General features: G+C 38.4%; 1 protein-coding gene across 1 annotated transcript; it reads right to left on the bottom strand.

Moving 5' to 3' along the window:
- Window positions 1-34333: 34333 nt before the first annotated feature.
- On the bottom strand, window positions 34334-37950 carry LOC135546858 (keratin-associated protein 4-4-like; the record flags this gene model as incomplete). The annotated part of the gene is made up of 2 exons (XM_064975430.1): window positions 34334-34464; window positions 37440-37950. Coding segments are annotated over 2 exons (642 nt in total), but the record flags the coding sequence as incomplete, so codon positions are not given.
- Between the last annotated feature and the right edge of the window lie 34139 nt (window positions 37951-72089).

The following is a 72089-nucleotide window of genomic DNA, read 5'->3' as shown; positions in this document are numbered from 1 at the left end:
ACTCACGCGTTTTTCCAAAGAGAGACGGACATGGGCTGAAACGGGACTGGAATCCAAAAAGTAAAGGAAACACAATGAATAAACTGAGGTTTTGTTACAGATGTTACCAATCTGACATGTTTGGAGCCGTTGGAAAACACAGCAGGCTTGACCTCTGTGTGTTATGTACAAGTGTGTCTACAGTTCAGTACAAATCCTTATCTGAGAGTGGGTACTTATGTCGAAGGATGCATCCCAGAGAGAGGGAATAGGGTGGCATTTGGGGCACAGACAAAGTAACAGAGTAACCATTATTTACCTGTCTGTCTCTAGGCAGCTGAATGACCTGTCTTGTACTGTAATTCATTAATCAATCATACAATACATTGTGTTTTATCGCTATGATTCTGTCAATCTTTATGAATCAGGGTTAAATCTTGTTTCTGTAAGTCAAATGTCATGTGATCCAGTGACACGCCATGCACATAGAGGACTGTCACATCCATCAGAGAGTGAATACCAAGCCCTGACCCAGAACAAGTATTTTCATACTTCCCCAGTTCACACCCCACGTCCTGCCACAACACACACACACACACACACACACACACACACACACACACACACACACACACACACACACACACACACACACACACACACACACACACACACACACACACACACACACACACACACACACACACACACACACACACACACACACAGGGGCTGTGGCTTGCCCTGCATTTCTCCAAGCCAATCAATTAGAGGCCTCCCTAAAGCCTCATGACTGAGGTTTCTAATAAGAGGCAGCGCACAGGGACTCACAGTAATCCACATGGTAAGGCTGCTGGCTGAATGGTTGGCTGGGTAGCTGGCTGGCTGGTTGGCTGGGTAGCTGGCTGGTTGGCTGGTTTGCTGGGTAGCTGGCTGGCTGGTTGGCTGGGTAGCTGGATGGTTGGCTGGGTAGCTGGTCACACAGACCAGTTTGGACAATCTCATCCCCCTCTCCTCCTCCAGTTCACGCATTGGCACCATGACCCCCTCTCCTCTTGACTGAGTACAATCACAGCTCACGCTGTGGCATCAGGATAATTAGACCTAAAGGATGGCACTCCATGGCTGGCCTGAACGATGTGAACACTTTCTTTCTGTGTGACGTTGAAACCAGAACACTCAATCAGGAAAAGATAGACACACACACACACTACACAGACAGATACACACATTACACACACTACACAAACAGATACACACACTACACACACTACACAGACAGATGCACACACTACACACACTACACAGACAGATGCACACACTACACACACTGCACAGACAGATACACACACTACACACACTACACACACTACACACACCAGACAGACAGACAGACAGACAGACAGACAGACAGACGACACAGATAGACACACTACACAGATAAACACACACTACACAGACACACTACACAGACACACACACACTACACAGACACACACTACACAGACACACACTACACAGACACACACTACACAGACACACACTAAACAGGCAGACACACACTCTCTCGTGAATAGACCTACTCTCTCTCATGCTGTGATCAATCAACTTTTTGTTGCAGTTTGATTCAATTAGACAGAGTGCATCAAATTAATTCTGACCGCTTTAAGTTTTTCTTGGTTGTTTGTGAGTTGGATGGGGAAGGGGCCAATATTTCCTGTTTTGTTTTCTTGCAGGGCCTCTTGACTAAGCACAATGCTCCATCAAACCTTTCTGAAACAATTCATTCAGACGGGTAACTGTCCTTACTGAAACAATGCATTCAGACGGGTAACTGTCCTTACTGAAACAATGCATTCAGACGGGTCATTCAATGCATTCAGACGGGTAACTGTCCTTTCTGAAACAATGCATTCAGACGGGTAACTGTCCTTTCTGAAACAATGCTTTCAGACGGGTAACTGTCCTTACTGAAACAATGCATTCAGACGGGTAACTGTCCTTACTGAAACAATGCATTCAGACGGGTAACTGTCCTTTCTGAAACAATGCTTTCAGACGGGTAACTGTCCTTACTGAAACAATGCATTCAGACGGGTAACTGTCCTTACTGAAACAATGCATTCAGAACTGTCCTTACTGAAACAATGTAACTGTCATTCTTACTAAAACAATGCATTCAGACGGGTAACTGTCCTTTCTGAAACAATGCATTCAGACGGGTAACTGTCCTTACTAAAACAATGCATTCAGACGGGTAACTGTCCTTTCTGAAACCGGTCATTCAGACAATGTCCTTATTGCATTCAGACGGGTAACTGTCCTTACTGAAACAATGCATTCAGACGGGTAACTGTCCTTTCTGAAACAATGCATTCAGACGGGTAACTGTCCTTTCTGAAACCGGTCATTCAGACGGGTAACTGTCCTTACTGAAACAATGCATTCAGACGGGTAACTGTCCTTTCTGAAACAATGCATTCAGACGGGTAACTGTCCTTACTGAAACAATGCATTCAGACGGGTAACTGTCCTTACTGAAACAATGCATTCAGACGGCTAACTGTCCTTTCTGAAACCGATCATTCAGACAGGTAACTCTACTTAACTAATAGTTCTTATTCAAATGATCATTTCTGCAGCCATCGTTCCTCTTCTTCACCAACTTCATCATTGCCGATAATGTGAATCAGAATTTCTGTCTGGAACTTTTTGCATTCCCTGTTTAATCATGCCAGTTATCACTAAGTGTTCCCTGTTTAATCATGCCAGTTATCACTAAGTGTTCCCTGTTTAATCATGCCAGTTATCACTAAGTGTTCCCTGTTTAATCATGCCAGTTATCACTAAGTGATCATTAAAACATCTTATGTGCATTAATCTTGAGGTTCTTGTGTTTTTGTTTTACTTTTTTGTCGATATTTTATTTTTCAAATTGCTGTCGTTGTTTAAATAAAGTGCATCCAATGAAAAGACTGTTGTGTCCGTGTTCTGAGCATGGATTCATCTGGATGAGTCGCAGTTTATACCATCCTTGGAACAGAGTATTGTCTGTTCTTCAAAGCTAGTATTTGATTGCCTGAAGACTCAAACTAAATGTCTCCGCCGCTCTGTGTTCCCTACATACTTTAGTCTGAGACTGCCACCGTTGAAGTCATTTGTGATGTCATCAAAATGAGGGGTGTGGGACAAAAGAAAGTCATCAGCGATTGGATCATCTCTAACCAATCAGAGTATCAAAGCCAATGGATGGATTTTCTAAATGCGCTTTACCCACATGTGTTCTGGCTTGGCCCAATCCAACGGTTTCTGGGACCAATCAGACGGTCTAGAATGGATTTCCATTCTAAAAGGGAAGTACTCCAAAAAGACACTAACCTCCTTGGGCATGGCGTAGGGTTTGGCCAGAGCAAGGAGTTTGGGTAGCCGGGCAAAGTATTTGAGAGTGTTTCGCCTTTAGAAGTAAACAATGCTATGATATAAAAGGCTGGATGAGGTCTGGTTGAGGAGGAGGTGGGGGTATGAGGACTTTGGGCATGCCATGGCGTGGTCACAGGAACCAAATACTGTTTCATGTGTACATAAAGACAATTAAGACCATTTTGGGGTGGAATTGACTGGAAACAGCCCATCGACGATAACAATGTAACTCCTTGTTTATTCTGTAAAGGAATACTTCTTAAGTAAACATTATGTAGGAGCATGGGTGTTCCAAAGTGGAATTACTAACTAAATCTGTCCGCCGCCAGCTCTCTAGATTGGCAGAAACATTACAGTTCATGCTCTTGTTTAATAAACCACACTCATTAGACTAGAGGAGACCATTATTCCGGTTATGTAACTCGACTGATATGAGCCTTTAAGTATGAGGCTTTGGGGAGGCAGGTAGCCTAGTGGTTAGAGCATTGGGCCAGTAACCAAAAGATTGCTGGATCGAATCCCCAAGTTAAAACTCTGTCGTTCTGCCCCTGAACAAGGCAGTTAACACACTGTTCCCTGGTAGGCTGTCATTGTAAACAAGAGTTTGCTCTTAACTGACTTGCCTAGTTAAATAATAATAATTTAAGTAGCCACCAACTTGGAATTAATGTGAGAAGTCCTGATTAAGACCCTGTGACCGATAGCATTTTCTCCTCTAATCCTGTTGAAACTGTGTGTACCAAGGTATCACTCCTGGCCCTATTCCAAACGCAGGTTTACGCTTATTGTCATGAATCTTGTTCTGGAGGCAGCTCTGCAGTGGTCAATACCTGGCACAGCCACTAAGTTATAAAATCTGATTTTAAACGTAACCCTAACCTTAACCATACTGCTAACCCTAATGCCTAACCCTAACCACACTGCTACCTAATCCCTAACCTTAAATTAAGAACAAATTTATTTTTTTTCATGCATTTTTACAATATAACCAATTGACCTCAGCCTCCTCCTCCCCTCTCCTCACCCTTCTCTCCCTCTGTTATTCCACTCCCCAGCTTGCTGTCTATCTGTCCGCAAGGTTCCTCTGGTTTTCATTCAGCGGCAGCTCCCCAATCTCCTAATTCAACTCATTATTCGCTCGACTGGCAGGCTTTAACCCTTTGGGCCGCTGGTTGTCATTAGCAAGGGGATTTACTTCGGCACCGAAAGGTAAACGTCGATGGCAGCGGGGAGTTGTAGGGGAGTCGGAGGGAAACTGTATGGGGAATGAGGAGACAGCAGCGTCACAGCATGGCTGTGGCCAGACCACCCAGAGATCTGTGGTTCTATTCTGCTGTATACTGTAATCCTCTACTCTTTTCATTGATACTGTATACCAGGAGCTGTGCCAGGCCCGCCACGTCTGTTCACTCATCCAGCTGTAACGCATATAATTCCCTGGCTTGCATGTGAAGCAGTAATTGGTTCAAAACACCTCCTGCCATGTCACTGATGCGTCGTGAAACAGTGTTATTTGATGAAGTCATTGTCTGTATAGTTTTTTGGGCCTTTTCCCCCAGCATTGTCCCAGCCATATCCGCGACAGCAGGAATAATTAAGTCCTCCACAATAGTATGGGGCTTGCCTGTCCTAGCCACTCGGTAGCTCACCATATAAGACCCTTCTAGCCCCTGCTTATTAATGGTATCTGTTACTTTTATACATGTCTTACTACTCGAAAATCATCATAATTCTCACTCCAAAAAGTCCCGTGGCTTATTTTTCAAATCAGCATGTTTTGTTTCTAAATGTCTGCGCAAGAGGGAAGGTTTCATCGAGTTGTGAGATAGTACAGTCGTGGCCAAAAGTTTTGAGAATGACACAAATATGAATTTTCACAAAGTCTGCTGCCTCAGTTTGTATGATGGCAATTTGCATATACTCCAGAATGTTATGAAGAGTGATCAGATGAATTACAATTAATTGCAAAGTCCCTCTTTGCCATGCAAATGAACTGAATCCCCCAAAAACATTTCCACTGCATTTCAGCCCTGCCACAAAAGGACCAGCTGACATCATGTCAGTGATTCTCTCGTTAACACAGGTGTGAGTGTTGACAAGGACAAGGCTGGAGATCACTCTGTCATGCTGAATGAGTTTGAATAACAGACTGGAAGCTTCAAAAGGAGGGTGGTGCTTGGAATCATTGTTCTTCCTCTCTCTCAACCATGGTTACCTGCAAGGAAACACGTGCCGTTGTCATTGCTTTGCACAAAAAGGGCTTCACAGGCAAGGATATTGCTGCCAGTAAGATTGCACCTAAATCAACCATTTATCGGATCATCAAGAACTACAAGGAGAGCGGTTCAATTGTAGTAAAGAAGGCATCAGGGCGCCCAAGAAAGTCCAGCAAGTGCCAGGACCGTCTCCTAAAGTTGATTCAGCTGCGGGATCGGGGCACCACCAGTACAGAACTTGCTCAGGAATGGCAGCAGGCAGATGTGAGTGCATCTGCACGCACAGGGAGGTGAAGACTTTTGGAGGATGGCTTGGTGTCAAGAAGGGCAGCAAAGAAGCCACTTCTCTCCAGGAAAAACATCAGGGACAGACTGATATTCTGCAAAAGGTACAGGGATTGGACTGCTGAGGACTGGGGTAAAGTCATTTTCTCTGATGAATCCCCTTTCCGATTATTTGGGGCATCCGTAAAAAATCTTGTCCGGAGAAGACAAGGTGAGCGCTACCATCAGTCCTGTGTCATGCCAACAGTAAAGCATCCTGACACCATTCATGTGTGGGGTTGCTTCTCAGCCAAGGGAGTGGACTCACTCACAATTTTGCCTAAGAACACAGCCATGAATAAAGAATGGTACCAACACATCCTCCGAGAGTAACTTCTCCCAACCATCCAGGAACAGTTTGGTGACGAACAATGCCTTTTCCAGCATGATGGAACACCTTGCCATAAAGCAAAACTGATAACTTAGTGGCTCGAGGAACAAAACATTGATATTTGGGGTTCATGTCTAGGAAACTCCCCAGACCTTCATCCCATTGAGAACTTGTGGTCAATCCTCAAGAGGTAAGTGGACAAACAAATACCAACAAATTCTGACAAACTCCAAGCATTGATTATGCAAGAATGGGCTGCCATCAGTCAGGATGTGGCCCAGAAGATAATTGACAGCATGCCAGGGCGGGTTACAGAGGTCTTGAAAAAGAAGGGTCAACACTGCAAATATTGACTCTTTGCATCGACTTCATGTAATTGTCAATACAAGCCTTACTTACACTTGTGAAATGCTTGTAATTATACTTCAGTATTCCATAGTAACGTCTGACAAAAATATCTAAAGACACTGAAGCAGAAAACTTTGGAAATTAATATTTGTGTCATTCTTAAAACCTTTGGCCACGACTGTACTTTTGCACATATAACACACTGTGGCTGAGGAAAGGCACTACTCCCAATATAAGTGAACCCCCAATCAATGTAGTTCTCATCATATTTGATGGTCCAACGTCCCTGTCTGTTGTTTGGTGCTTTCCCCGGTAAGGGGCCAGTAGCTCTTTGGCTGCATCAGATTCACAACTGTCAGTGTCCATGCTAGCTGGGCTAACAAGAAATGTAGAATTACTGATGCTAGTAGTGGATGTGGTCATGGAAGCAGAACAACTTGTGTCACCGACAGGTGCAGGTGTAGTACTGGTGGTAGTAGCAGTACTACCAGTAGAGCTGGTATGTGTCTTTATGGACCCGGGCCTTACTAAATGGACTGCTTGAAAATGTGAAGATCATTTAAAAAATACTCTCTCCCTCTCTCCTTCTCTCTCCTCTGACGCAGTAAATATTTGTGTGTTTATAATTATCCAACCACAGAGAACGGCATGTCAGGAAACATTAGGGGCCCATGTGGTCATGGTTTCTAGTGGACACAATTAACGGCGTCATTGTTTGACTGAGGGGTTTAGATATCATTATGTTGTGTTGTGTAGAAATGGCCAAGCTGTCTGCAGGGCTGTCTGTGGGGCTGTCTGTGGGGCTGTATGTAGAGCTGTCTGTGGGGCTGTCTGTGGGGCTGTCTGTGGGGCTGTCTGTAGGGCTGTCTGTGGGTCTGTCTGTGGGGCTGTCTGTGGGGCTGTCTGTGGGGCTGTATGTAGGGCTGTCTGTAGGGCTGTCTGTAGAGCTGTCTGTGGGGCTGTATGTAGGGCTGTATGTAGGGCTGTCTGTGGGGCTGTCTGTAGGGCTGTCTGTGGGGCTGTCTGTGGGGCTGTATGTAGGGCTGTCTGTAGGGCTGTATGTAGAGCTGTCTGTGGGGCTGTCTGTGGGGCTGTCTGTGGGGCTGTCTGTAGGGCTGTCTGTGGGGCTGTCTGTGGGGCTGTCTGTGGGGCTGTCTGTAGGGCTGTCTGTAGGGCTGTCTGTAGAGCTGTCTGTGGGGCTGTATGTAGGGCTGTCTGTAGGGCTGTCTGTGGGGCTGTCTGTAGGGCTGTCTGTAGGGCTGTCTGTGGGGCTGTATGTAGAGCTGTCTGTAGGGCTGTCTGTAGGGCTGTCTGTTGGGCTGTCTGTGGGCCTGTCTGTAGGGCTGTCTGTGGGGCTGTCTGTAGGGCTGTCTGTAGGGCTGTCTGTAGGGCTGTCTGTCTGGGGCTGTCTGTCTGTGGGGCTGTCTGTGGGGCTGTCTGTAGGGCTGTCTGTGGGGCTGTCTGTGGGGCTGTATGTAGGGCTGTCTGTTGGGCTGTCTGTGGGCCTGTCTGTAGGGCTGTCTGTGGGGCTGTCTGTAGGGCTGTCTGTGGGGCTGTCTGTAGGGCTGTCTGTGGGGCTGTCTGTGGGGCTGTCTGTAGGGCTGTCTGTTGGGCTGTCTGTGGGCCTGTCTGTAGGGCTGTCTGTGGGGCTGTCTGTAGGGCTGTCTGTAGGGCTGTCTGTAGGGCTGTCTGTGGGTCTGTCTGTGGGGCTGTCTGTGGGTCTGTCTGTGGGGCTGTATGTGGGGATGTATAGGCAGAGTACTGACAGGAGGGAGGGAGATATGTCAAGTTTGGAGTCTAACAATTAACACTTTCCACAGCTGTTAAAATGGTTCCACCACCTTACAGAACAAGTTCAACCAGCAAGGCTGATAATACAGTGAGAATGAGAGACAGTTGGGTCTGGGCTCGGGCTGTCAGGTTGACAGGCTGTGGTGTAGCCAGGTCCCCTCAGGCAGCGGTGAGGGCACCGCTGCTCAGTATTAGGGTATGTTGAGAGTGATTAGAGGCCATTAGATGTGGGGGTGGGAGGGCAGTGAGGGGAGCAGGGAGGATGAGGGGGAGGGAGGGCTTACCATTATTACAGCAGCTCTCTGTGGAGCCGGCTCACACACCTGTGATCTCCCACTGACATACACACAGATACACGCATGCATACACAGACTACCCATGTGTATACAACACAAAAACACACACACACACACACACACACAAACACACACACACAGCGAAGTAAACTATAAAAATGGGCGTTACACACAGTGTATCCCATTCAACAAACCGAACATTCAAATACCGTTGTAGAATGTAAAGTAAAACTCTGTTTGTAAGAGTTGCAGCACTGGTCACAGTGAAGTCAGAAGCAGAAGAGTAGAGATAGGTAATAGCCGGAGCAGTTTAATTATAGAACCCACGACAATACAAAAATAACCAACATGGGTACCAAACCCAACTCGCACCAGTAACATAGCGTACAAGCACTTACAAACAAACAATTCCACACAAGGACATGGGGGGAGCAGAGGGTTAAATACACAACAATTGTGTAAGAAAACAACACAAAACATGAAAAGTGGATCGAGGATGGCTAGAAGACCGATGACGCTGACCGCCGAACACCGCCCGAACAAGGAGAGGAAACGACATAGGTGGAAGTTGTGACAGTACCACCCCTTGATGCGCGGCTCCTGCTGCGCGGCAACACCGGCCCCGGGGATGACACGGAGGGCGAGGTGCAGGGTGATCAGGACGGAGATGGTGGAACTCCCGCAGCATTGAAGGGTCCAACATGTCCTCCACCGGATCCCAGCATCTCTCCTCCGAACCATACCCCTCCCTGTCCACGAGGTACTGAAGGCCCCTCGCTCGACGTCTCAAATCCAGTATGGATCGAACGGAGTACGCCGGGGCCCCCTTGATGTCCAGAGGGGGCGGAGGAACCTCCCGCACCTCAGACTCCTGGAGTGGACCAGCCACCACCGGCCTGAGGAGAGACACATGAAACGAGGGGTTAATACGATAATCAGGGGGAAGCTGTAACCTGTAACTCACCTCGTTCAGTCTCCTCAGGACTTTAAATGGCCCCACAAACCGCAGACCCAGCTTCCGGCAGGGCAGGCAAAGGGGCGAGAACTAGACCCGGTCGAACACCGGGGCCTCACTGCGGTAATGGTGGCGCAGCACGGTGCGCTGAAGGTGAACATGGACGGCGTCCCATGTTTCCTCCAAGCGCCAGAACCAGTTGTCCACCGCAGGAGCCTTGGTCTGACTCTGATGCCAAGGAGCCAGAAACAGCTGAGATCCCAGTACGCACTGGAAGGGGGAGAGGTTAGTGGAGGAGTGTCGAGTTTTGGGCAGGGCACGGACGCTGCCCACTCCCTCAGCCGGTCCTGGCAATAAGACCTCAGAGACTTACCCATATCCTGGTTTACTCTCTCCACCTGTCCACCTGGGTGAAAACCCGAGGTAAGGCTGATCGAGACCCCCAGACGTTCCATGAACGTCTTCCAGACCCTCGAAGTGAACTGGGGACCTCGATCAGACACTATATCCTCAGGCACCCCGTAGTGCTGGAAGACGTGTGTAAACAGGGCCTCCGCAGTCTGTAGGGCCAGAGGGAGACAGGGACAGAGGGAGGAGAAGGCAGGACTTAGAGAAATGATCCACAATAACCAGGATCATGATGTTTCCCTGTGATGGGGGAAGATCAGTCAGGAAATCGATCGACAGGTAAGGGGTGTAGCTTACCTCTGGGCAGGTGTCTAGGAGCCTTACACTGGACGTACACTGAGTAGGAGGAACATACACCCTCATGTACTTAGCCAAAGTGGGCCACCAGTACTTCCCACTCAGACAGCGCACCGTCCGACCGATGCCTCGATGACCAGAGGAGGGTGATGTGTTGGTCCAATAGATCAGCCGGTCACGGACAGCACAAGGGACGTACATACGCCCAGCGGGACACTGGAGGGGAGCGGGCTCTGCACTCAACGCCTGCTCAATATCCGCATCCAGCTCCCACACTACCGGCACCACCAGGCAAGAGGCCGGGAGTATGGGGGTGGGATCCATGGGCCACTCCTCTGTGTCATACAGCCGGGACAGTGCGTCTGCCTTCATGTTCTGGGAACCTGGTCTGTAAGAAAGGGTGAAAACAAAACGGGTGAAAAACATGGCCCACCTTGTTTGGTGAGGGTTCAGTCTCCTCGCTGCCCGGATGTACTCCAGATTGCGGTGGTCAGTCCAGATGAGAAAAGGGTGTTTAGCCCCCTCATTCAAACTGCCTGTCTATATTGGTTCCTAACTTCCCTGAAAAGTTGCATATCACGGGGGCTATTCGATGCTAATGCAGTAGTCCACAGGATGTTTTAGTGCAGGTCAAGGGTAGTCAGGTCTGGAGTGAACCAAGGGCCATATCTGTTCCTGGTTCTACATTTTTGTAATGGGGCATGCTTATTTAAGATGTTGAGGAAAGCACTTTTGAAGAATAACCAGGCATCCTCTACTGACGGAATGAGGTCAATATCCTTCCAGGATACCCCGGCCAGGCGATTAGAAAGGCCTGATCGCTGAAGTGTTTTAGGGAACGTTTGACAGTGATGAGGGGTGGTTGTTTGACCATAGACCCATTACGGATGCACGCAATGAGGTAGTGATAGTACCTGGTAGGTTCATTGATCATTTGTGTGAGATTGAGGGCATCAAGCTTAGATTGTAGGATGGCCGGGGTGTTAAGCATGTCCCAGTTTAGGTCACTTAACAGCACAAGCTCTGAAGATAGATGGGGGGCAATCAATTCACATATGGTGGCGAGGGCACAGCTGGGGGCAGAAGGTGGTCTATAGCAAGCGGCAACGGTGAGAAACTTGTTTCTGGAAAGGTGGATTTTTTAAAAGTAGAAACTCAAATTGTTTGGGCACAGACCTGGATAGTAGGACAGAACTCTGCAGGCTATCTCTGCAGTAGATTGCAACATTGGTTGATGCGGATTGCAGGAGAGTATCTTGAAGTTGAGGTTAAGAAAAATATTTAAAAATATATGCAAAGAAAAAATATATAAAAAGATATATACACGGCAAGACGAAGACAAAGACGTCTGACTGCTACGCCATCTTGGATATCACGGACCTCATTCCTTTGACGATAAACGTGAATCCGACCATCCCCCCTGGTGAGACAAAACCGCAACTCGTCAGTGAAGAGCACTTTTTGCAAGTCCTGTCTGGTCCAGCAACGGTGGGTTTGTGCCCATAGGCGACATTGTTGCCGGTGATGTCTGGTGAGGACCTGCCTTACAACAGGCTTACAAGCCCTCTGTCCAGCCTCTCTCAGCCTATTGCGGCCAGTCTGAGCACTGATGGAGGGAGTGTGCTTTCCTGGTGTATCTCGGGCAGTTGTTGTTGCCATTCTGTACCTGTCCCGCAGGTGTGATGTTCAGATGTACCGATCCTGTGCAGGTGTTGTTACACGCGGTCTGCCACTGCGAGGACGATCTGCTGTCCGTCCTGTCTCCCTGTAGCGCTGTCTTAGGCATCTCACAGTACGGACATTGCAATTTATTGCCCTGGCTACATCTGCAGTCCTCATGCTTCCGTGCAGCATGCCTAAGGCACGTTCACACAGTTGAGCAGGGACCCTGGGCATCTTTCTTTCAGTGTTTTTCAGAGTCAGTAGAAAGGCCTCTTTAGTGTTCTAAGTTTTCATAACTGTGACCTTAATTGCCTACCGTTTGGAAGCTGTTAGTGTCTTAACGACCATTCCACAGGTGCATGTTCATTAATTGTTTATGGTTCATTGAACAAGCATGGAAAATGGTGTTTAAACCCTTTACAATGAAGATCTGTGAAGTTCTTTGGATTTTTACGAAATATCTTTGAAAGACGGAGTCCTGAAAAAGGGATGTTTCTTTTTTGCTGAGTTCAGTTCCTCACAGATTTTGAAAAATCTTTCCAACACCATCCCGACCTCGATAATAAGCCTCGGCGTGAAAGAGCAAAATATAATGACCTGATGATCCCATATATACAGTGGAAACGTCATAAAATACAATAAAATGTTTCCCTTGTGCAAAAACAGCTCTCTGTCCCAAACTCACTGCCACAGGAAACAAGTTCGCTAGGGACAGCTTCGGGCCGGAACCAGTTGATTGTTTGTATACAATTTTGCACTTCACGAGAGATAGCTCAAGTTCATACAGACAGAAAGGGAGGCAGACAGTGGGAGTAGAGAGATGAACGCTGTCACACCCTAATCTGTTTCACCTTTCTTTGTGTTTGTCTCCACCCCCCTCCATATAAGCTATCTCTGAGTTCCATGCTATCATTACTTTATCTGCCCATGGATAAAGGTGTATCAATGTGGCTGGCATAGCTGCGGGAAGATGTTTGGGGATGGGGGATTTTTTTTGTGGGGGCTATATCTGTCCTGTAATAAAAGGACTTTTGTGAGAAAAATGATTTTGTTATTTTAAATTTGTAAATGCTTTCTATGCTCACTTTGAGGCAAGCAACACTGAAACATGCATGAGGGTACCATCTGTTCCAACCACTGTGGGATCTCACGCTCTGTAGCCGATGTGAGTAAGACCTTTAAAACAGGCTAACGTTCACAGCGGGCCAGACGGTTAACCAGGACGAGTACTCAGAGCATGCGCTGACCCGCTGGCAGGTGTATTCACGGACATTTTCAACATCTCTGACCTGGTCTGTAATACCAACCTGTTTCAAGCAGACCACCATAGTCTCCGTGCCCAAGAATGCCAAGTTAACCTGCCATAAATGACTATCACCCCATAGCACGCACATCTATAGCCATGACATGCTTTGAAAGGCTGGTCATGGCTCCCTGCTATCCTACACCAGGTGGTGTCAGAGGAAGGCCCAAAAAATTGTCAAAGACTGGAACCAACAGGACCCTGAAAGGCTTCTAGCCCCAAGACATAAGACTGCTAAACAAGACTGCCAAATAGCTAATCAAATGACTACCTGGACTACCAACATTTACCTTTTTTTGCACAAACTCTCTTGTACTGAACTAGCTCAATGCACACACACTGGACTCTACCCACACATTCACACATACTGACAATGACATCCCAACACACACATACACACTGCATAAGCCCACACACACATGCTGCTACGGACACCACACACACTCACCACTTACGCTGCTGCTACTGTCTGGTATCTATCCTGTTGTCTAGTCACTTTACCCCTACCTACAGTATACAGCTGCTACTGTCTATTATCTATACTGGTGTCTAGTCACTTTACCCCTACCTACAGTATACTGCTGCTACTGTCTATTATCTATCCTGTTGCCTAGTCACTTTACCTCTACCTACAGTATACTGCTGCTACTGTCTATTATCTATCCTGGTGTCTAGTCACTTTACCCCTACCTACAGTATACAGCTGCTACTGTCTATTATCTATCCTGTTGTCTAGTCACATTACCCCTACCTACAGTATACTGCTGCTACTGTCTATTATCTATCCTGTTGTCTAGTCACTTTACCCCTAACTACAGTATACTGCTGTTACTGTCTATTATCTATCCTTTACCTCTACCTACAGTATACTGCTGTTACTGTCTATTATCTATCCTGTTGCCTAGTCACTTTACCCCTACCTACAGTATACTGCTGTTACTGTCTATTATCTATCCTGGTGTCTAGTCACTTTACCCCTACCTACAGTATACTGCTGCTACTGTCTATTATCTATCCTTTACCTCTACCTACAGTATACTGCTGTTACTGTCTATTATCTATCCTGTTGTCTAGTCACTTTACCCCTAACTACAGTATACTGCTGTTACTGTCTATTATCTATCCTTTACCTCTACCTACAGTATACTGCTGTTACTGTCTATTATCTATCCTTTACCCCTACCTACAGTATACTGCTGTTACTGTCTATTATCTATCCTGTTGTCTAGTCACTTTACCCCTACCTACAGTATACTGCTGTTACTGTCTATTATCTATCCTGTTGTCTAGTCACTTTACTCCTACCTACAGTATACTGCTGTTACTGTCTATTATCTATCCTGTTGTCTAGTGACTTTACCCCTAACTACAGTATACTGCTGTTACTGTCTATTATCTATCCTTTACCCCTACTTACAGTATACTGCTGCTACTGTCTATTATCTATCCTGTTGTCTTGTCACTTTACCCCTACCTACAGTATACTGCTGCTACTGTCTATTATCTATCCTGTTGTCTAGTCATAACATAAAATCTGTTTGTATTTGTCACATTCGCCAGGTTACCTTACCGTGAAATACTTACTTACAAGCCCTTAACCAACAATGCAGTTAAAGTAAGAGTTAAGAAAATATTTACTAAATAAACTAATGTAAAAAAAATAAGAGAAACAATAAAATAACAATAACGAGGCTATATACAGGGGGTACCAGTACCGAGTCAGTGTGCGGGGGTACAGGTTAGTCTAGGTAATACACTCGTTTTTGAAAGAAAAGCTACTTTTTTGTCAATTAAAATATCAAATCGATCCAAAATACAGTGTAGACATTGTTAATGTTGTAAACGACTATTGTAGCTGGAAACGGCAGACCGAAAGGAACATCTACATAGGCGTACAGAGGCCCATTATCAGCAACCATCACACTCCTGTGTTCCAATGACACATTGTGTTAGCTAATCCAAGTTTATAATTTTAAAGGTTAATTGATCATTAGAAAACCCTTTTGCAATTATGTTAGCACAGCTGAAAACTGTCGTGCTGATTAAAGAGGCAATAAAACTGAAGATCTCGTACAACGCTGTGTACTACGCCCTTCACAGAACAGAGCAAACTGGCTCTAACCAGAATAGATGAGGAGGTCCCACTATTCTGGTTAGAGCCAGTTTGCACTGTTCTCTGAAGGGAGTAGTACACAACGTTGTACGAGATCGTCAGTTTCTTGCCGATTTCTCGCATGGAATAGCCTTCATTTCCCAGAACAAGAATAGACTGACGAGATTCAGAATAAAGTTCTTAGTTTCTGGCCATTTTGAGCCTGTAATCAAACCCACAAATGCTGATGCTCCAGATACTCAACTAGTCTAAAGGACAGTTTTATTGCTTATTTTTTCAGCTATGCTAACATTCTTGCAAAGGGGTTTTCTAATGATCAATTAGCCTTTTTGAAATTATAAACTTGGATTAGCTAATACAACGTGCCATTGGAACACAAGAGTGATGGTTGCTGATAATGGGCCTCTGTATACCTATGTAGATATTCCTTTAAAAATCAGTCGTTTCCAGCTACAATAGTCATTTACAACATTAACAATGTCTATACTGTATTTCTGTTCAATTTGATGTTATTTTAATGGACAAAAAATGTGTTTTTCTTTCAAAAACCAGGACATTTCTACATGGAGATAAGGGTAAAGTGGCTGTGCATGTTATTCCTCATGTCACTATTTCTATAAATATTTTTGTTATTTTTATTTGACCTTTATCTTAACTCTGCATTGTTGGAAAAGGACTCATAAGTAAGCAAGTCACTGTCTTAACCTGACGTGAAGTGATTTGATTTAAAACACACAAAATAGTGAGAACAGGGCTGAGGAAGTCAGAGCACCAGAGCAGGTCAGCATTGTGTCCATTCACACACAACTGTAACTTATTTTTGAAGCAGTAAACCTTTACAAGATCCTTGTTTAACTAAGTTACAGATGAGTAGCGCAGGGGCAGTGCTGGGTAAGACATTGAGGTTGGTTTGATCAGTAGGATGTATTAAGATAAACAGACAGAAGACAATAAGTGACAGACCTTCATTGACCTCTGACACCTGAAGAGAGGACACAGTTCATACTGCTATGTTGAATCACAGAAAGGGGATCAATCATTCACTGATGCTTATTACGGCAGAACAACTCTTTGTCTGCTTTTCTCTCTACTCTCTGTCAACAAATCAACTAATCAATCAATTTGATTTACTGACACAATTCTCACTCAAACTGATGAAGGAGCTTCTGCTGCTTTACCAAGGACCCTCAACTCAGCACATGAACACATAAGCCAGGGCCTGCAGCTTACACACACACACACACACACACACACACACACACACACACATAAGCCAGGGCATGCAGCTTATGCACACACACACACACACACACACACACACGAACACACGAACACATAAGCCAGGGCATGCAGCTTACACACACACATGAACACATAAGCCAGGGCCTGCAGCTTACACACACCGTCTTCAATAATCATCAGCACAAGTTGCCACATGATGGGCGTCTTCCGCTGAAACATTTTAACGGCGGACAGACCTAAAATACAGTACCACACACACACACACACACACACGGACGGACACACACGGACACACACGGACACACACACTCCATACCACTGCATTAGGACAAACAGTGACATTAGGAACTCTATACTGTGACCAAAGGTGACTCTGGGGATCATGGGGGGTGAGGACAGGAATGAAGAACAGCAAGACATGAGGGTTAGGGTTCAGGTTAAGGTTAAGGTTTGGTTTTGGGTTATGCTGTCTAGTCCACAAACTGAGGATTACATTGTTATTTAAATGTATGATAGGATAGTATTTTTTCACATTATAAATATATTACTGTGTGAGAGAACCATTTTACAGGGATATGTATGTGTTTATCACACTGTGTGTGTGTATGTGATTCTCCCCTTCAGTGCGTGGGAGGGTGTGTATTAGCTCACCTGTGTACCAGCACAATACCACCCATCCCATCTGTCACGCTCAATTAGCCATCACTGGGCATGTGCAGTGAGCTCCTGCCCCGCCCCCTCCCGTCTCTCTCCCCTTCTGATTGGCAGATGGCCGCAGTGATATCATTGAGTCTCTGTCTCCCTGGTAGCAGCAGCCGTCTGCAGATGGAGAAGCAGATATCACACACACACTGCATACACACACACACACACACACACACACACACACACACACACACACACACACACACACACACACACACACACACACACACACACACACACACACACACACACACACACACACACACTCACATCCTCTTTTATCCTCACACACATCTAGCACATCAATGGGCTGGCGTCCCATCTATGGTGAGATAGTGAACATGCAGCAGCCTCTGCCCCCACCTCGCTGGGCAGTGGGTAAGGGCACATAGCTGCCACACACAGACTGGCACAGTGACAGAGCGAAGTTTGAATATTAAATTATTTCCCACACATTTTGGTTGTGAAATGGGTAAGGGCTGGTGGGAGGGCTGGGGGAAGTTAGACAGACACTGGCACATTGACACAGCTTACAGAAAACTCTACTTCATGAATATGATGAAGTCTGAATATAAACATGACATGATGTCCCATACTTAATAAAAAGTATATCACATCATTCAGTGTTCTAGAACAGAGGCAAGACTCCAAGTTCCAAGACTCCAAGTTCCAAGACTCCAAGTTCCAAGACTCCAAGTTCCAAGACTCCAAGTTCCAAGACTCCAAGTTCCACTCATCTACCAGAAGTGGGATGTTACGGTGAAGGGCCAGATGACATCATAGGTCTGAGTGACATGTTGTGATTATGGACGGTATGGAGCTGTACAATATGTGACATTGGATAACTAGCTAAAGGAGAGAAAAATGTATTGTGGGTGGATTTGGATAGAGAAAGAGTGGCTCAGGGCATAGTTTAAGAATGGAACCAGTTGGTGACCAATAGTGAATCAGAGGTCCAGTGTGTCAGGAATGAGATTAGTTAGAACATGGCATCATTACAAGAAAAACAAACTAATCTAAATTATGACTCTGATACAAATGAATCAATAATAACACGTACTATATCACCCATTTTATAAATAAAAACATGGACTCAGTCACACCACTTCTCCTCCGATCCACCACTGGTGTCATAGCCAAACGAAATAACCCTCCCATGTGTCCAGATCAGTAATTGTGTTCTAATGGGTATGTTTGAAACCTTTCTGGTGCGTAAACAGGCGGAGGAGGTATTTAGGACCGTAATCACTCACACACACACACACACACACACACACACACACACACACACACACACACACACACACACACACACACACACACACACACACACACACACACACACACACACACACACACACACACACACACAACCACACACACACACACACCTCCCCTCTCCTGCCTCCCAGACAACTGCAAACAATTAGTCAAATTAGTGGCTCCCCCATCGCCATCAAGAGGCTTGCTTGTTTGTAATTTAATCGAAGTGAATGTCAAAACAGTCAAGCCTTGAGAGAAACAAGATGGTGGGATGAAATTGAAACTGTCAGCCAGCTCAGAATATTAACCGTGTTTGTTTAATAGCCTGCGACCAACAACTGTGTATGGAAGGGAAAGGAGAGAGGGATACAGAGAGAGGGAGAGGGGGAACAGGAGGGAGGGATACAGAGAGAGGGAGAGGGGGAACAGGAGGAGGGATACAGAGAGAGGGAGAGGGGGAACAGGAGGGAGGGATACAGAGAGAGGGAGAGGGGAACAGGAGAGGAGGGATACAGAGAGAGGGAGAGGGGGAACAGGGAGGGAGGAGATACAGAGGGAGAGGGAGAGGGGGAACAGGAGGGAGGGATACAGAGGGAGAGGGGGAACAGGAGGGAGGGAACAGGAGAGGGAGAGGGGGAACAGGGATACAGAGAGAGGGAGAGGGGGAACAGGAGGGAGGGATACAGAGAGAGGGAGAGGGAGAACAGGAGGGAGGGATACAGAGAGAGGGAGAGGGAGAACAGGAGGGAGGGATACAGAGAGAGGGAGAGGGGGAACAGGAGGGAGGGATACAGAGAGAGGGAGAGGGGGGGAACAGGAGGAGGGATACAGAGAGAGGGAGAGGGGAACAGGAGGGAGGGATACAGAGAGAGGGAGAGGGGGAACAGGAGAGAGGGATACAGAGAGAGGGAGAGGGAGGGGAACAGGAGAGGGAGAGGGATAACAGGAGGAGGGATACAGAGGAGAGGGGGAACAGGAGGGAGGGATACAGAGAGAGGGAGAGGGGGAACAGGAGGGAGGGAGGGGGGAACAGGAGGGAGGGATACAGAGAGAGGGAGAGGGAGAACAGGAGAGAGGGATACAGAGAGAGGGAGAGGGGGAACAGGAGAGAGGGATACAGAGAGAGGGAGAGGGGGAACAGGAGAGAGGGATACAGAGAGAGGGAGAGGGGGAACAGGAGAGAGGGGGAACAGGAGGAGGGATACACGAGAGAGGGAGAGAGGGGGAACAGGAGAGAGGGATACAGAGAGAGGGAGAGGGGGAAAGGAGGGAGGGATACAGAGAGAGGGAGAGGGGGAACAGGAGAGAGGGATACAGAGAGAGGGAGAGGGGGAACAGGAGGGAGGGATACAGGAGAGAGGGATACAGAGAGAGGGGAGAGGGGGAACAGGAGAGGGATACAGAGAGAGGGGGAGGGGGATACAGAGAGGGAGAGGGATACAGAGAGGGAGGGGGGAGGAGGGGGGAACAGGAGGGAGGGATACAGAGAGAGGGAGAGGGGGAAAGGAGAGAGGGATACAGAGAGAGGGAGAGGGGGAACAGGAGAGAGGGATACAGAGAGAGGGAGAGGGGGAAGAGGAGAGAGGGATACAGAGAGAGGGAGAGGGGGAACAGGAGGGAGGGATACAGAGAGAGGGAGAGGGAGAACAGGAGAGAGGGATACAGAGAGAGGGAGAGGGGGAACAGGAGAGGGATACAGAGAGAGGGAGAGGGGGAACAGGAGAGAGGGATACAGAGAGAGGGAGAGGGGGAACAGGAGGGAGGGATACAGAGAGAGGGAGAGGGAGAACAGGAGAGAGGGATACAGAGAGAGGGAGAGGGGGAACAGGAGGGAGAGGGATACAGAGAGAGGGATAGAGGGGAACAGGAGAACAGGAGGGATACAGAGAGAGGGAGAGGGGGAAGGGGGATACAGGAGAGAGGGATACAGGAGAGAGGGATACAGAGAGGGGGGGGGAACAGGAGGGAGGGATACAGAGAGAGGGAGAGGGGGAAAGGAGGGAGGGATACAGAGAGAGGGAGAGGGGGAACAGGAGGGAGGGATACAGAGAGAGAGAGGGGGAACAGGAGGGAGGGATACAGAGAGAGGGAGAGGGGGAACAGGAGGGAGGGATACAGAGAGAGGGAGAGGGGGAACAGGAGGGAGGGATACAGAGAGAGGGAGAGGGGGAACAGGAGAGGGATACAGAGAGGGAGGGAGAGGGAAACAGGAGAGAGGGATACATAGAGAGGGAGAGGGGGAACAGGAGGGAGGGATACAGAGAGAGGGAGAGGGGGAACAGGAGGAGGGATACAGAGAGAGGGGGAGGGGGGGATACAGAGAGAGGGAGGGGGGAACAGGAGAGAGGGATACATAGAGAGGGAGGGGGGAACAGGAGAGAGGGATACAGAGAGAGGGAGAGGGGGAACAGAGAGAGGAGGGATACAGAGAGAGGGATACAGAGGGGGAACAGGAGGGAGGGATACAGAGAGAGGGAGAGGGGAACAGGAGAGAGGGATACAGAGAGAGGGAGAGGGGGAACAGGAGGGAGGGATACAGAGAGAGGGAGAGGGGGAACAGGAGGGAGGGATACAGAGAGGGAGAGGGGGAACAGGAGGGAGGGATACAGGAGAGGGAGGGATACAGAGAGAGGGAGAGGGGGAACAGGAGGAGAGAGGGATACAGAGAGAGGGAGAGGGGGAACAGGAGGGAGGGATACAGAGAGAGGGGAGAGGGGGGGAACAGGAGGGAGGGAGGGGGAACAGAGGGAGGAGGAGGGAGGGGGAACAGGAGAGAGAGGGATACAGAGAGAGGGAGAGGGGGAGAACAGGAGAGAGGGATACAGAGAGAGGGAGAGGGAGAAGGGAGGAGAGAGGGATACAGGAGAGAGGGAGAGAGGGGGAACAGGAGGGAGGGATACAGAGAGAGGGAGAGGGGGAACAGGAGGGAGGGATACAGAGAGAGGGAGAGGGGAACAGGAGGGAGGGATACAGAGAGAGGGAGAGGGGGAACAGGAGAGAGGGATACAGAGAGAGGGAGAGGGGGAAGAGGAGAGAGGGATACAGAGAGAGGGAGAGGGGGAACAGGAGGGAGGGATACAGAGAGAACAGGAGGGAGGGATACAGGAGAGGAGGGATACAGAGAGAGGGAGAGGGGGAACAGGGAGGGATACAGGAGGGAGAGGGGAACAAGAGGAGGGATACAGAGAGAGGGAACAGAGGGGGAACAGGAGGGAGGGGATACAGAGAGAGGGAGAGGGGGAAGAGGAGAGAGGGATACAGAGAGAGGGAGAGGGGGAACAGGAGGGAGGGATACAGAGAGAGGGAGGGGGGATACAGGAGGGAGGGATACAGAGAGAGGGAGAGGGGGAAAGGAGAGGAGGGATACAGAGGAGGGAGAGGAAAGGAGAGAGGGATACAGAGAGAGGGAGAGGGGGAACAGGAGAGAACAGGAGGGATACAGAGAGAGGGAGGGAGGGGGATACAGGAGGGGGAGGGAGGGAGGGATACAGAGAGAGGGAGGGGGACAGGAGGGAGGGATACAGAGAGAGGGGGAGAGGGGGAACAGGGAGGGAGGGATACAGAGAGAGGGAGAGGGGAACAGGAGGGAGGGATACAGAGAGAGGGAGAGGGAACAGGAGGAGGGATACAGAGAGAGGGGGAGGGAGGGATACAGGAGAGGGAGAGAGGGGGACAGAGAGAGGGAGAGGGGAACAGGAGGGAGGGATACAGAGAGGGGAGAGGGGGAACAGGAGGGAGGGATACAGAGAGAGGGAGAGGGGGAACAGGAGGGGGATACAGAGGAACAGGAGGAGAGGGATACAGAGAGAGGGGAGAGGGGGAACAGGAGGGAGGGATACAGAGAGGGGAGAGGGGGAACAGGAGGGAGGGATACAGAGAGAGGGAGAACAGGGGGAACAGGAGGGAGGGATACAGAGGAGAGAGGGATACAGAGAGAGGGGGAACAGGAGAGGAGAGGGATACAGAGAGAGGGAGAGGGGGAACAGGAGGGAGGGATACAGAGAGAGAGGGAGAGGGGGAACAGGGAGGGGATACAGAGAGAGGGAACAGAGGGGGATACAGAGAGAGAGGGATACAGAGAGAGGGGAGGGGGAACAGGAGGGAGGGATACAGAGAGAGGGAGAGGGGGAACAGGAGGGAGGGATACAGAGAGAGAGGGAGGGGGAACAGGAGAGGAGGGATACAGAGAGGGAGAGGGGGAACAGGAGGGGGGAGGGATACAGAGAGAGGGAGAGGGGGGAACAGGAGGGAGGGATACAGAGAGAGGGAGGGGGAACAGGAGGGAGGGATACAGAGAGAGGGAGAGGGGGAACAGGAGGAGGGATACAGAGAGAGGGAGAGGGGGAACAGGAGGGAGGGATACAGAGAGAGGGAGAGGGGGAACAGGAGGGAGGGATACAGAGAGAGAGGGGGAACAGGAGGGAGGGATACAGAGGGAGGGAGGGGGGAACAACAGGAGGAGGGATACAGAGAGGGGGAGGGAGGAGGGGGAACAGGAGGGGAGGGGGAACAGGAGGGAGGGATACAGAGAGAGGGAGAGGGGGAGAACAGGAGGGAGGGATACAGAGAGAGGGGAGGGGGAACAGGAGGGAGGGATACAGAGAGGGGAGAGGGGGAAGGGGGAGAGAGGAGGGAGGGGGATACAGAGAGAGGGGAGAGGGGGAACAGGAGGGAGGGAGGGATACAGAGAGAGGGAGAGGGGGAAAGGAGGGAGGGATACAGAGAGAGGGAGAGGGAGAACAGGAGAGAGGGATACAGAGAGAGGGAGAGGGGGAACAGGAGGGAGGGATACAGAGAGAGGGAGAGGGGGAACAGGAGGGAGGGATACAGAGAGAGGGAGAGGGGGAAAGGAGGGAGGGATACAGAGAGAGGGAGAACAGGAGGAGGGAACAGGAGGGAGGGAGGGGGAACAGGAGAGAGGGATACAGAGGGAGGGAGAGGGGGAACAGGAGGGAGGGATAGAGAGAGGGAGAGGGGGAACAGGAGGGAGGGATACAGAGAGAGGGAGGGGGAACAGGAGGGATGGATACAGAGAGAGGTGGAACAGGAGGGAGGGATACAGAGAGAGGGAGAGGGGGAACGGGAGGGAGGGTTAGAGAGAGGGAGAGGGGGAACAAGAGGGAGGGATACAGAGGGAGAGGGGGAACAGGAGGGAGGGATACAGAGGGAGGGAGAGGGGGAACAGGAGGGAGGAATACAGAGAGAGGGGGAACAGGAGGGAGGGATACAGAGAGAGAGGGAACAGGAGAGAGGGATACAGAGGGGAAGGGAGAGGGGGGATACAAGAGAGGGGAGGGGGGAGGGATACAGAGAGGGGGGAACAGGAGAGAGGGATACAGAGAGAGGGAGAATACAGGAGGGAGGGATACAGAGGAGGGAGAGGGGGAACAGGAGGGAGGGATACAGAGTGAGGGAGAGGGGGAACAGGAGGGAGGGATACAGAGAGAGGGAGGGGGGAACAGGAGGGAGGGATACAGAGAGAGGGGGAACAGGGGGGAACAGGGGGAGGGATACAGGAGGGAGGGGGGGGAACAGGAGGGAGGGATACAGAGGGAGGGAGGAGGGGGAACAGGAGGGAGGGAGGGAGGGATACAGAGAGAGGGAGGGGGGGGGGAACAGGTGGGAGGGATACAGAGAGAGGGAGAGGGGGGAGGGAGGGATACAGAGAGAGGGAGAGGGGGAACAGGAGGGAGGGATACAGAGAGAGGGAGAGGGGGAACAGGATGGATGGATACAGAGAGAGGGAGAACAGGAGTGAGGGATACAGAGAGAGGGAGAACAGGAGGGAGGGATACAGAGAGAGGGAGAGGGGGAACAGGAGGGAGTGAGAAGGGGAACAGGAGGGAGGGATACAGAGAGAGGGAGAGGGGAACAGGAAGGAGGGATACAGAGAGAGGGGGAACAGGAGGGAGGGATACAGAGAGAGGGGGAACAGGAGAGAGGGATACAGAGGGAGGGAGAGGGGGAACAGGAGGGAGGGAGGGATACAGAGAGAGGGGGAACAGGAGAGAGGGATACAGAGGGAGGGAGAGGGGGAACAGGAGGGAGGGAGGGATACAGAGAGAGGGGGAACAGTAGGGAGGGATACAGAGAGGGGGGAACAGGAGAGAGGGATACAGAGGGAGGGAGAGGGGGAACAGGAGGGAGGGAGGGATACAGAGAGAGGGGGAACAGGAGAGAGGGAGGGAGAGGGGGAACAGGAGGGAGGGAGGGATACAGAGAGAGGGGGAACAGTAGGGAGGGATACAGAGAGAGGGAGAGGGGGAACAGGAGGGAGGGATACAGAGAGAGGGGGAACAGTAGGGAGGGAGAGGGGGAACAGGAGGGAGGGATACAGAGAGAGGGAGAGGGGAACAGGAGGGAGGGATACAGAGAGAGGGAGAACAGGAGGGAGGGATACAGAGAGAGGGAGAACAGGAGGGAGGGATACAGAGAGAGGGAGAACAGGAGGGAGGGATACAGAGAGAGGGAGAACAGGAGGGAGGGATACAGAGAGAGGGGGAACAGGAGGGAGGGAGGGAGTAAAAGAGAAAATGGAAAGAAAATGATATATTTTATTTATTTAGTCTCTTGCTCGTTTCTGTCACTCATTATAAAACATCCCCCCCCTCCTCCCACCCTCCCTACTCCTCTCTCTCCTCCCGCCCCCCTCCTCCTCCTCCTCTCCCTCCTCCCGCACTCCCCCGCCTTCTTCTGCCCCCCCCCCTCCCACCCTCCTCTGACAATGTATAAATAAACTGGAGTGACCTGATTGAGATGTAAAAGGCTGGGACCCATACGCTACAGTGATACATTAACACCAGTAGTCTTTCTACTAGCCCAACACACGGCCCTGAGACGAGGGGGAGGGTAGAACAACCTCACCTCCCCAGCCCCTACCTCGCTCCCCCTCGTCTCCATCTCTATATGCCGTCTATCACCATGTACAACCAATCAAAGGTGATGCCACGGACAACATTTGCCAACCACAACTTTTCACTGTAGGGACATTAGGGTACTTTATTGTGGTTTATCCAAATCTCGACTTACATCTCTGTGGGTCTACAGACAATTATATCAATATAGAGTAGTCCAAGGTTCCCCTTGTAAAAGCTTACAAGCCAACATACTGAAGGAAAAATAAACTTGTTGTGAGAATATATCCAATACATGAACATGTCCTATTATAGCACTGCATGTGCATCATCAATGAGCACAGGAAATACTATCAACCAGCTCAATGGATAGAACTGGTCAGGAACCAGGAAATACTATCAACCAGCTCAATGGATAGAACTGGTCAGGCACCAGGAAATACTATCAACCAGCTCAATGGATAGAACTGGTCAGGAACCAGGAAATACTATCAACCAGCTCAATGGATAGAACTGGTCAGGAACCAGGAAATACTATCAACCAGCTCAATGGATAGAACTGGTCAGGAACCAGGAAATACTATCAACCAGCTCAATGGATAGAACTGGTCAGGCACCAGCAGTGAGGGCCCTCGGAGTGTGGTGTCAGGAAAATAACCTCACACTCAACGTCAACAAAACTAAGGAGATGATTGTGGACTTCAGGAAACAGCAGAGGGAACACCCCCCTATCCACATCGATGGAACAGTAGTGGAGAGAGTAGCAAGTTTTAAGTTCCTCGGCATACACATCACAGACAAACTGAATTGGTCCACTCACACAGACAGCATCGTGAAGAAGGCGCAGCTGCGCCTCTTCAACCTCAGGAGGCTGAAGAAATTCGGCTTGTCACCAAAAGCACTCACAAACTTCTACAGATGCACAATCGAGAGCATCCTGGCGGGCTGTATCACCGCCTGGTACGGCAACTGCTCCGCCCTCAACCGTAAGGCTCTCCAGAGGGTAGTGAGGTCTGCACAACGCATCACCGGGGCAAACTACCTGCCCTCCAGGACACCTACACCACCCGATGTTACAGGAAGGCCATAAAGATTATCAAGGACATCAACCACCCGAGCCACTGCCTGTTCACCCCGCTATCATCCAGAAGGCGAGGTCAGTACAGGTGCATCAAAGCTGGGACCGAGAGACTGAAAAACAGCTTCTATCTCAAGGCCATCAGACTGTTAAACAGCCACCACTAACATTGAGTGGCTGCTGCCAACACACTGACACTGACTCAACTCCAGCCACTTTAATAATGGGAATTGATGGGAAATGATGTAAATATATCACTAGCCACTTTAAACAATGCTACCTTATATAATGTTACTTACCCTACATTATTCATCTCATATGCATACGTATATACTGTACTCTATATCATCGGCTGCATCCTTATGTAATACATGTATCACTAGCCACTTTAACTATGCCACTTTGTTTACATACTCATCTCACATGTATATACTGTACTCGATACCATCTACTGTATCTTGCCTATGCTGCTCTGTACCATCACTCATTCATATATCCTTATGTACATATTCTTTATCCCTTTACACTGTGTATAAGACAGTAGTTTAGGAATTGTTAGTTAGATTACTTGTTGGTTATTACTGCATTGTCGGAACTAGAAGCACAAGCATTTCGCTACACTCGCATTAACATCTGCTAACCATGTGTATGTGACAAATACATTTGATTTGATTTGATGTGATTTGGGTTGTGTGGAGCGGGTATCATCTGAATTACAGGTGTAGTTGATGATAAGCTGCTGCTGTAAGTGATCCACAGAGAACCAGAGAGCTGGAATAAGAGCTGAGACAGATGGAGGCACCCAGACCCACCCAGACCCACACTGACCCACCCAGACCCACCCAGACCCACACTGACCCACACTGACCCACCCAGACCCACCCAGACCCACACCCACACTGACCCACCCAGACACACTCAGACCCACCCAGACCCACACTGACCCACCCAGACCCAGACCCACCCAGACCCATACTGACCCACACTGACCCACACTGACCCACCCAGACCCACCCAGACCCACACTGACCCACCCAGACCCACCCAGACCCACCCAGACCCATACTGACCCACACTGACCCACCTAGACCCACCCAGACCCAGACAGACCAACACTGACCCACACTGACCCACGCAGACCCAGACAGACCCACACTGACCCAGGCAGACCCACACTGACCCACGCAGACCCACCCAGACCCACGCAGACCCAGACAGAACCACACTGACCCAGGCAGACCCACACTGACCCAGGCAGACCCACCCAGACCCATGCAGACCCAGACAGACCCACACTGACCCAGGCAGACCCAGACAGACCCACGCAGACCCAGACAGACCCACACTGACCCAGACAGACCAACACTGACCCAGGCAGAGCCATGCAGAGCCAGGCAGACCCATGCAGACCCAGGCAGAGCCATGCAGACCCAGGCAGAGCCATGCAGACCTTGGCAGAGCCATGCAGACCCAGACAGACCCACACTGACCCAGGCACACCCATGCAGACCCAGGCAGAGCCATGCAGATCCAGACAGACCCACACTGACCCAGGCAGAGCCATGCAGACCCATGCAGACCCAGACAGACCCACACTGACCCAGGCAGACCCACACTGACCCAGTGGTTAGCTGAGGGCTAACCACTGGACACAGCCACAGCAGACACACACACACACACATTTGCAGACAGACAGACATGCAGGCACTACCTATCAACCTATCAGCCAATCAGCCGCCAGTCTGCAACAATAATCCCACCGCTATCAGCCCTCTAATTGGATCAGCAGTACTAATGGGATTACAGCAGGCATATTTATTTACATAATAATTATTACTGCCATCCCACAGGAGCCAGGGCAGAGAGATCTGGAGAGGAGGGAGGGAGAACATGGAGAGGGAGGGAGGGTGGAAGAGACATGGAGGGAGGGCAGAGAGATCTGGAGAGGAGGGAGGGAGAACATGGAGAGGGAGGGTGGAAGAGACATGGAGAGGGAGGGAGGGTGGAAGAGACATGGAGAGGGAGGGAGGGACATGGAGAGGAGGGAGGGAGGGTGGAAGAGACATGGAGAGAGGGCAGAGGAGGAGATGGAGGGAGAGAGGACATGGAGAGGGAGGGAGGTGGAAGAGACATGGAGAGGAGAGGGGGGTGGAGAGACATGGAGAGGGGAGGGAGGGACATGGAGAGGAGGGAGGGAGAAGAGACATGGAGGGAGGGAGGGAGGGAGAGGAGGGAGAGAACATGGAGGAGGGGAGGGAGGGTGGAAGAGACATGGAGAGGGAGGGAGGGACATGGAGAGGAGGGAGGGAGGGAGGGAGGGAGGGGAAGAGACATGGAGAGGAGGGAAGAGACATGGAGAGGGGAGGAGATCTGGAGAGGAGGGAGAGGAGAGGGGGAATGGAGACAGGAGGGAGGGGGAGGAGAACATGGAGAGGGAGGGAGGTGGAAGAGACATGGAGAGAGGGAGGGAGGGACATGGAGAGGAGGGAGGGAGGGAGACATGGAGGAGGGCAGAGAGATGGAGGGAGGGCATGGAGGAGGGAAGAGACATGGAGGGAGGAGAACATGGAGAGGGAGGGATAAGAGACATGGAGAGGGAGGGAGGGACATGGAGAGGAGGGAGGGAGGAAGAGACATGGAGGAGGGCAGGGATCTGAGGGAGGGTGGAAGAGACATGGAGAGGAGGGGAGGGGGAACATGGAGAGGGAGGGATGTGGAAGAGACATGGAGGGAGGGAGGGAGGGAGGGAGGAGAACATGGAGAGAGGGGAGGGAGAGACATGGAGAGAGGAGGGGGGGAGAGACATGGAGAGGAGGGAGGGACATGGGAGGGAGGAGGTGGAAGAGAGAGGATCTGGAGATGGAGGGAGGGCATGGAGAGATCTGGAGAGGAGGGAGGGAGAACATGGAGAGGGAGGGAGGTGGAAGAGACATGGAGAGGGAGGGAGGGAAGGGACATGGAGGGAGGGAGGAGAGAAGGATGGAGAGGGAGGGAGGGTGGAAGAGACATGGAGGGAGGGCAGAGAGATCTGGAGAGGAGGGAGGGAGAACATGGAGAGGAGGGAGGGAGGGTGGAAGAGACATGGAGAGGGAGGGAGGGAGGGACATGGAGAGGAGGGAGGGAGAACATGGAGAGGGAGGGAGGGTGGAAGAGACATGGAGGGAGGGCAGAGAGATCTGGAGAGGAGGGAGGGAGAACATGGAGAGGAGGGAGGGAGGGTGGAAGAGACATGGAGGGGGAGGAGACAGGAGGGAGGGAGGAGAACATGGAGAGGGAGGGAGGGAAGAGACATGGAGGGAGGGCAGAGAGATCTGGAGGAGGGAGGAGAGGAGAGGAGGGGAGGGAGGGTGGAAGAGACATGGAGAGGGAGAGGAGGGAGGAACATGGGAGGGAGGGAGGGAGGGAGGGACATGGAGAGGAGGGAGGGAGAACATGGAGAGGGAGGGAGGGTGGAAGAGACATGGAGGGAGGGCAGAGAGATCTGGAGAGGGAGGGAGGGAGAGGGAGAACATGGAGAGGAGGGAGGGAGGGGTGGAAGAGACATGGAGAGAGGGAGGGGAGATCTGGAGAGGAGGGATGGAGAGGGAGGGGAGGGTGGAAGAGACATGGAGGAGAGGGAGAGGATCTGGAGAGGAGGGAGGAGAACATGGAGAGGGAGGGAGTGTGGAAGAGACATGGAGAGGGAGGGAGGGAGGGAGGGAGGGAGGGACATGGAGAGGAGGGAGGGAGGGTGGAAGAGACATGGGGGGAGGGCAGAGAGATCTGGAGAGGAGGGAGGAAGGGTGGAAGAGACATGGAGAGGGAGGGAGTGTGGATTAGACATGGAGGGAGGGCAGAGAGATCTGGAGAGGAGGAGGGAGGGAGGGACATGGAGAGGGAGGGAGGGAGGGACATGGAGAGGGAGGGAGGGTGTGTTCTCAGAAGAGAGAGATGGATGTGTGTTTTCAGAAGAGAGAGATGGATGTGTGTTCTCGGGAGAGAGAGATGGATGTGTGTTCTCAGAAGAGAGAGATGGATGTTCTCAGAAGAGAGAGATGGATGTTCTCAGAAGAGAGAGATGGATGTGTGTTCTCAGAAGAGAGAGATGGATGTGTGTTCTCAGAAGAGAGAGATGGATGTTCTCAGAAGAGAAATCAAATCAGGCAAATCATTTATTTATATAGCCCTTCGTAGAGTTGATATCTCAAAGTGCTGTACAGAAACCCAGCCTAAAACCCCAAACAGCAAGCAATGCAGGTGTAGGGACGGGAGGAAAACTCCCTAGAAAAGCCAAAACCTAGGAAGAACCTAGAGAGGAACCAGGCTATGTGGGGTGGCCAGTCCTCTTCTGGCTGTGCCGGGTAGAGATTATAACAGAACATGGCCAAGATGTTCAAATGTTCATAAATGACCAGCATGGTCGAGGCAGAACAGTTGAAACTGGAGCAGCAGCACGGCCAGGTGGACTGGGGACAGCAGGAGTCATCATGTCAAGTAGTCCTGGGGCATGGTCCTAGGGCTCAGGTCAGAAACTGGAGCAGCAGCACGGCCAGGTGGACTGGGGACAGCAAGGAGTCATCATGTCAGGTAGTCCTGGGGCATGGTCCTAGGGCTCAGGTCCTCGAGAGAGAGAAGGAGAGAATTAGAGAACGCACACTTAGATTCACACAGGACACCGAATTGGACAGGAGAAGTACTCCAGATATAACAAACTGACCCCAGCCCCCGACACATAAACTACTGCAGCATAAATACTGGAGGCTGAGACAGGAGGGGTCAGGAGACACTGTGGCCCCACCCGAGGACACCCCCGGACAGGGCCAAACAGGAAGGATATAACCCCACCCACTTTGCCAAAGCACAGCCCGCACACCACTGGAGGGATATCTTCAACCACCAACTTACCATCCTGAGACAAAGCTGAGTATAGCCCGCAAAGATCTCCCGCCACGGCACAACCCAAGGGGGGGCGCCAACCCAGACAGGATGACCACATCAGTGAGTCAACCCACTCAGGTGACGCACCCCCTCCAGGGACGGCATGAGAGAGCCCCAGCAAGCCAGTGACTCAGCCCCTGTAATAGGGTTAGAGGCAGAGAATCCCAGTGGAAAGAGGGGAACCGGCCAGGCAGAGACAGCAAGGGTGGTTCGTTGCTCCAGAGCCTTTCCGTTCACCTTCCCACTCCTGGGCCAGACTACACTCAATCATATGACCCACTGAAGAGATGAGTCTTCAGTAAAGACTTAAAGGTTGAGACCGAGTTTGCGTCTCTGACATGGGTAGGCAGACCGTTCCATAAAAATGGAGCTCTATAGGAGAAAGCCCTGCCTCCAGCTGTTTGCTTAGAAATTCTAGGGACAATTAGGAGGCCTGCGTCTTGTGACCGTAGCGTACGTGTAGGTATGTACGGCAGGACCAAATCAGAGAGATAGGTAGGAGCAAGCCCATGCAATGCTTTGAGGTTAGCAGTAAAACCTTGAAATCAGCCCTTGCTTTGACAGGAAGCCAGTGTAGGGAGGCTAGCACTGGAGTAATATGATCAAATTTTTTGGTTCTAGTCAGGATTCTAGCAGCCGTATTTAGCACTAACTGAAGTTTATTTAGTGCTTTATCCGGGTAGCCGGAAAGTAGAGCATTGCAGTAGTCTAACCTAGAAGTGACAAAAGCATGGATTAATTTTTCTGCATCATTTTTGGACAGAAAGTTTCTGATTTTTGCAATGTTACGTAGATGGAAAAAGCTGTCCTTGAAATGGTCTTGATATGTTCTTCAAAAGAGAGATCAGGGTCCAGAGTAACGCCGAGGTCCTTCACAGTTTTATTTGAGATGACTGTACAACCATTAAGATTAATTGTCAGATTCAACAGAAGATCTCTTTGTTTCTTGGGACCTAGAACAAGCATCTCTGTTTTATCCGAGTTTAAAAGTAGAAAGTTTGCTGCCATCCACTTCCTTATGTCTGAAACACATGCTTCTATCGAGGGCAATTTTGGGGCTTCACCATGTTTCATTGAAATGTACAGCTGTGTATCATCCGCATAGCAGTGAAAGTTAACATTATGTTTCGAATAACATCCCCAAGAGGTAAAATATATAGTGAAAACAACAGCGGTCCTAAAACGGAACCTTGAGGAACACCGAAATTTACAGTTGATTTGTCAGAGGACAAACCATCCACAGAGACAAACTGATATCTTTCCGACAGATAAGATCTAAACCAGGCCAGAACTTGTCCGTGTAGACCAATTTGGGTTTCCAATCTCTCCAAAAGAATGTGGTGATCGATGGTATCAAAAGCAGCACTAAGGTCTAGGAGCACGAGGACAGATGCAGAGCCTCGGTCCGATGCCATTAAAAAGAGAGAGATGGATGTTCTCAGAAGAGAGAGATGGATGTTCTCAGAAGAGAGAGATGGATGTGTGTTCTCAGAAGAGAGAGATGGATGTGTGTTCTCAGAAGAGAGAGATGGATGTGTGTTCTCAGAAGAGAGAGATGGATGTGTGTTCTCAGGAGAGAGAGATGGATGTGTGTTCTCAGAAGAGAGAGATGGATGTGTGTTCTCAGAAGAGAGAGATGGATGTGTGTTCTCAGAAGAGAGAGATGGATGTGTGTTCTCAGAAGAGAGATGGATGTGTGTTCTCAGAGAGAGAGATGGATGTTCTCAGAAGAGAGATGGATGTGTGTTCTCAGAAGAGAGAATGGATGTGTGTTCTCAGAAGAGAGAGATGGATGTGTGTTCTCAGAAGAGAGAGATGGATGTGTGTTCTCAGAAGAGAGAGATGGATGTGTGTTCTCAGAAGAGAGAAATGGATGTGTGTTCTCAGAAGAGAGAGATGGATGTGTGTTCTCAGAAGAGAGAAATGGATGTGTGTTCTCAGAAGAGAGAGATGGATGTGTGTTCTCAGAAGAGAGAAATGGATGTGTGTTCTCAGAAGAGAGAGATGGATGTGTGTTCTCAGAAGAGAGAAATGGATGTGTGTTCTCAGAAGAGAGAGATGGATGTGTGTTCTCAGAAGAGAGAAATGGATGTGTGTTCTCAGAAGAGAGAGATGGATGTGTGTTCTCAGAAGAGAGAAATGGATGTGTGTTCTTAGAAGAGAGAGATGGATGTGTGTTCTCAGAAGAGAGAGATGGATGTGTGTTCTCAGAAGAGAGAGATGGATGTGTGTTCTCAGAAGAGAGAGATGGATGTGTGTTCTCAGAAGAGAGAGATGGATGTGTGTTCTCAGAAGAGAGAGATGGATGTGTGTTCTCAGAAGAGAGAGATGGATGTTCTCAGAAGAGAGAAATGGATGTGTGTTCTTAGAAGAGAGAGATGGATGTGTGTTCTTAGGAGTTCTCAGTTTATGTTGAGTACATTGAAGTTGTCACAGGCCTGGGTTTGGTTGCTGTTAAATGCTGCTTAATCATGAAGCTCCTAACCTAGGCCATTATATCAGCATTGAGCTGTAGGTTAACACACTGGACCGTCAGCCACAGGTCTGAACACACACACACGCTGGGCCAGAACAAATCTCCTTTTGTTCATAACCCTCCATTAATCAGATCCATTACATTACAGCCACTGGACCAGAGAGTGAGTGAGTGAGTGAGTGAGTGAGTGAGTGAGTGAGTGAGTGAGTGAGTGTCATCCATTACAGAAACCACTGGACCAGAGGGCTTGAGTTCCCGTGCGGCACGCCGGCTTGATAAATGCACCACGGTGGAAAAACAAGACAATTTACCCAGCTAGTCTAAACTATCTTTCGACCCATTGTGTGTGTGTGTATTAGTCTAGACATGGGCGGAACAGGAACCACACGGCCTGCCTAAAGAGACCCAGAGGAGAGTTATGGACTATAAACCTGAAGGGCTGTAACTCAGTGATGTACCGAGGGGTGTGTGCTGCTATCTCCCTCCCTGACATCACAAAGGCGCATCAGGGGCCAAACACCGTCCTAATGGGGGGTTAAGCAAATATCTGGCAACCGCAGTGTCCTGAATGACCACTGACTCCCTTTGGACAAATAAAACATGGCAACTCCATTGTCCTGAATGACCACTGACTCCCTTTGGACAAATAAAACATGGCAACTCCATTGTCCTGAATGACCACTGGCTCCCTTTGGACAAATAAAACATGGCAACTCCATTGTCCTGAATGACCACTGACTCCCTTTGGACAAATAAAACATGGCAACTCCATTGTCCTGAATGACCACTGACTCCCTTTGGACAAATAAAACATGGCAACTCCATTGTCCTGAATGACCACTGACTCCCTTTGGACAAATAAAACATGGCAACTCCATTGTCCTGAATGACCAGCGACTCCCTTTGGACAAATAAAACATGGCAACTCCATTGTCCTGAATGACCACTGACTTCCTTTGGACAAATAAAACATGGCAACTCCATTGTCCTGAATGACCACTGACTCCCTTTGGACAAATAAAACATGGCAACTCCATTTCTCCTGAATGACCACTGACTCCCTTTGGACAAATAAAACATGGCAACTCCATTGTCCTGAATGACCAGCGACTCCCTTTGGACAAATAAAACATGGCATCTCCATTGTCCTGAATGACCAGCGACTCCATTTGGACAAATAAAACATGGCATCTCCATTGGCTTGTTTTAACTGTAAGTGAAAGCAACAACTGAGTGGAAATGAATGATGGATAAATGTTCCATGGTTCTGGGGAGACCTCGTGGTTCTGGGGAGACCTCGTGGTTCTGGGGAGAACTCATGGTTCTGGGGAGGACTCATGGTTCTGGGGAGAACTCATGGTTCTCTTTTCTTTTCCAACCTGCATGTTTTCTATGTTGTTTTTATTATTCCCTTCCACTACTTCACATTTCCTTCTACTCATTAGTTTGTTTGTTCATACCATCCTATCAGTCTCTCTCCCTCCATTCCCCCTATCTCTCTCTCTCCCTCCCTCCATCCTATCTCTGTCTCTCCCTCCATTCCCCCTATCTCTCTCCATTCCCCCTATCTCTCTCTCTCCATTCCCCCTATCTTTCCCCTCCCTCCATCCTATCTCTCTCTCCCTCCATTCATCTCTCTCCCCTCCCTCCATCCTATCTCTCTCTCATTCCTCCTATCTCTCTCCTCCCTCCATCCTATCTCTCTCTCCCTCCATTCCCCCTATCTCTCTCTCTCTCTCCCTCCATCCTATCTGTCTCTCTACCTCCATTCCCCCTATCTCTCTCTCTCTCTCCCTCCATCCTATCAGTCTCTCTCCCTCCATTCCCCCTATTTCTCTCTCCCTCCCTCCATCCTATCAATCTCTCTCCCTCCATTCCCCCTATCTCTGTCTCTCCCTCCATTCCCCCTATCTCTCTCTCTCCCTCCATTCCCCATATCTCTCTCTCTCCCTCCATTCCCCCTATCTCTCTCTCCCTCCATTCCCCCTATCTCTCTCTCCCTCCCTCCATCCTATCTCTCTCCCTCCATTCCCCCTATCTCTCTCCCTCCCTCCATCCTATCTCTCTCTCCCTCCATTCCTCCTATCTCTCTCTCCCTCCCTCCATCCTATCTCTCTCTCTCCCTCCATTCCCCCTATCTCTCTCTCCCTCCATTCCTCCTATCTCTCTCTCCCTCCCTCCATCCTATCTCTCTCTCTCCCTCCATTCCCCCTATCTCTCTCTCTCTCTCCCTCCATCCTATCTGTCTCTCTCCCTCCATTCCCCCTATTTCTCTCTCCCTCCATCCATCCTATCAGTCTCTCTCCCTCCATTCCCCCTATTTCTCTCTCCCTCCCTCCATCCTATCAATCTCTCTCTCCCTCCATTCCCCCTATCTCTCTCTCTCCCTCCCTCCATCCTATCTGTCTCTCTCCAGTCTGTTAGTGACAGGGACAGGGCTCTTCATAACAGATAAAGCAGCTAATGTCATTAATTATAAACCAATATGTTACTGGGGGCCTCATGGGGCTCCTGGTCCAACACCGGCATCTGGTCCAGTCTCCCAGGGAGGGAGAGGGGTAAAGAGGGATGGAGAAATAGGAGGAGAGAGGGAAAGAGGGTTGGGGGATAGAAGGAGAGAGGGATGGGGAGGGAGAGGATTGGGAAATGGAATGAGAGGGAAGGGGAGAGGGAGAGTGGAATGGGGAGAGAGGAATAGGAGAGAGAGGGATGGGAGAGAGAGGGATGGGAGAGAGAGGGGTGGGGAGAGAGGGATGGGGGAGAGAGGATATGGAAATGGAATGAGAGAGGGAACGGGGAGATTTGGAGAGAGAGAGAGGGAGAGAGAGATAGGGAGAGAGGGATTGGGGAGAGAGAGAGAGAGGGAGAGAGGGATGGAAGAGAGGGATGGGAGAGATGGAGAGCTGTATGGGGAGAGAGGATATGGAAATTGAATGAGAAAGGGAAGGGCAAGGGCAAGGGGGAGATGGGGAGAGAGGGATGGGGGAGAGAGGGAGAGACGTATGGGGAGAGAGGATATGGAAATTGGAGGGATTGGAGAGAGACAGGGAGCGAGCGATGGAAAAGAGGGATGGTGAGAGATGTGAGAGAGGGATGGTGAGAGATGTGAGAGAGGGATGGTGAGAGGGAGAGAGAGGGATGGTGAGAGATGTGAGAGAGGGATGGTGAGAGGGAGAGAGAGGGATGGTGAGAGATGTGAGAGAGGGATGGTGAGAGATGTGAGAGAGGGATGGTGAGAGGGAGAGAGGGATGGTGAGAGATGTGAGAGAGGGATGGTGAGAGGGAGAGAGAGTGGAGGAGGAAGGAATACTCTTTTTTCTGGGTCTGGGAGAGTGGTTGACAGCAGAGAGGTTGACAGCAGAGAGGTTGACAGCAGAGTGGTTGACAGCAGAGAGGTTGACAGCAGAGAGGTTGACAGCAGAGAGGTTGACAGCAGAGTGGTTGACAGCAGAGAGGTTGACAGCAGAGAGGTTGACAGCAGAGCGGTTGACAGCAGAGAGGTTGACAGCAGAGAGGTTGACAGCAGAGAGGTTGACAGCAGAGAGGTTGACAGCAGAGAGGTTGACAGCAGAGAGTTTGACAGCAGAGCGGTTGACAGCAGAGAGTTTGACAGCAGAGCGGTTGACAGCAGAGAGTTTGACAGCAGAGAGATTGACAGCAGAGTGGTTGACAGCAGAGAGGTTGACAGCAGAGAGGTTGACAGCAGAGAGGTTGACAGCAGAGAGGTTGACAGCAGAGAGGTTGACAGCAGAGAGGTTGACAGCAGAGTGGTTGACAGCAGAGAGGTTGACAGCAGAGAGGTTGACAGCAGAGAGGTTGACAGCAGAGCGGTTGACAGCAGAGAGGTTGACAGCAGAGAGGTTGACAGCAGAGAGGTTGAGAGCAGAGAGGTTGACAGCAGAGAGTTTGACAGCAGAGAGGTTGACAGCAGAGAGTTTGACAGCAGAGTGGTTGACAGCAGAGAGGTTGACAGCAGAGAGGTTGACAGCAGAGAGGTTGACAGCAGAGAGGTTGACAGCAGAGTGGTTGACAGCAGAGAGGTTGACAGCAGAGAGGTTGACAGCAGAGAGGTTGACAGCAGATAGGTTGACAGCAGAGCGGTTGACAGCAGAGCGGTTGACAGCAGAGAGGTTGACAGCAGAGAGGTTGAGAGCAGAGAGGTTGACATCAGAGGTTGACATCAGAGAGGTTGACAGCAGAGAGGTTGACAGCAGAGAGGTTGACAGCAGAGAGGTTGACAGCAGAGAGGTTGACAGCAGAGTGGTTGACAGCAGAGAGGTTGACAGCAGAGAGGTTGACAGCAGAGAGGTTGACAGCAGAGCGGTTGACAGCAGAGAGGTTGACAGCAGAGAGGTTGACAGCAGAGAGGTTGAGAGCAGAGAGGTTGACAGCAGAGAGTTTGACAGCAGAGAGGTTGACAGCAGAGAGTTTGACAGCAGAGTGGTTGACAGCAGAGAGGTTGACAGCAGAGAGGTTGACAGCAGAGAGGTTGACAGCAGAGAGGTTGACAGCAGAGTGGTTGACAGCAGAGAGGTTGACAGCAGAGAGGTTGACAGCAGAGAGGTTGACAGCAGATAGGTTGACAGCAGAGCGGTTGACAGCAGAGCGGTTGACAGCAGAGAGGTTGACAGCAGAGAGGTTGAGAGCAGAGAGGTTGACATCAGAGGTTGACATCAGAGAGGTTGACAGCAGAGAGGTTGACAGCAGAGAGGTTGACAGCAGAGAGGTTGACAGGAGAGAGGTTGACAGTAGAGCGGTTGACAGCAGAACGGTTGACATCAGAGAGGTTGACATCAGAGAGCTTGACATCAGATAGGTTGACAGTAGAGAGGTTGACATCAGAGAGGTTGACATCAGAGAGGTTGACAGCAGAGAGGTTGACAGCAGAGAGGTTAAAGTGACATGTGGTCCTGTCAGTGAGAGGCAGATGGTGATACAGTGTTTCTGGGTGGGTGTGGTATGGCTCACACCACTGACCAACTGTCAACAAACAACAGCACTACTGTCAACAAACAAAAGCACTACTGTCAACAAGAAGAGTAGAAGAATAGATTTCATGAGTCAAAAACAAAAAACTATACAGACAGACAGACATTTTTTTCCTTTATTTTACTAGGCAAGTCAGTTAAGAACAAATTCTTATTTTCAATGATGGCCTAGGAACAGTGGGTTAACTGCCTGTTCAGGGGCAGAATGACAGATTTGTACCTTGTCAGCTCAGGGATATGAACTTGCAACCTTTCAGTTACTAGTCCAACGCTCTAACCACTAGGCTACCCTGTCGCCCCAGACAGACACACACATAGACAGACACACACATATACAGACAGACACACACATATACAGACAGACAGACACACACATATACAGACAGACAGACAGACAGACAGACAGACAGACAGACAGACACACACACAGACAGACAGACAGACACGAGCCACTGCCTGTTCACCCCTCTATCATCCAGAAGGCGAGGTCAGTACTGGTGCATCAAAGCTGGGACCGAGAGACTGAAAAACAGCTTCTATCTCAAGGCCATCAGACTGTTAAACAGCCACCACTAACATTGAGTGGCTGCTGCCAGCATACTGACTCAATCTCTAGCCACTTTAATAATGGATAATTTGGATGTAATAAATGTATCACTAGTCACTAAAACAATGCAACTTTATATAATGTTTACATATCCTACATTTCTCGTCTCATCTGTACAGTATATCACAAAAGTGAGTAGCTTATATAACAGTGTAAATTTGCTGTCCCCTCAAAATAACTAAACACACAGCCATTAAGGTCTAAGCCACTGGCAACAAAAGTGAGTACACCCCTAAGTGAAAATGCTATACAAGCTGTACACTCACTACTTTACATTGTAGCAAAGTGTCATTTCAACAGTGTTGTCACATGAAAAGATATAAAATAATTACAAAAATGTGAGGGGTGTACTCCCTTTTGTGATATACTGTATATACTGTTATACTGTATATACTGTTATACTGCTATACTGTTATACTGTTATACTGTATATACTGTTATACTGATATACTGCTATACTGTATATACTGCTATACTGATACACTGTTATACTGTTATACTGTATATACTGCTATACTGCTATACTGTATATACTGTTATACTGTTTATACTGTATATACTGTTTTACTGTTATACTGTTATACTGTTATACTGTATATACTGTTATACTGTTTATACTGTATATACTGTTATGCTGTATATACTGTATATACTGTTATACTGTTATACTGTATATACTGTTATACTGTTATACTGTATATACTGTATATACTGTTATACTGTTATACTGCTATACTGTTATACTGTTATACTGTTATACTGTTATACTGTTATACTGTTATACTGTTATACTGTTATACTGTTATACTGTTATACTGTATATACTGTTATACTGTTATACTGTATATACTGTATATACTGTTATACTGTTATACTACTGTATATACTGTTATACTGTATATACTGTATATACTGTTATATACTGTATATACTGTTATACTGTATATACTGTTATACTGTTATACTGTTATACTGTATATACTGTTATACTGTTATATATATACTGTTATACTATACTGTATATACTATACTGTTATACTGCTATACTGATATACTGCTATACTGATATACTGTTATACTGTATATACTGTTATACTGTATATACTGTTATACTGTATATACTGTATATACTGTTATACTGTATATACTGTTATACTGCTATACTGTATATACTGTTATACTGCTATACTGTTATACTGCTATACTGTATATACTGTTATACTGTATATACTGTTATACTGTTATACTGTATATACTGTTATACTGTTATACTGTTATATACTGTTATACTGTATATATATACTGTTATACTGTATATACTGTTATACTGTATATACTGTTATACTGTATATACTGTTATACTGTATATGTTATACTGTATATACTGTATATACTGTTATACTGTTATACTGTTATACTGTTATACTGTTATACTGTATATACTGTTATACTGTTATACTGTATATACTGTTATACTGTATACTATACTGTTATACTGTTATACTGTTATACTGTTATACTGTTATACTGTTATACTGTATATACTGTTATACTGTTATACTATACTGTTATACTGTTATACTGTATATATATACTGTTATACTGTTATACTGTTATACTGTATATACTGTTATACTGTTATACTGTATATACTGTTATACTGTATATATACTGTATATACTGTTATACTGTTATACTGTTATACTGTATATACTGTTATATACTGTTATACTGTTATACTGTTATACTGTATACTGTTATACTGTTATACTGTATATACTGTTATACTGTTATACTGTATATACTGTTATATACTGTTATACTGTTATACTGTATATACTGTTATACTGTTATACTGTTATACTGTATATACTGTTATACTGTATATACTGTTATACTGTATATACTGTATATACTGTTATACTGTATATACTGTTATACTGTTATACTGTTATACTGTTATACTGTTATACTGTATATACTGTTATACTGTTATACTGTATATACTGTTATACTGTTATACTGTTATACTGTTATACTACTGTATATACTGTATATACTGTTATACTGTATATACTGTATATACTGTTATACTGTTATACTGTTATATATACTGTATATACTGTTATACTGTATATACTGTTATACTGTATACTACTGTATATACTGTTATACTGTTATACTGTTATACTGTTATACTGTTATACTGTTATACTGTATATACTGTTATATACTGTTATACTGTTATACTGTTATACTGTATATACTGTTATACTGTATATACTGTTATACTGTATATACTGTTATACTATATATACTGTTATACTGTTATACTGTTATACTGTTATACTGTTATATACTGTTATACTGTTATATACTGTTATACTGTTATATACTGTTATACTGTTATACTGTTATACTGTATATACTGTTATACTGTTATACTGTATATACTGTTATACTGTTATACTGTATATACTGTTATATACTGTTATACTGTATATACTGTTATACTGTATATACTGTTATACTGTTATACTGTATATACTGTTATACTGTATATACTGTATGTTATACTGTTATACTGTTATACTGTATATACTGTTATACTGTTATACTGTTATACTGTTATACTGTTATACTGTTATACTGTTATACTGTTATACTGTATATACTGTTATACTGTTATACTGTTATACTGTTATACTGTATATACTGTTATACTGTATATACTGTTATACTGTTATACTGTTATACTGTATATACTGTTATATACTGTTATACTGTATATACTGTTATACTGTTATACTGTTATACTACTGTTATACTGTTATACTGTATATACTGTTATACTGTTATACTGTTATACTGTATATACTGTTATACTGTATATACTGTTATACTGTATATACTGTTATACTGTTATACTGTTATATACTGTTATACTGTATATATACTGTTCTACTGTATATATACTGTATATACTGTTATACTGTATATACTGTTATACTGTTATATACTGTTATACTGTTATACTGTATATACTGTTATACTGTTATACTGTATATACTGTTATACTGTTATACTGTTATACTGTTATACTGTATATACTGTTATACTGTTATACTGTATATACTGTTATACTGTTATACTGTATATACTGTTATACTGTATATACTGTTATACTGTTATACTGTATATACTGTTATACTGTATATACTGTTATACTGTTATACTGTATATACTGTTATATACTGTACTATACTGTTATACTGTATATACTGTTATACTGTATATACTGTTATACTGTTATACTGTATATACTGTTATACTGTATATACTGTTATACTGTTATACTGTTATACTGTTATACTGTTATACTGTTATACTGTATATACTGTTCTACTGTTCTACTGTATATACTGTTCTACTGTTATACTGTATATACTGTTATACTGTTATATACTGTTCTACTGTTCTACTGTATATACTGTATATACTGTATATACTGTTATACTGTACATACTGTTATACTGTTATACTGTATATACTGTTCTACTGTTCTACTGTTATACTGTATATACTGTATATACTGTTATACTGTTATACTGTATATACTGTTATACTGTATATACTGTTATACTGTTATACTGTATATACTGTTATACTGTTATACTGTTATACTGTTATACTGTTATACTGTTATACTGTTATACTGTTATACTGTATATACTGTATATACTGTTATACTGTTATACTGTATATACTGTATATACTGTTATATATACTGTATATACTGTTATACTGTTATACTGTATATACTGTTATACTGTTATACTGTTATACTGTTATACTGTTATACTGTTATACTGTATATACTGTTATACTGTATATACTGTTATACTGTATACTGTTATACTGTTATACTGTTATACTGTTATACTGTATATACTGTATATACTGTATATACTGTTATACTGTTATATACTGTTATACTGTTATACTGTATATACTGTTATACTGTTATACTGTTATACTGTACTATACTGTTATACTGTTATACTGTATATACTGTTATACTGTATATACTATACTGTTATACTGTATATACTGTATATACTGTTATACTGTATATACTGTTATACTGTATATACTGTTATACTACTGTATATACTGTTATACTGTTATACTGTTATATACTGTATATACTGTTATACTGTTATACTGTATATACTGTTATACTGTTATACTGTATATACTGTATATACTGTTATACTGTATATACTGTTATACTGTTATACTGTTATACTGTATATACTGTTATACTGTTATACTGTATATACTGTTATACTGTATATACTGTTCTACTGTTCTACTGTTATACTGTATATACTGTTATACTGTTATACTGTTATACTGTATATACTGTTATACTGTTATACTGTATATACTGTTATACTGTTATACTGTTATACTGTTATACTGTTATACTGTTATACTGTATATACTGTTCTACTGTTATACTGTATATACTGTTATACTGTTATACTGTTATACTGTTATACTGTTATACTGTATATACTACTGTTATATACTGTTATACTGTATATACTATACTGTTATACTGTTATACTGTTATACTGTTATATACTGTTATACTGTTATACTGTATATACTGTTATACTGTTATACTGTTATACTGTATATACTGTTATACTGTTATACTGTTATACTGTATATACTGTTATACTGTTATACTGTATATACTGTATATACTGTTATACTGTTATACTGTTATACTGTTATACTGTTATACTGTTATACTGTTATACTGTATATACTGTTATACTGTATATACTGTTATACTGTTATACTGTTATACTGTTATACTGTATATACTGTTATACTGTTATACTGTATATACTGTTATACTGTTCTACTGTATATACTGTTATACTGTTATACTGTATATACTGTTATACTGTTATACTGTATATACTGTTATACTGTTATACTGTATATACTGTTATACTGTTATACTGTTATACTGTATATACTGTTATATACTGTTATACTGTATATACTGTATATACTGTATATACTGTTATACTGTTATACTGTTATACTGTATATACTGTTATACTGTATATACTGTTATACTGTTATACTGTATATACTGTTATACTGCTATACTGTTATACTGTTATACTGTATATACTGTTATACTGTTATACTGTTATACTGTTATACTGTTATACTGTATATACTGTTATACTGTTATACTGTATATACTGTTATACTGTATATACTGTTATACTGTATATACTGTATATACTGTTATACTGTATATACTGTTATACTGTATATACTGTTATACTGTTATACTGTTATACTGTTATACTGTTATACTGTTATACTGTATATACTGTTATACTGTTATACTGTATATACTGTATACTGTTATATACTGTATATACTGTTATACTGTTATACTGTTATACTGTTATACTGTTATACTGTTATACTGTTATATACTGTATATACTGTTATACTGTATATACTGTTATACTGTATATACTGTTATATACTGTTATATACTGTTATACTGTATATACTGTTATACTGTATATACTGTTATACTGTTATACTGTATATACTGTATATACTGTTATACTGTATATACTGTTATACTGTATATACTGTTATACTGTTATACTGTATATACTGTTATACTGTATATACTGTATATACTGTATATACTGTTATACTGTTATACTGTTATACTGTTATACTGTTATACTGTATATACTGTTATACTGTATATACTGTATATACTGTTATACTGTTATACTGTTATACTGTACTGTTATACTGTTATACTGTATATACTGTTATACTGTATATACTGTTATACTGTTATACTGTATATACTGTTATACTGTATATACTGTTATACTGTATATACTGTATATACTGTATATACTGTTATACTGTTATACTGTATATACTGTTATACTGTTATACTGTATATACTGTATATACTGTTATACTGTATATACTGTATATACTGTTATACTGTTATACTGTTATACTGTATATACTGTATATACTGTTATACTGTATATACTGTTATACTGTTATACTGTTATACTGTTATACTGTATATACTGTTATACTGTATATACTGTTATACTGTTATACTGTATATACTGTATATACTGTTATACTGTATATACTGTTATACTGTTATACTGTTATACTGTTATACTGTATATACTGTTATACTGTTATACTGTTATACTGTATATACTGTTATACTGTTATACTGTATATACTGTTATACTGTTCTACTGTATATACTGTTATACTGTTATACTGTATATACTGTTATACTGTTATACTGTTATACTGTATATACTGTTATACTGTTATACTGTATATACTGTATATACTGTTATACTGTTATACTGTATATACTGTATATACTGTTATACTGTATATACTGTTATACTGTATATACTGTTATACTGTTATACTGTTATACTGTTATACTGTTATACTGTTATACTGTATATACTGTTATACTGTATATACTGTATATACTGTTATACTGTATATACTGTATATACTGTTATACTGTATATACTGTTATACTGTTCTACTGTTATACTGTATATACTGTTATACTGTATATACTGTTATACTGTTATACTGTTATACTGTATATACTGTTATACTGTTATACTGTATATACTGTTATACTGTTATACTGTTATACTGTTATACTGTTATACTGTATATACTGTATATACTGTTATACTGTTCTACTGTTATACTGTATATACTGTTCTACTGTTCTACTGTTCTACTGTATATACTGTTATACTGTTCTACTGTTCTACTGTTATACTGTTCTACTGTATATACTGTTATACTGTTATACTGTATATACTGTTATACTGTTATACTGTTATACTGTTATACTGTTATACTGTTATACTGTTATACTGTATATACTGTTATACTGTTATATACTGTTATACTGTATATACTGTTATACTGTATATACTGTATATACTGTTATACTGTATATACTGTTATACTGTTATACTGTATATACTGTTATACTGTATATACTGTTATACTGTTATACTGTATATACTGTTATACTGTTATACTGTTATACTGTATATACTGTTATACTTTATATACTGTTATACTGTTATACTGTATATACTGTTATACTGTATATACTGTTATACTGTTATACTGTATATACTGTTATACTGTTATACTGTATATACTGTTATACTGTTATACTGTATATACTGTTATACTGTATATACTGTTATATATACTGTTATACTGTTATACTGTATATACTGTTATACTGTTATACTGTTATACTGTATATACTGTTATACTGTATATACTGTTATACTGTATATACTGTTATACTGTTATACTGTATATACTGTTATACTGTATATACTGTTATACTGTATATACTGTTATACTGTTATACTGTTATACTGTTATACTGTATATACTGTTATACTGTATATACTGTTATACTGTTATACTGTATATACTGTTATACTGTTATACTGTATATACTGTTATACTGTATATACTGTTATACTGTTATACTGTATATACTGTTATACTGTTATACTGTTATACTGTATATACTGTTATACTGTATATACTGTTATACTGTTATACTGTTATACTGTATATACTGTTATACTGTATATACTGTATATACTGTTATACTGTTATACTGTATATACTGTTATACTGTATATACTGTTATACTGTTATACTGTTATACTGTTATACTGTTATACTGTATATACTGTTATACTGTTATACTGTTATACTGTATATACTGTTATACTGTATATACTGTTATACTGTTATACTGTATATACTACTGTTATACTGTATACTGTATATACTGTTATACTGTTATACTGTATATACTGTTATACTGTTCTACTATATACTGTTATACTGTATATACTGTATATACTGTTATACTGTATATACTGTTATACTGTTATATACTGTTATACTGTATATACTGTATATACTGTTATACTGTATATACTGTTATACTGTTATACTGTATATACTGTATATACTGTTATACTGTATATACTGTTATACTGTTATACTGTATATACTGCTATACTGTTATACTGTTATACTGTATATACTGTTATACTGTTATACTGTATATACTGTTATACTGTATATACTGTTATACTGTATATATACTGTTATACTGTTATATACTGTTATACTGTTATACTGTTATACTGTTATACTGTATATACTACTGTATATACTGTTATACTGTATATACTGTTATACTGTTATACTGTATATACTGTTATACTGTTATACTGTTATACTATATATACTGTTATACTGTTATACTGTATATACTGTATATACTGTTATACTGTATATACTGTTATACTGTTATACTGTTATACTGTATATACTGTATATACTGTTATACTGTTATACTGTATATACTGTTATACTGTTATACTGTATACTGTTACTGTTATACTGTTATACTGTTATACTGTATATACTGTTATACTGTTATACTGTATATACTGTTATACTGTATATACTGTTATACTGTATATACTGTTATACTGTTATATACTGTATATACTGTTATACTGTTATACTGTATATACTGTTATACTGTATATACTGTTATACTGTTATACTGTTATACTGTATATACTGTTATACTGTTATACTGTATATACTGTTATACTGTATATACTGTTATACTGTTATACTGTATATACTGTTATACTGTATATACTGTTATACTGTTATACTGTATATACTGTTATACTGTTATACTGTTATACTGTTATACTGTATATACTGTTATACTGCTATACTGTATATACTGTTATACTGTTATACTGTTATACTGTATATACTGTTATACTGTTATACTGTATATATACTGTATATACTGTATATACTGTTATACTGTTATACTGTATACTGTTATACTGTATACTGTTATACTGTTATACTGTATATACTGTTATACTGTATATACTGTATATACTGTTATACTGTTATACTGTTCTACTGTTCTACTGTTATACTGTATATACTGTTATACTGTATATACTGTTATACTGTTATACTGTATATACTGTTATACTGTATATACTGTATATACTGTTATACTGTTCTACTGTTATACTGTTATACTGTTATACTGTATATACTGTTATACTGTTCTACTGTATATACTGTTATACTGTATATACTGTTATACTGTATATACTGTATATACTGTTATACTGTTATACTGTATATACTGTATATACTGTTATACTGTTATACTGTTATACTGTATATACTGTTATACTGTATATACTGTTATACTGTTATACTGTATATATTGTATATACTGTTATACTGTATATACTGTTATACTGTATATACTGTATATACTGTTATACTGTTATACTGTATATACTGTTATACTGTATATACTGTTATACTGTTATACTGTTATACTGTTATACTGTATATACTGTTATACTGTATATACTGTTATACTGTATATATACTGTATATACTGTTATACTGTTATACTGTTATACTGTATATACTGTTATACTGTATATACTGTTATACTGTTATACTGTATATACTGTTATACTGTATATACTGTTATACTGTATATACTGTTATACTGTATATACTGTTATACTGTTATACTGTTATACTGTTATACTGTATATACTGTTATACTGTTATACTGTTATACTGTTATACTGTATATACTGTATATACTGTTATACTGTATATACTGTTATACTGTTATACTGTTATACTACTGTATATACTGTATATACTGTTATACTGTTATACTGTTATACTGTTATACTGTTATACTGTTATACTGTTATACTGTTATACTGTTATACTGTTATACTGTTATACTGTATATACTATACTGTTATACTGTATATACTGTTATACTGTTATACTGTATATACTGTTATACTGTAAATACTGTTATACTGTATATACTGTTATACTCTTATACTGTATATACTGTTATACTGTATATACTGTTATACTGTTATACTGTATATACTGTATATACTGTTATACTGTTATACTGTATATACTGTATATACTGTTATACTGTATATACTGTTATACTGTTATACTGTATATACTGTTATACTGTATATACTGTTATACTGTTATATACTGTTATACTGTTATACTGTATATACTGTTATACTGTATATACTGTTATACTGTTATACTGTATATACTGTTATACTGTATATACTGTTATACTGTATATACTGTTATACTGTATATACTGTTACTACTGTTATACTGTTATACTGTATATACTGTTATACTGTTATACTGTATATACTGTTATACTGTATATACTGTTATACTGTTATACTGTATATACTGTATATACTGTTATACTGTATATACTGTTATACTGTTATACTGTTATACTGTATATACTGTATATACTGTTATACTGTTATACTGTATATACTGTATATACTGTATATACTGTTATACTGTTATACTGTATATACTGTTATACTGTATATACTGTATATACTGTTATACTGTATATACTGTTATACTGTATATACTGTTATACTGTTATACTGTATATACTGTTATATACTGTTATACTGTTTATACTGTATATACTGTTATACTGTATATACTGTTATACTGTTATACTGTTATACTGTATATACTGTTATACTGTATATACTGTATATACTGTATATACTGTTATACTGTATATACTGTATATACTGTTATACTGTATATACTGTTATACTGTATATACTGTTATACTGTATATACTGTATATACTGTTATACTGTTATACTGTTATACTGTTATACTGTATATACTGTTATACTGTATATACTGTATATACTGTTATACTGTTATACTGTATATACTGTATATACTGTTATACTGTATATACTGTATATACTGTTATACTGTTATACTGTATATACTGTTATACTGTATATACTGTTATATACTGTATATACTGTTATACTGTTATACTGTATATACTGTTATACTGTTATACTGTATATACTGTTATACTGTTATACTGTATATACTGTTATATACTGTATATACTGTTATACTGTTATACTGTATATACTGTTATACTGTATATACTGTTATACTGTATATACTGTTATACTGTATATACTGTTATACTGTATATACTGTTATACTGTTATACTGTATATACTGTTATACTGTTATACTGTTATACTGTTATACTGTATATACTGTTATACTGTTATACTGTTATACTGTATATACTGTTATACTGTTATACTGTTATACTACTGTATATACTGTTATACTGTTATACTGTATATACTGTTATACTGTTATACTGTATATACTGTTATACTGTATATACTGTTATACTGTATATACTGTATATACTGTTATACTGTTATACTGTTATACTGTATATACTGTTATACTGTTATACTGTATATACTGTTATACTGTTATACTGTATATACTGTTATACTGTATATACTGTTATACTGTTATACTGTATATACTGTTATACTGTTATACTGTTATACTGTATATACTGTATATACTGTTATACTGTTATACTGTATATATATACTGTTATACTGTATATACTGTTATACTGTATATACTGTATATACTGTTATACTGTTATACTGTATATACTGTATATACTGTTATACTGTATATACTGTTATACTGTATATACTGTTATACTGTTATACTGTTATACTGTATATACTGTTATACTGTATATACTGTTATACTGTTATACTGTATATACTGTTATATACTGTTATACTGTTATACTGTATATACTGTTATACTGTATATACTGTATATACTGTTATACTGTATATACTGTTATACTGTATATACTGTTATACTGTATATACTGTATATACTGTATCTACTGTTATACTGTTATACTGTATATACTGTATATACTGTTATACTGTTATGCTGTATATACTGTTATACTGTTATACTGTATATACTGTTATACTATATATACTGTATATACTGTTATACTGTATATACTTTTATACTGCTATACTGCTATACTGTTATACTGTATATACTGTTATACTGTTTATACTGTATATACTGTTATACTGCTATACTGATACACTGTTATACTGTTACACTGTTACACTGTATATACTGTTATACTGTATATACTGTATATACTGTTATACTGTATATACTGTTATACTGTATATACTGTTATACTGCTATACTGTATATACTGTATATACTGTTATACTGTTATACTGTATATACTGTATATACTGTTATACTGCTATACTGTTATACTGTATAAACTGTATATACTGTTATACTGTATATACTGTTATACTGTTATACACTGTTATACTGTTATACTGTATATACTGTTATACTGTTATGCTGTATATACTGTCATATGGTATATACTGTTATACTGTATATACTGTTATACTGTATATACTGTATATACTGTTATACTGTATATACTGTTATACTGTTATACTGTATATACTGTTATACTGTATATACTGTTATACTGTATATACTGTTATACTGTATATACTGTTATACTGTTATACTGTATATACTGTTATACTGTATATACTGTTATACTGTTATACTGTATATACTGTTATACTGTTATACTGTATATACTGTTATACTGTATATACTGTTATACTGTATATACTGTTATACTGTTATATACTGTATATACTGTATATACTGTTATACTGTATATACTGTTATACTGTTATACTGTATATACTGTTATACTGTATATACTGTTATACTGTTATACTGTATATACTGTTATACTGCTATACTGATATACTGTTATACTGTTATACTGTTATACTGTATATACTGTTATACTGTTATACTGTATATACTGTATATACTGTTATACTGTATATACTGTATATACTGTTATACTGTATATACTGTTATACTGTTATACTGTATATACTGCTATACTGATATACTGTATATACTGTATATACTATTATACTGTTATACTGTATATACTGTATATACTGTTATACTGTATATACTGTATATACTGTTATACTGTTATACTGTTATACTGTTATACTGTATATACTGTATATACTGTTATACTGTTATACTGTTATACTGTATATACTGTTATACTGTATATACTGTTATACTGTTATACTGTATATACTGTTATACTGTTATACTGTATATACTGTTATACTGTATATACTGTTATACTGTTATACTGTATATACTGTTATACTGTATATACTGTTATACTGTATATACTGTATATACTGTTATACTGTATATACTGTTATACTGTATATACTGTTATACTGTATATACTGTATATACTGTTATACTGTATATACTGTTATACTGTTATACTGTATATACTGTTATACTGTTATACTGTATATACTGTTATACTGTATATACTGTTATACTGTTATACTGTATATACTGTTATACTGTATACACTGTTATACTGTTATACTGTATATACTGTTATACTGTTATACTGTATATACTGTTATACTGTTATACTGTATATACTGTTATACTGTTATACTGTATATACTGTTTTACTGTATATACTGTATATACTGTTATACTGTATATACTGCTATACTGTATATACTGTTATACTATACTGTATATACTGTTATACTACTGTTATACTGTTATACTGTATATACTGTTATACTGTATATACTGTATATACTGTTATACTGTTATACTGTTATACTGTATATACTGTTATACTGTTATACTGTTATATATACTGTATATACTGTTATACTGTATGTACTGTTATACTGCTATACTGTTATACTGTTATACTGTATATACTGTATATACTGTTATACTGTATATACTGTTATACTGTTATACTGTATATACTGTTATACTGTATATACTGTTATACTGTTATACTGTTATACTGTATATACTGTTATACTGTTATACTGTTATACTGTATATACTGTATATACTGTTATACTATATATACTGTATATACTGTTATACTGTATATACTGTTATACTGTATATACTGTTATACTGTACATACTGTTATACTGTATATACTGTTATGCTGTATATACTGTTATACTGTATATACTGTATATACTGTATATACTGTTATACTGTATATACTGTATATACTGTTATACTGTATATACTGTTATATTGCTATACTGCTATACTATTATACTGTATATACTGTTATACTGTTAAACTGCTATACTGATACACAGTTAAACTGCTATACTGATACACTGTTATACTGTATATACTGTATATACTGTTATACTGTTATACTGTATATACTGTTATACTGCTATACTGATATACTGTGTATACTGTGTATACTATGTATACTGTATATACTGTATATACTGTATATACTGTTATACTGCTATACTGATATACTGTTATACTGTATATACTGTTATACTGTATATACTGTTATACTGTTATACTGTATATACTGTTATACTGCTATACTGTTATACTGCTATACTGTTATAGTGTATATACTGTTATACTGTTATACTGTATATACTGTTATACTGTATATACTGTTATACTGTATATACTGTTATACTGTATATACTGTTATACTGTTATACTGTATATACTGTTATACTGTATATACTGTTATACTGTATATACTGTATATACTGTATATACTGTTATACTGTTATACTGTATATACTGTTATACTGTTATACTGTATATACTGTTATACTGTTATACTGTATATACTGTTATACTGTTATACTGTATACTGTATATACTGTTATACTGTATATACTGTTATACTGTATATACTGTTATACTGTATATACTGTATATACTGTTATACTGTATATACTGTATATACTGTTATACTGTTATGCTGTATATACTGTTATACTGTATATACTGTTATACTGTATATACTGTTATACTGTTATACTGTATATACTGTTATACTGCTATACTGCTATACTGTTATACTGTATATACTGTTATACTGTTTATACTGTATATACTGTTATACTGCTATACTGATACACTGTTATACTGTTACACTGTTACACTGTATATACTGTTATACTGTATATACTGTATATACTGTTATACTGTATATACTGTTATACTGTATATACTGTATATACTGCTATACTGATATACTGTATATACTGTATATACTGTTATACTGTATATACTGTATATACTGTTATACTGTTATACTGTATATACTGTATATACTGTTATACTGTATATACTGTTATACTGTTATACTGTTATACTGCTATACTGTTATACTGTATATACTGTATATACTGTTATACTGTATATACTGTATATACTGTTATACTGTATATACTGTTATACTGCTAGACTGTATATACTGTTATACTGTTATACTGTATATACTGTTATACTGTTATACTGTATATACTGTTATACTGTTATACTGTTATACTGTTATACTGTATATACTGTTATACTGTTATAATGTATATACTGTTATACGGTATATACTGTTATACTGTATATACTGTATATACTGTTATACTGTATATACTGTTATACTGTATATACTGTTATACTGTTATACTGTATATACTGTTATACTGTTATACTGTATATACTGTTTTACTGTATATACTGTATATACTGTTATACTGTATATACTGTTATACTGTTATACTGTATATACTGTTATACTGTATATACTGTTATACTGTTATACTGTATATACTGTTATACTGTTATACTGTTATACTGTATATACTGTTATACTGCTATACTGTATATACTGTTATACTGTATGTACTGTTATACTGTATATACTGTTATACTGTTATACTGTTATACTGTATACTGTATATACTGTTATACTGTTATACTGTTATACTGATATACTGTATATACTGTATATACTGTTATACTGTATACTGTTATACTGTTATACTGTATATACTGTTATACTGTATATACTGTTATACTATTATACTGTTATACTGTATATACTGTTATACTGTTATACTGTATATACTGTTATACTGTTATACTGTTATACTGTTATACTGTATATACTGTTATACTGTTATACTGTATATACTGTATATACTGTTATACTGTATATACTGTATATACTGTTATACTGTATATACTGTTATACTGTATATACTGTTATACTGTACATACTGTTATACTGTATATACTGTTATACTGTATATACTGTTATACTGTATATACTGTATATACTGTTATACTGTATATACTGTTATACTGTATATACTGTTATATTGCTATACTGCTATACTGTTATACTGTATATACTGTTATACTGTTAAACTGTATACTGATATTAAACTGTATATATACTGTTATACTGTATATACTGTATATACTGTTATACTGTTATACTGTTATACTGTATATACTGTTATACTGCTATACTGATATACTGTATATACTGTATATACTGTGTATACTGTATATACTGTATATACTGTATATACTGTTATACTGCTATACTGTTATACTGTTATACTGTATATACTGTATATACTGTTATACTGTATATACTGTTATACTGCTATACTGTATATACTGTTATACTGCTATACTGTTATACTGCTATACTGTTATACTGTATATACTGTTATACTGTATATACTGTTATACTGTATATACTGTATATACTGTTATACTGTTATACTGTATATACTGTTATACTGTATATACTGTTATACTGTTATACTGTTATACTGTATATACTGTTATAATGCTATACTGTTATACTGTATATACTGTATATACTGTTATACTGTATATACTGTATATACTGTTATACTGTATATACTGTTATACTGCTAGACTGTATATACTGTTATACTGTTATACTGTATATACTGTTATACTGTTATACTGTATATACTGTTATACTGTTATACTGTATATACTGTTATACTGTTATACTGTTATACTGTTATACTGTATATACTGTTATACTGTATATACTGTTATACTGTTATACTGTTATACTGTATATACTGTTATACTGTATATACTGTATATACTGTTATACTGTATATACTGTTATACTGTATATACTGTTATACTGTTATACTGTATATACTGTTTTACTGTATATACTGTATATACTGTTATACTGTATATACTGTTATACTGCTATACTGTATATACTGTTATACTGTATATACTGTTATACTGTTATACTGTATATACTGTTGTACTGTTGTACTGTTGTACTGTTATACTGTTATACTGTATATACTGTTATACTGTTATACTGTATATACTGTTATACTGTTGTACTGTTATACTGTTATACTGCATATACTGTTATACTGCTATACTGTATATACTGTATATACTGTTATACTGTATATACTGTTATACTGTATATACTGTTATACTGTTGTACTGCTATACTGTATATACTGTTATACTGTTATACTGTTATACTGCTATACTGTATATACTGTTATACTGTATATACTGTTATACTGTTATACTGTATATACTGTTATACTGTTATACTGTATATACTGTTATACTGTTATACTGTTATACTGTTATACTGTTATACTGTTATACTGTTATACTGTATGTACTGTTATACTGTTATACTGTTATACTGTATATACTGTTATACTGTATATATACTGTTATACTGTATATACTGTTATACTGTATATACTGTATATACTGTTATACTGTATATACTGTTATACTGTATATACTGTTATATACTGTATATACTGTTATACTGTTATACTGTATATACTGTTATACTGTATATACTGTTATATATACTGTATATACTGTTATACTGTATATACTGTTATACTGTACATACTGTTATACTGTATATACTGTTATACTGTATATACTGTATATACTGTTATACTGTATATACTGTTATACTGTATATACTGTTATATACTGTATATATACTGTATATACTGTTATACTGTTATACTGTATATACTGTATACTGATACACTACTGTATATACTGTATATACTGTATATACTGTTATACTGTTATACTGTTATACTGTTATACTATATATATACTGTATATACTGTATATACTGTTATACTGTATATACTGTTATACTGTATATACTGTTATACTGTTATACTGTTATACTGTTATACTGTATATACTGTTATACTGTATATACTGTTATACTGTATATACTGTTATACTATACTGTATATACTGTTATACTGTATATACTGTATATACTGTTATACTGTATATACTGTTATACTGTATATACTGTTATACTGTATATACTGTTATACTGTTATACTGTATATACTGTTATACTGTATATACTGTTATACTGTTATACTGTTATACTGTATATACTGTTATACTGTTATACTGTTATACTGTATATACTGTTATACTGTTATACTGTTCTACTGTTATACTGTATATACTGTTATACTGTTATACTGTATATACTGTTATACTGTTATACTGTATATACTGTTATACTGTTATACTGTATATACTGTTATACTGTTATACTGTTATACTGTATATACTGTTATACTGTTATACTGTTATACTGTTATACTGTTATACTGCTATACTGATATACTGTATATACTGTTATACTGTATATACTGTATATACTGTTATACTGTTATACTGTTATACTGTTATACTGTATATACTGTTATACTGTTATACTGTTATACTGTTATACTGTTATACTGTATATACTGTATATACTGTTATACTGTTATACTGTTATACTGTATATACTGTTATACTGTTATACTGTATATACTGTTATACTGTTATACTGTTATACTGTATATATACTGTATATACTGTTATACTGTATATACTGTATATACTGTTATACTGTTATACTGTATATACTGTATATACTGTTATACTGTATATACTGTTATACTGTTATACTGTTATACTGTTATACTGTTATACTGTTATACTGTTATACTGTATATACTGTTATACTGTATATACTGTTATACTGTTATACTGTATATACTGTTATACTGTATATACTGTTATACTGTTATACTGTTATACTGTTATACTGTATATACTGTTATACTGTTATACTGTATATACTGTTATACTGTTATACTGTATATACTGTTATACTGTATATACTGTTATACTGTTATACTGTATATACTGTTATACTGTATATACTGTTATACTGTATATACTGTATATACTGTTATACTGTATATACTGTTATACTGTTATACTGTTATACTGTATATACTGTTATACTGTATACTGTTATACTGTTATACTGTTATACTGTATATACTGTTATACTGTATATACTGTTATACTGTTATACTGTTATACTGTTATACTGTATATACTGTTATACTGTTATACTGTATATACTGTTATACTGTATATACTGTTATACTGTTATACTGTTATACTGTTATACTGTATATACTGTTATACTGTTATACTGTTATACTGTTATACTGTATATACTGTTATACTGTTATACTGTTATACTGTTATACTGTTATACTGTTATACTGTATATACTGTTATATATGTACTGTTATACTGTTATACTGTATATACTGTTATACTGTATATACTGTTATACTGTTATACTGTTATACTGTTATACTGTATATACTGTATATACTGTTATACTGTATATACTGTTATACTGTTATATACTGTTATACTGTATATACTGTTATACTGTATATACTGTTATACTGTATATACTGTTATACTGTATATACTGTTATACTGTATATACTGTTATACTGTTATACTGTATATACTGTATATACTGTTATACTGTATATACTGTATATACTGTTATACTGTATACTGTATATACTGTTATACTGTATATACTGTTATACTGTTATACTGTATATACTGTTATACTGTTATACTGATATACTGTTATACTGTATATACTGTATATACTGTTATACTGTTATACTGTATATACTGTTATACTGTATATACTGTATATACTGTTATACTGTATATACTGTATATACTGTTATACTGTTATACTGTATATACTGTTATACTGTATATACTGTTATACTGTATATACTGTTATACTGTATATACTGTTATATACTGTATATACTGTTATACTGTTATACTGTATATACTGTTATATACTGTTATACTGTTATACTGTTATACTGTTATACTGTATATACTGTTATACTGTTATACTGTATATACTGTTATACTGTTATACTGTTATACTGTATATACTGTTATACTGTTATACTGTTATACTGTATATACTGTTATACTGTTATACTGTTATACTGTATATACTGTTATACTGTTATACTGTATATACTGTTATACTGTTATACTGTTATACTGTATATACTGTTATACTGTATATACTGTATATACTGTTATACTGTATATACTTTATATACTTTATATACTGTTCTACTGTTCTACTGTATATACTGTTATACTGTTATACTGTATATACTGTATATACTGTTCTACTGTTCTACTGTTATACTGTATATACTGTTATACTGTTATACTGTATATACTGTTCTACTGTTCTACTGTTATACTGTATATACTGTTATACTGTATATACTGTTATACTGTATATACTGTATATACTGTTATACTGTTATACTGTTATACTGTTATACTGTATATACTGTTATACTGTTATACTGTATATACTGTATATACTGTTATACTGTTATACTGTATATACTGTATATACTGTTATACTGTATATACTGTATATACTGTTATACTGTATATACTGTTATACTGTTATACTGTATATACTGTTATACTGTTATACTGTATATACTGTTATACTGTTATACTGTTATACTGTTATACTGTATATACTGTTATACTGTATACTGTTATACTGTTATACTGTATATACTGTTCTACTGTTATACTGTATATACTGTTATACTGTTATACTGTATATACTGTTCTACTGTTATACTGTATATACTGTTATACTGTATATACTGTTATACTGTATATACTGTTATACTGTATATACTGTTATACTGTTATACTGTTATACTGTATATACTGTTATACTGTTATACTGTATATACTGTTATACTGTTATATATACTGTTATACTGTTATACTGTTATACTGTATATACTGTTATACTGTTATACTGTATATACTGTATATACTGTTATACTATACTGTTATACTGTTATACTGTTATACTGTATATACTGTTATACTGTATATACTGTATATACTGTTATACTGTATATACTGTTATACTGTTATACTGTTATACTGTATATACTGTTATACTGTTATACTGTTATACTGTTATACTGTATATACTGTTATACTGTTATACTGTATATACTGTTATACTGTTATATACTGTTATACTGTATATACTGTTATACTGTTATACTGTATATACTGTTATACTGTTATACTGTATATACTGTTATACTGTTATACTGTATATACTGTTATACTGTATATACTGTTATACTGTTATACTGTATATACTGTTATACTGTATATACTGTTATACTGTTATACTGTATATACTGTTATACTGTATATACTGTTATACTGTATATACTGTTATACTGTTATACTGTTATACTGTTATACTGTATATACTGTTATACTGTTATACTGTATATACTGTATATACTGTATATACTGTTATACTGTATATACTGTTATACTGTATATACTGTATATACTGTTATACTGTATATACTGTTATACTGTTATACTGTATATACTGTTATACTGTTATACTGTTATACTGTTATACTGTTATACTGTATATACTGTTATACTGTTATACTGTATATACTGTTATACTGTATATACTGTTATACTGTATATACTGTTATACTGTTATACTGTTATACTGTATATACTGTTATACTGTATATACTGTTATACTGTTATACTGTTATACTGTTATACTGTATATACTGTTATACTGTTATACTGTATATACTGTTATATACTGTATATACTGTTATACTGTATATACTGTTATACTGTTATACTGTATATACTGTTATACTGTATACTGTTATATACTGTATATACTGTTATACTGTATATACTGTTATACTGTTATACTGTTATACTGTTATACTGTATATACTGTTATACTGTATATACTGTTATACTGTATATACTGTATATACTGTTATACTGTTATACTGTATATACTGTTATACTGTTCTACTGTATATACTGTTCTACTGTTATACTGTATATACTGTTATACTGTTATATACTGTTCTACTGTTCTACTGTATATACTGTATATACTGTTATACTGTTATACTGTATATACTGTTATACTGTTATACTGTATATACTGTTATACTGTATATACTGTTATACTGCTATACTGATATACTGTTATACTGTTATACTGTATATACTGTTATACTGTATATACTGTTATACTGTATATACTGTTATACTACTGTTATACTGTATATACTGTATACTGTTATACTGTATATACTGTTATACTGTTATACTGTATATACTGTTATACTATACTATACTGTGCTATACTGTTATACTGTTATACTGTTATACTGTTATACTGTTATACTGTATATACTGTTATACTGTATATACTGTTATACTGTTATACTGTTATACTGTTATACTGTTATACTGTATATACTGTTATACTGTTATACTGTATATACTGTATATACTGTTATACTGTATATACTGTTATACTGTTATACTGTTATACTGTTATACTGTATATACTGTTATACTGTTATACTGTTATACTGTATATACTGTTATACTGTTATACTGTATATACTGTTATACTGTATATACTGTTATACTGTTATACTGTTATACTGTATATACTGTTATACTGTATATACTGTTATACTGTTATACTGTTATACTGTATATACTGTTATACTGTATATACTGTATATACTGTTATACTGTTATACTGTATATACTGTTATACTGTTATACTGTATATACTGTTATACTGTTATACTGTATATACTGTTATACTGTTATACTGTTATACTGTATATACTGTTATACTGTTATACTGTTATACTGTTCTACTGTTCTACTGTATATACTGTTCTACTGTTCTACTGTTCTACTGTATATACTGTATATACTGTTATACTGTTATACTGTTATACTGTTATACTGTATATACTGTTATACTGTATATACTGTTATACTGTTATACTGTATATACTGTTATACTGTTATACTGTATATACTGTATATACTGTTATACTGTTATACTGTATATACTGTTATACTGTATATACTGTATATACTGTATATACTGTTATACTGTTATACTGTTATACTGTATATACTGTTATACTGTATATACTGTTATACTGTTATACTGTTATACTGTATATACTGTTATACTGTTATACTGTTATACTGTATATACTGTTATACTGTTATACTGTTATACTGTTATACTGTATATACTGTTATACTGTTATACTGTATATACTGTTATACTGTATATACTGTTATACTGTTATACTGTTATACTGTATATACTGTTATACTGTTATACTGTTATACTGTTATACTGTATATACTGTTATACTGTATATACTGTTATACTGTTATACTGTATATACTGTTATACTGTTATACTGTATATACTGTTATACTGTATATACTGTATATACTGTTATACTGTATATACTGTTATACTGTATATACTGTTATACTGTTATACTGTATATACTGTTATACTGTTATACTGTATATACTGTTATACTGTTATACTGTATATACTGTTATACTGTTATACTGTTATACTGTTATACTGTATATACTATACTGTTATACTGTTATACTGTATATACTGTTATACTGTTATATGTATATACTGTTATACTGTATATACTGTTATACTGTATATACTGTATATACTGTATATACTATACTGTTATACTGTTATACTGTTATACTGTATATACTGTTATACTGTATACTGTTATACTGTTATACTGTTATACTGTTATACTGTTATACTGTATATACTGTTATACTGTATATACTGTATATACTGTTATACTGTATATACTGTTATACTGTATACTGTATATACTGTTATACTGTATATACTGTTATACTGTTATACTGTATATACTGTTATACTGTTATACTGTATATACTGTTATACTGTATATACTGTTATACTGTATATACTGTATATACTGTTATACTGTTATACTGTTATACTGTATATACTGTTATACTGTATATACTGTTATACTGTTATACTGTTATACTGTTATACTGTATATACTGTATATACTGTTATACTGTATATACTGTTATACTGTTATACTGTATATACTGTTATACTGTATATACTGTTATACTGTTATACTGTATATACTGTTATACTGTATATACTGTATATACTGTTATACTGTTATACTGTATATACTGTTATACTGTTATACTGTATATACTGTTATACTGTATATACTGTTATACTGTATATACTGTTATACTGTATATACTGTTATACTGTTATACTGTATATACTGTATATACTGTATATACTGTTATACTGTATATACTGTTATACTGTTATACTGTATACTGTTATACTGTTATACTATACTGTATATACTGTTATACTGTTATGTTATACTGTATATACTGTTATACTGTATACTGTTATACTGTATATACTGTATATACTGTTATACTGTTATACTGTATATACTGTTATACTGTATATACTGTTATATACTGTTATACTGTTATACTGTATATACTGTTATACTGTTATACTGTATATACTGTTATACTGTATATACTGTTATACTGTTATACTGTATATACTGTTATACTGTATATACTGTATATACTGTTATACTGTATATACTGTTATACTGTTATACTGTATATACTGTATATACTGTTATACTGTTATACTGTTATACTGTATATACTGTTATACTGTATATACTGTTATACTGTTATACTGTTATACTGTTATACTGTTATACTGTATATACTGTATATACTGTTATACTGTATATACTGTATATACTGTTATACTGCTATACTGTTATACTGTATATACTGTTATACTGTTATACTGTATATACTGTTATACTGTATATACTGTTATACTGTATATACTGTATATACTGGTTATACTGCTATACTGTTATACTGTATATACTGTTATACTGTTATACTGCTATACTGTATATACTGTTATACTGTATATACTGTTATACTGTTATACTGTTATACTGTATATACTGTTATACTGTATATACTGTTATACTGTATATACTGTTATACTGTATATACTGTTATACTGTATATACTGTTATACTGTTATACTGTTATACTGTATATACTGTTATACTGTATATACTGTTATACTGTTATACTGTTATACTGTATATACTGTTATACTGTATATACTGTATATACTGTTATACTGTTATACTGTATATACTGTATATACTGTTATACTGTATATACTGTTATACTGTTATACTGTATATACTGTTATACTGTAATACTGTTATACTGTATATACTGTTATACTGTTATACTGTATATACTGTTATACTGTATATACTGTTATACTGTATATACTGTATATACTGTTATACTGTTATACTGTATATACTGTTATACTGTTATACTGTATATACTGTTATACTGTATATACTGTTATACTGTTATACTGTATATACTGTTATACTGTATATACTGTATATACTGTTATACTGTTATACTGTATATACTGTTATACTGTATATACTGTTATACTGTATATACTGTATATACTATACTGTTATACTGTATATACTGTTATACTGTTATACTGTATATACTGTTATACTGTATATACTGTATATACTGTTATACTGTATATACTGTATATACTGTATATACTGTTATACTGTATATACTGTTATACTGTATATACTGTTATACTGTTATACTGTATATACTGTTATACTGTATATACTGTTATACTGTATATACTGTTATACTGTATATACTGTTATACTGTTATAATGTATATACTGTTATACTGTATATACTGTTATACTGTATATACTGTTATACTGTATATACTGTTATACTGTTATACTGTTATACTGCTATACTGTATATACTGTTATACTGTTATACTGTATATACTGTTATACTGTTATACTGTATATACTGTTATACTGTTATACTGTATATACTGTTTTACTGTATATACTGTTATACTGTTATACTGTATATACTGTTATACTGTTATACTGTATATACTGTTATACTGTATATACTGTTATACTGTTATACTGTTATACTGTTATACTGTATATACTGTTATACTGTATATACTGTTATACTGTATATACTGTTATACTGTATATACTGTTATACTGTATATACTGTTATACTGTTATACTGTTATACTGTATACTGTTATACTGTTATACTGTATATGTTATACTGTTATACTGTTATATACTGTTATACTGTATATACTGTTATACTGTATGTACTGTTATACTGTTATACTGTATATACTGTTATACTGTTATACTGTATATACTGTTATACTGTATATACTGTTATACTGTATATACTGTATATACTGTTATACTGTATATACTACTGTTATACTGTTATACTGTATATACTGTATATACTGTATATACTGTTATACTGTATATACTGTTATACTGTTATACTGTATATACTGTTATACTGTATATACTGTTATACTGTATATACTGTTATACTGTATATACTGTTATACTGTATATACTGTATATACTGTTATACTGTTATACTGTATATACTGTATATACTGTTATACTGTTATACTGTATATACTGTTATACTGTTATACTGTATATACTGTTATACTGTTATACTGTATATACTGTTATACTGTATATACTGTATATACTGTTATACTGTATATACTGTTACTGTTATACTGTATATACTGTTATACTGTATATACTGTATATACTGTTATACTGTTATACTGTATATACTGTATATACTGTTATACTGTTATACTGTATATACTGTTATACTGTTATACTGTATATACTGTTATACTGTTATACTGTATATACTGTATATACTGTATATACTGTTATACTGTATATACTGTATATACTGTTATACTATATATACTGTTATACTGTATATACTGTTATACTGTATATACTGTTATACTGTTATACTGTATATACTGTTCTACTGTTCTACTGTTATACTGTATATACTGTTATACTGTATATACTGTTATACTGTTATACTGTATATACTGTTATACTGTTATACTGTTATACATACTGTTATACTGTATATACTGTTATACTGTTATACTGTATATACTGTTATACTGTTATACTGTATATACTGTTATACTGTTATACTGTATATACTGTTATACTGTATATACTGTTATACTGTATATACTGTTATACTGTTATACTGTTATACTGCTATACTGTATATACTGTTATACTGTTATACTGTATATACTGTTATACTGTTATACTGTATATACTGTTATACTGTTATACTGTATATACTGTTATACTGTATATACTGTATATACTGTTATACTGTATATACTGTTATACTGTTATACTGTATATACTGTTATACTGTATATACTGTTATACTGTATACTGTTATACTGTATATACTGTTATACTGTTATACTGTATATACTGTTATACTGTTATACTGTATATACTGTTATACTGTATATACTGTTATACTGTATATACTGTTATACTGTTATACTGTTATACTGTATACTGTATATACTGTTATACTGTATGTACTGTTATACTGTTATACTGTTATACTGCTATACTGTATATACTGTATATACTGTTATACTGTATGTACTGTTATACTGTTATACTGTATATACTGTTATACTGTATATACTGTTATACTGTTATACTGTATATACTGTTATACTGTATATACTGTATATACTGTTATACTGTATATACTGTATATACTGTTATACTGTATATACTGTTATACTGTTATACTGTATATACTGTTATACTGTATATACTGTTATACTGTATATACTGTATATACTGTATATACTGTTATACTGTATATACTGTATATACTGTTATACTGTATATACTGTTATACTGTATATACTGTTATACTGTTATACTGTTATACTGTTATACTGTTAAACTGCTATACTGATACTGTTATACTGTATATACTGTATATACTGTTATACTGTTATACTGTATATACTGTTATACTGTTATACTGTATATACTGTTATACTGTTATACTGATATACTGTATATACTGTTATACTGTGTATACTGTATATACTGTTATACTGCTATACTGATATACTGTTATACTGTATATACTGTTATACTGTATATACTGTTATACTGTATATACTGTATATACTGTTATACTGTATATACTGTATATACTGTTATACTGTTATACTGTTATACTGCTATACTGTTATACTGTATATACTGTTATACTGTTATACTGTATATACTGTTATACTGTTATACTGTATATACTGTTATACTACTGTATACTGTTATACTGTATATACTGTTATACTGTATATACTGTTATACTGTTATACTGTATATACTGTTATATATACTGTATATACTGTTATACTGTTATACTGTATATACTGTTATACTGTATATACTGTTATACTGTTATACTGTATATACTGTTATACTGTTATACTGTATATACTGTTATACTGTTATACTGCTATACTGTTATACTGTATATACTGTTATACTGTATATACTGTTATACTGTATATACTGTATATACTGTTCTACTGTTCTACTGTTATACTGTATATACTGTTATACTGTTCTACTGTTCTACTGTTATACTGTATATACTGTTATACTTTATATACTGTTATACAGTATATACTGTTCTACTGTTATACTGTTATACTGTATATACTGTTATACTGTATATACTGTTATACTGTTATACTGTATACTGTATATACTGTTATACTGTATATACTGTTATACTGTATATACTGTTATACTGTATATACTGTTATACTGTTATACTGTATATACTGTTATACTGTATATACTGTATATACTGTTATACTGTTATACTGTATATACTGTTATACTGTTATACTGTTATACTGTTATACTGTATATACTGTTATACTGTATATATATACTGTATATACTGTTATACTGTTATACTGTATATACTGTATATACTGTTATACTGTATATACTGTTATACTGTTATACTGTATATACTGTTATACTGTATATACTGTATATACTGTTATACTGTTATACTATATGCTGTTATACTGTTTTACTGTATATACTGTTTTACTGTATATACTGTATATACTGTTATACTGTATATACTGTTATACTGCTATACTGTATATACTGTTATACTGTATATACTGTTATACTGTACATACTGTTATACTGTATATACTGTTATACTGTATATACTGTTATACTGCTATACTGTATATACTGTTATACTGTATACACTGCTATACTGTATATACTGTTATACTGTATATACTGTTATACTGTATATACTGTATATACTGTTATACTGTTATACTCTATATACTGTTATACTGTCATACTGTATATACTGTTATACTGTTATACTGTATATACTGTTTTACTGTATATACTGTATATACTGTATATACTGTTATACTGTATATACTGTTATACTGTTATACTGTATATACTGTTATACTGTTATACTGTTATACTGTTATACTGTATATACTGTTATACTGTATATACTGTTATACTGTATATACTGTTATACTGTTATACTGTATACTGTATATACTGTTATACTGTATATACTGTTATACTGTATATACTGTTATACTGTTATACTGTATATACTGTTATACTGTATATACTGTATATACTGTTATACTGTTATACTGTATATACTGTATATACTGTTATACTGTATATACTGTTATACTGTATATACTGTTATACTGTATATACTGTTATACTGTTATACTGTATATACTGTTATACTGTATATACTGTTATACTGTATATACTGTTATACTGTTATACTGTATATACTGTTATACTGTATATACTGTTATACTGTATACTGTATATACTGTATATACTGTTATACTGTATATATACTGTTATACTGTATATACTCTTATACTCTTATACTGTATATACTGTATATACTGTTATACTGTATATACTGTATATACTGTATATACTGTTATACTGTATATACTGTTATACTGTTATACTGTATATACTGTTATACTGTTATACTGTATACTGTTATACTGTTATACTGTTATACTGTATATACTGTTATACTGTTATACTGTATATACTGTTATACTGTTATACTGTATATACTGTTATACTGTTATACTGTTATACTGTATATACTGTTATACTGTATATACTGTTATACTGTATATACTGTTATACTGTTATACTGTATATACTGTTATACTGTTATACTGTATATACTGTTATACTGTTATACTGCTATACTGTTATATGTATATGTATATACTGTTATACTGTATATACTGTATATACTGTTATACTGTATATACTGTTATACTGTATATACTGTTATACTGTTATACTGTTATACTGTATATACTGTTATACTTTATATACTGTTATACTGTATATACTGTTCTACTGTTATACTATATATACTGTTATACTGTATATACTGTTATACTGTTATACTGTATATACTGTTATACTGTATATACTGTTATACTGTATATACTGTTATACTGTTATACTCCTATACTGTTATACTGTTATACTGTATATACTGTTATACTGTATATACTGTATATACTGGTATACTGTTATACTGTATATACTGTATATACTGTTATACTGTTATACTGTTATACTGTATATACTGTTATACTGTATATACTGTTATACTGTATATACTGTTATACTGTTATACTGTTATATATACTGTATATACTGTTATACTGTATATACTGTTATACTGTATATACTGTTATACTGTTATACTGTTATACTGTATATACTGTTATACTGTTATACTGTATATACTGTATATACTGTTCTACTGTTCTACTGTTATACTGTATATACTGTTATACTGTATATACTGTTATACTGTATATACTGTTATACTGTTATACTGTATATACTGTATATACTGTTATACTGTATGTACTGTTATACTGTTATACTGTATATACTGTTATACTGTTATACTGTATATACTGTATATACTGTTATACTGTTATACTGTATATACTGTATATACTGTTATACTGTATATACTGTTATACTGCTATACTGTATATACTGTTATACTGTATATACTGTTATACTGTATATACTGTTATACTGTATACTGTTATACTGTTATACTGTATATACTGTTATACTGTTATACTGTATATACTGTTATACTGTATATACTGTTATACTGTTATACTGTATATACTGTTATACTGTTATACTGTATATACTGTTATACTGTTATACTGTATATACTGTATATACTGTTATACTGCTATACTGTTATACTGCTATACTGTTATACTGTATATACTGTTATACTGTTATACTGTATATACTGTTATACTGTTATACTGCTATACTGTTATACTGTTATACTGTTATACTGTATATAATGTTATACTGTTATACTGTATATACTGTTATACTGTTATACTGTATATACTGTTATACTGTATATACTGTTATACTGTATATACTGTTATACTGTATATACTGTTATACTGTTATACTGTATATACTGTTATACTGTTATACTGTATATACTGTTATACTGTTATACTGCTATACTGTTATACTGTATATACTGTTATACTGTATATACTGTTATACTGTATATACTGTATATACTGTTATACTGCTATACTGTTATACTGTATATACTGTTATACTGTTATACTGTTATTCTGTATATACTGTATATACTGTTATACTGTATATACTGTTATACTGTATATACTGTTATACTGTTATACTGTTATACTGCTATACTGTATATACTGTTATACTGTATATACTGTTATACTGTATATACTGTTATACTGTATATACTGTTATACTGTTATACTGTATATACTGTTATACTGTTATACTGTATATACTGTTATACTGTATATACTGTATATACTGTATACTGTTATACTGTATATACTGTATATACTGTATATACTGTTATAC

Source organism: Oncorhynchus masou, chromosome 10 (assembly GCF_036934945.1).
Source record: "Oncorhynchus masou masou isolate Uvic2021 chromosome 10, UVic_Omas_1.1, whole genome shotgun sequence".
Classification (NCBI taxonomy): Eukaryota; Metazoa; Chordata; class Actinopteri; order Salmoniformes; family Salmonidae; genus Oncorhynchus; species Oncorhynchus masou.
This window is presented reverse-complemented; position numbering and strand designations above follow the sequence as displayed.